This window comes from Pseudochaenichthys georgianus, chromosome 15, assembly GCF_902827115.2.
Source record: "Pseudochaenichthys georgianus chromosome 15, fPseGeo1.2, whole genome shotgun sequence".
NCBI lineage: Eukaryota > Metazoa > Chordata > Actinopteri > Perciformes > Channichthyidae > Pseudochaenichthys > Pseudochaenichthys georgianus.
Window position 1 is genome coordinate 33,610,579 of NC_047517.1, and position 71,744 is coordinate 33,682,322.

General features: G+C 41.3%; 2 protein-coding genes across 2 annotated transcripts; both read right to left on the reverse strand.

The window, feature by feature from the left end:
* Window positions 1-7,611: 7,611 nt before the first annotated feature.
* Window positions 7,612-18,570, reverse strand: LOC117459759 (myosin heavy chain, fast skeletal muscle-like). Its single transcript, XM_071205705.1, has 41 exons — window positions 18,532-18,570; window positions 18,356-18,396; window positions 17,649-17,870; window positions 17,431-17,574; window positions 17,192-17,348; window positions 17,073-17,100; window positions 16,880-16,976; window positions 16,677-16,769; window positions 16,525-16,588; window positions 16,347-16,445; window positions 16,147-16,250; window positions 15,889-16,027; window positions 15,658-15,776; window positions 15,249-15,398; window positions 14,978-15,148; window positions 14,579-14,879; window positions 14,398-14,462; window positions 14,211-14,298; window positions 13,984-14,101; window positions 13,778-13,901; window positions 13,256-13,392; window positions 12,922-13,177; window positions 12,600-12,842; window positions 12,341-12,517; window positions 12,117-12,262; window positions 11,934-12,024; window positions 11,446-11,835; window positions 11,196-11,322; window positions 10,988-11,106; window positions 10,704-10,900; window positions 10,278-10,461; window positions 10,002-10,167; window positions 9,771-9,895; window positions 9,363-9,671; window positions 9,068-9,271; window positions 8,834-8,959; window positions 8,577-8,747; window positions 8,384-8,488; window positions 8,192-8,287; window positions 7,908-8,039; window positions 7,612-7,710 (listed from the first exon to the last, which is right to left on the reverse strand). Exons 3-41 carry the CDS (start codon window positions 17,853-17,855, stop codon window positions 7,690-7,692), a joined length of 5,790 nt encoding a protein of 1,929 aa, XP_071061806.1. The 5' UTR covers window positions 17,856-17,870; window positions 18,356-18,396; window positions 18,532-18,570; the 3' UTR covers window positions 7,612-7,689.
* Window positions 18,571-26,270: 7,700 nt separating this feature from the next.
* LOC117459430 (myosin heavy chain, fast skeletal muscle-like) lies at window positions 26,271-37,254 on the reverse strand. The gene is made up of 41 exons (XM_071205704.1): window positions 37,201-37,254; window positions 37,025-37,065; window positions 36,312-36,533; window positions 36,094-36,237; window positions 35,855-36,011; window positions 35,735-35,762; window positions 35,539-35,635; window positions 35,342-35,434; window positions 35,190-35,253; window positions 35,012-35,110; window positions 34,812-34,915; window positions 34,554-34,692; window positions 34,323-34,441; window positions 33,914-34,063; window positions 33,643-33,813; window positions 33,244-33,544; window positions 33,063-33,127; window positions 32,876-32,963; window positions 32,648-32,765; window positions 32,442-32,565; window positions 31,915-32,051; window positions 31,581-31,836; window positions 31,259-31,501; window positions 31,000-31,176; window positions 30,776-30,921; window positions 30,593-30,683; window positions 30,105-30,494; window positions 29,856-29,982; window positions 29,648-29,766; window positions 29,364-29,560; window positions 28,937-29,120; window positions 28,661-28,826; window positions 28,426-28,550; window positions 28,018-28,326; window positions 27,723-27,926; window positions 27,490-27,615; window positions 27,240-27,410; window positions 27,048-27,152; window positions 26,857-26,952; window positions 26,573-26,704; window positions 26,271-26,369 (listed from the first exon to the last, which is right to left on the reverse strand). Exons 3-41 carry the CDS (start codon window positions 36,516-36,518, stop codon window positions 26,349-26,351), a joined length of 5,790 nt encoding a protein of 1,929 aa, XP_071061805.1. The 5' UTR covers window positions 36,519-36,533; window positions 37,025-37,065; window positions 37,201-37,254; the 3' UTR covers window positions 26,271-26,348.
* Between the last annotated feature and the right edge of the window lie 34,490 nt (window positions 37,255-71,744).

The following is a 71,744-nucleotide window of genomic DNA, read 5'->3' on the forward strand; positions in this document are numbered from 1 at the left end:
TCACCCATTTATTAATTATATGTTTTACATTTGATAACACCAATGTGTTTAATACTGGCAACTTCTAATTGTGGGAAAAACGAAAAAGTTCAGTAGAGACGTCCCATAGAACATTTTGCGAAACACAATAGCCAGCATGTGTAGTTCTGGGGGGGTGTTCGATTCCAGTTTTGGATAGTCTGGCGTGGTTTCGTTCCATTTCAAACAGCTGTTTGACACTCTGCGTAACCTTACGGGGACTGTAGTCCTAAACGATAGCTGGGGATTATGGGTAGTGTAGTGTCTTCGGCCATCCTAAACTCAGAAATGTTGACAATCGCAATGATGCTCGAAATGTCCCTTATAGGCCTACGTCTGTTTCCGGTTATTTTTATTTTGAAATTCAGTTCCTGACGGACACCAAAAAAGCCCGAGATTATGGAATTAAACCAATAAATAAAAGCAAGGATAATTGTGTGTTATTGGTGAGTAAATAACAGTGTGTTATTTTGAAAAGAATAACAAATTAGAAGGAACAAATATTTTAAAATACAGATTTCAGTATCCTGAGGCTCTGAGCCCCATTTATTTTCTTCACAGACGGCAACAAAAGTCCGAAATTATACAATTTCAAATAAAAGCAATAATTGTGGCTTGATATTGAGTAAGAACATGTTTTTATGAACCACACAGCTTCCGGTCTCCCACGACCCGACCGGAGAAAAAGACGGGCTGCAGGCAGTAGAAATACATTGCTTTTAAAATCGTGCTGTGCAACACGAAAAAAAAGGGGCAAATCGTGTTGGTGAACACAAATCAATAGATTAAAAATCGTGTTGGTGAACACGAAATGCCGTGAGACTGGGTTGAAAGTTTCCAATGTTCTCTTTAGTTCAGTTTCCATTGTCGCATAAGACTGATCCAGATCCTGAATGTTTTCCTATCTGACCATGGCTGTCCTCTGTCTCCTGCTATCTGTATATTTTGTGCAGTCTATCTCTGCACACACTGTTGCGTCGGTGTGTTCTCCTGCGTGTTGGCCATGTGTTGCACTGGAACCAGACACCGCAAAGACTTCAGCCGAGCACGTACGAACTGCGCATGCGTGAGTGGCAATAACTCTCCTTACCAGCAGGCGGCAGTAGTGTGTATTCGTCATTCAAAAGAGGCAACAACCGGAAAACAGAGAAGAAGAATAGACTACGTGATATAAACAAACAACAAATAGCTGTGCGTTAGCTTCACATTAGCATGTGTTAGTTGCAGGTGTTTGTTGAGGTTTGATTATGACTGATTTTAGTAAGTAACAAAGTAACGCGTGTCGGGGCAATGTTAGTAACTGTAGTATGATTACTGAATTATAAAAGTAGCGCGTTACACTACTCCGTTACCGACAAAAGTAATATTATTACCCAACTCTGGTTGTAGCTCCCTTGCCAGCGATTCTCTCTCTAGTTTAGCATACTCAGCCCAACTCAGCCTGGTTGTTCCTGGCCCTAGAACCACGATTTTATGGGGCCAGAAAAACTGTGAATTAGGACCCGCTAGCCGGTACTAGGTCAAGTGGAAACGCAACCAAAAACGGGCCCCGCACGGCTCTGCACGCTTAAAGCGAGCTACCCGCTGCAGTGGAAACGCGCCATAAGAGACTTCTTGAATGTATTTGTGTATGTATATCTGGATGACATATTAATCTTTTCCCCAGACATGTTCCACAGGTTCGTCAAGTCCTCCAGAAGCTACTGGAAAACCACCTGTACGTCAAAGCCGAGAAGTGTAAGTTTCACGCAGCCACCGTTTCTTTTCTGGGTTCCATTGTAACCGCCAACCAGGTACAGATGGACCCTTCCAAGCTTAGTGTTGTGGCTAATTGGCCCACATTAACCAACAAGAAAAAGGTGCAACAGTTCATAGGGTTTGCAAACTTTTATCGAAAGTTTATACGGAGCTTTACAGTAGCTCTGTTGCTAAACGTGAATGGCACCGCCTCGGCCACATCCTGGTCCCCCAAACACTCGAAGCAGAGGTGGTGGGGAGCGGCCCACTATTAAGCCAGAGCACGAAGGACAGGCCCGGGTCTCTAGAAGTGATGACTCCATGAAGGTATGATAACTCCATCTTTCAAACGTTTTACTTTCTCTGCTTCAGTTGTTGCTCGCTCACTGAAGAGAAAAGGATGACTGTCAGGAGGCGTGGCCGACTTATATACGGTGGGCTTGCGCGCGCATTCAGGTAGGCCCGACCCGAGGGGCCGGCTACGTTTATAGATATCTCAGTAGGTGAATGCTTGCATAGTATGATTGAGGGTAGTACCCATAGAGCCCAGTAGAGGGCGGAGCCTGTGTAAGATATAAATGAGTCCCATTAAGAATGCACTGAGGATTATATCTGACAATTTTGCCACCTATTCAAAATTACCAGACTGTGAGCATCAGGGAACCCCAATGAACTGACCAATATGTTGTTTTTTTGGGTTTTGTGTGTAAAATATGGAGATGGGAGCAATTTGTTTTTAAAGTGTACATATTTCTGGACTGCAGAAAGATCCAGACAACATTTAACATGGGAGTCTATTGGGAGCTAGGTGGACTTTTTGACAAGTGTTTGTCTCTTCATGCCGTCTTCAAGAGGCATTTTGTTAAATATTTTTTCTTAATTATCTTTTTTTTCAACGTAGGAGAGGTTTTCCTAAGTTTTTCATGAAAAATTATGTCCAAGGAGTGTTGGGTTTGGGAATTATGGCAGGTTTAAAACATTTTTTTGGGCAAATTTCAAGCTCTCCTCCACTCTGTTTTGACATCAAAGCACTCTAGCCTTAACGATCTGCGCAATACACATTCATGTTAAAATCTGAAAAAGGCCTCTCTACCTAGCTGTAAACAGCATTCGCACTTATAAGAATAAGTAGAATCAATCAATCAATCAATCAATGTTTATTTATATAGCCCAATATCACAAATGATACATTTGTCTCAGTGGTCTTCACAGTGTGTACAGAATATCAGTATGACAATACGACACCCTCTGTCCTTAGACCCTCACATCGTACAAGGAAAAACTTCCAAAGAAAACCCAGTTTAAAGGGAAAAATGGGAGAAACCTCAGGGAGAGCAACAGAGGAGGGATCCCTCTCCCAGGACGGACAGACGTGCAATAGATGCCGTGTGTAAATTGAAAAGATAATACATTTGCAACATAGGTAGTCCAAATGTTTGGAAATGCATGTGTGTATAATAGGAAGATGAATCCACGAGGATATCCATCCAGGACCTATGATCCAGGACCACAGCCACGACTCAAGATCCAGCGCTCGCGATCCAGGACACAGGACCGCAGGATCATCCATGACTCCGGATCCCAGCGTATATAGACACCAAAAAGAAAGACATTTGGGGAGGCTGGGTTAATCGGAACATGAGTGTACACGGGTATAGACAGAGAGAAGGAAGAAGTAAGATGTCCCCCGACAAACTAAGCCTATATCAGCAAAACTAGGGGCTGAATCTAATCAGCCCTAACTATAAGCTTTATCAAAAAGGAAGGTCTTAAGCGTACTCTTAAAAACGGATAGGGTGTCTGCCGCCCGAACACAAACTGGAAGCTGATTCCACAAATGTGGAGCTTGATAAGAAAAGGCTCTGGCTCCCATTGTACTTTTAAAGATTCTAGGAACAACCAACAACCCTGCATTCTTGGAACGCAATGCCCTAGTAGGACAGTAGGGTATAATGAGTTCTTTAAGGTAAGATGGCGCCTGCCCATTAAGGGCTTTGTAGGCGAGAAGAAGAATTTTAAATTCTATCCTGTGTTCTATAGGGAGCCAGTGTAAGGCAGCCAGAACAGGAGTAATGTGGTCCCTTTTCCTAACTCTGGTTAGTACACGAGCCGCAGCATTTTGAATCAGCTGAAGCGACTTGATTGACTTCTTGGTACTCCCTGATAATAAAGAGTTACAATAATCCAGCCTAGAAGTAACAAATGCATGGACTAGTTTCTCTGCATCGTTTTGAGGCAAGATATGCCTGATTTTTGCAATGTTACGTAGATGGAAGTAGGCGGTCCTTGAAATTGATTTTATGTGGGCGTTAAAGGATAAATCCTGATCAAATATAACACCAAGATTCCTTACAGTCTCACTGGAGGCCAAATTAATGCCATCCATAGTTAGTATGTCTTTAGATAATTTGTTTCGTAGATTCTTCGGGCCAAGTACAATAACTTCAGTTTTGGTCGTGTTTAACATCAAAAAGTTTAAGGTCATCCACGTTTTTAAGTCCTTAAGGCAGTCTTGAATTTTATTTAGATGATTAATTTCATCAGGCTTGATTGATAAATATAGTTGAGTATCATCCGCATAACAATGAAAGTTTACAGAATGATTCCTTATAATATTGCCTAACGGAAGCATATATAATGTGAACAAAATAGGTCCGAGCACTGAGCCCTGTGGCACTCCATGGCTAACTTTGGTTTGCGTGGAAGATTCATCGTTAACACGTACAAACTGAGAGCGTTCAGATAGATAGGACCTAAACCAGCCTAAAGCAGTTCCCTGTATGCCAACTAAGTGCTCTAGTCTTTGCAATAGGATATCATGGTCGATAGTATCAAATGCAGCACTAAGATCGAGCAAAACAAGAATAGAGACAAGTCCCTTGTCTGAGGCTATTAGAATATCATTTGTGACTTTAACCAGAGCTGTCTCTGTGCTATGATGTGTTCTAAAGCCAGACTGAAAATCTTCAAATAAATCATTGTTTTTTAAGTAATCACACAACTGTTTTGCGACCGCTTTCTCAAGAATTTTTGAGAGGAACGGAAGATTAGAAATAGGTCTATAGTTGGCTAAAACCTCTGGATCGAGGTTGTGCTTTTTAAGAAGCGGTTTTATCACTGCTACTTTGAATGATTGTGGAACATAGCCTGATAATAAAGACATATTCATAATATTTAATAAAGAAGTGCTAATTAATGGAAAAACTTCCTTCAACAGCTTAGTTGGAATTGGGTCTAACATGCACGTTGATGGTTTAGAAGAGAGAATCATTGAATGTAATTGTTCAAGGTTAATGGCTGAAAAGCATTCTAGTTTACTATCTAGTGTAATATTAGAACTTACGATTCCGGGAGCTGTTGATAACACTATACTGGTCGAAGGCAAGAGGTCATTAATTTTGTTTCTAAGAGTAACAATTGTATCGTTAAAAAAGCACATAAAATCATTACTACTGAGTGCTAAGGGAATAGAAGGCTCAATCGAGCTGTGGCTCTCTGTCAGCCTGGCTACAGTGCTGAAAAGAAATCTTGCATTATTCTTATTCTCATCTATTAATGAAGAGTAGTAGGCTGCTCTCGCTTTACGCAGTGCTTTCTTATATTCATTGAGAGTAATATGCCAAATTAAACGAGATTCTTCAAGTTTAGTGGAACGCCATATCCTTTCAAGTTGTCTCGACTATTGCTTTATTTTGCGGGTTTCGGCTTTATGTCATGGAGCTAATCTATGTTGTTTTATTTTCTTCTTTGTCAAAGGAGCAACAGAGTCTAATTGTATTCGCAGCGCATCTGTAGCACTATCAACAACATGATCAATTTGGGGTGGTGTACATTTTGTATAAGTTTCCTCCCTTACGCTATCGAGTTAAGTATTGGTGGAATCTCTTCCTTAAATTTGGCTATAGCACTAACAGATAGGTTTCTGCTGCAAGAGCTTTTGACTAATGCTAGGTAGTCTCGTAATACTACTTCAAAAGTTACTAAGAAATGGTCGGATAAAGCAGGATTATGCGGTTCGACTAATAGTTGCTCAATTTCAATACCATAAGTCAGAACAAGGTCGAGAGTGTGATTATAGCAGTGGGTTGGTTTATTTACACTCTGACAGAAACCAACAGAATCTAATATAGAGTTAAATGCAACAGTAAGGCTATTTTTATCGTCGTCAACATGCATATTAAAGTCACCTACGATAATTACTTTATCTGTTTTAAGTACCAAAGTTGATAAAAACTCAGAGAATTCTGATAAGAATTCTGAATAAGGACCTGGTGCACGGTATACTGTAACAAATAAGATTGGCTGCAAAGTGTTCCAGGTCGGATGCGTAAGACTAAAAACGAGGCTTTCAAAGGAGGTATAATTTAATTTTGGTTTAGTATTGATAAGTAAACTTGAGTCAAAGATTGCTGCAACTCCACCTCCTTGGCCCGTGCCTCGGGCAATATGAGTGTTGATATGGCTGGGTGGAGTGGCCTCATTTATGCTGACATATTCTTCATGTCTCAACCAAGTTTCAGTGAGACAGCATATATCAATATTATAATCTGATATTAAATCATTTACCAATATTGCTTTATATGCTAGAGATCTTATGTTTAAGAGACCACATGTAATATTCCTGTTTTGTTGCACTGTAGTAGTTGTTACATTTACTTTTATTAGGTTATTATGTATGACACCTCTATTAGGTTTTACCTTAAATTGTCCTTGGGCAGACACACACACCGTTAATATTGGGTATTTTATTGGGTTCGGGATTCCTATGGATGACTGCCTAGGAGAGAGCGCAGAGAAGTGTGTAAGACTGCGACTCCGCCTCCTGGTCTCAACTCCAGTTTGTCATGGATTAAGTCCACAAAGCCCTGAAATGTTTGCCGAAATGAGATCTGCACCATCCAAAGTAGGATGAATGCCGTCTCTCTTAATCAGACCAGGTTTTCCCCAGAAGGCTGTCCAATTATTTACGAAGCCCACATTATTTGCTGGGCACCACCAAGACAACCAGCGCTGAAATGATGACATGCGGCTATACATGTCATCATTGATCAGATTGGGGAGGGGACCAGAGAAGATTCCGGTGTCCGACATTGTTTTAGCATAACTACACACCGACTCCACATTAAGTTTTGTGCATTCTGATTGGTGTAAACGAACATCATTACCACCGACGTGAATAACAATCCTACTGTATTTACGTTTATTTTTAGCCAGCAGTTTAAGATGCGCCTCAACGTCGCCCGCTCTGGCCCCCGGAATGCATGTGACTGGAGGCTTCGGTCTCTATATTCACGTGTCTCATAATAGAGCTACCAATAACCAGAGTTGGCTTCTCAGCGGGTGTCTCGTTGAGTGGGGAATATCTGTTAGATACGTGAACGGGTTAGTGGGGACCTGCGGGTTTCGCGTTATGCCCCTTCTGAACAGTCACCCAGTCTCCCTGCTGCTCGGGAGTTGCCGGGGGACGGCTAATAGGAGCTACCTTTAGCTGATCCGCACCGGCTAGCATGGGCTTTACTGTAGCTGAGTTACTTTCTAAGATGCGGAGCCGGGCTTCTATGGCTATGATTCCCGCCTCCAACCTAACAATTATACTACATTTAATACATGTATCGGTACCATTAAAGGAGGTAGGGACTGCTGATGAGACTCCTGAAGGTTTGGGAATTATGGCAGGTTTAAAAAAAAAAAAATGTGGGAAAATTTCAAGCTCTCCTCCACTCTGTTTTGACATCAAAGCACTCTAGCCTTAACGATCTGCGAATAAGAAGAAGTAGAAGAAGATGATTAAAGAAAAGATGAACAATAGTGGAATGCTGTTGCACAGCATTCGCACAAATAAGAAAGACAATTCCATTGAAGATCAAAACCGTTTATTGTGGTATATTTCACATCATATTATATGATTAGAAACAGCCAATCAACTCAAGTGCTTTATTCAGCTGCTTCTTTTCCCTGTAAAAAAACAACAACATATAAATACATACAGTATACAAGCATTGACATCATACTCTGCATACATCTGAATGTTTTCTCTGTCGTTCATTTCATAAATATTTGGGCTATATTTGTTCTGTCAAGACTTAAGTATTGCATTAAGAGATATTTAATTTAATTTTCATTCATAAAAGCTGAAATATCTTTATAGTTACCTTGCCAGAGTCACGGCCCTTTGCTCTCAGTTTGTTGACCTGGGACTCTGCAATGTCAGCACGCTCCTCAGCCTCCTCCAGCTCATTTTGAACCTTCCTGCACTTGGACAGATGAGTATTGGCTTGTTCCTCCTGGAATGAGAGATACATAGTTTAAGATACAGAAACCTTCAAACACTTTAAAATATAATATTAGAATGTGATGGTAATCTTAACAATCAGCAAGATTTGCTGGTATAAATAAATCTGACATATCTACAAAACAATGTATATATTGTCCTTACCGCCTCCTCAGCCTGCCTCTTGTAGGCCTTCACCTTCAGCTGCAATTTGTCAACCAGATCCTGCAGCCTGGCAACATTTTTCTTGTCCTCCTCAGTCTGTGCCAATTTAGATTTGCATGTTTAAATATTTTAAAAGGTTTAGTATATTAGATGAATTGATACTGTACATTTTAACTATGAAAGTAACCATACCTGATAGGTGAGCTCCTTAACTCTCCTCTCATATTTGCGGACACCTTTAACAGCATCTACTCCACGTCTCTGTTCAGCCTCAACCTCTGCTTCCAGCTCACGCACCTTTTGAATAACATTAAAACATTAAGTATCCAGCTTGTTTTCAAAAGGTTTCTTTCAGCTATATAAATCTTAGTATGAGTTTTTTTACCCTAGACTCCAGTTTCTGGAGCTGCTTCTTGCCACCCTTCATGGCCAGGTTCTCAGCCTCATCCAGACGGTGCTGCAGGTCCTTAACAGCAACCTCCAGGTTCTTCTTCATCCTCTCCAGATGAGCACTAGTATCTTGCTCCTTCTTCAGCTCCTCAGCCATCATAGCAGCCTACAGGAGATATCAAAACATGTTAATTAGAAATATCAACAAAAAAATGGCCGTTAAAAGTAAGAACACATGACATTGAAACCTACATCAGTGATGGCCTTCTTGGCCTTCTCCTCTGCATTCCTTGCTTCCTGCACAGTGTCATCCACTTCACCCTGGACCTGGACCAGGTCGGTCTCAAGCTTCTTCTTGGTGTTCACAAGGCTTGTGTTCTAAAAGGTGAAAATATTTAGCCTCTTAAGTCATCACATGCCTAATATTCATGTTAGTTGAAAGTTGTATTTGATTCTTGAATTATTGAAAAGATTAGGTTTGTTCACCTGAGAGTGCAGAAGTCCAACACGCTCACTGGCATCAACCAGCTCTTGCTCAGCAATTTTGCGACTTCTCTCTGTCTGTTCCAGAGCAGCTCTAAGTTCCTCAATTTCAGCCACCATAAGACCGTTTCTACGATCCACCATAGCAGCCTGCTCCTTGAAGTCCTCCTGGGCTCTGACAGCATCATCAAGGTGCAGTTGTGCATCCTAGTGAGAAAAAGATCAGACATTTATACATGAATGCCAAATTGTGGGCCGATCTACCATAGTTGGAACATAAACTGTTCCTTTTCTATACCTTCAGCTGTGCCTGCACATTCCTGAGCTGCTTCGTGGACTCAGCAGCCTGGCGGTTGGCATGGCTGAGCTGAATCTCCATCTCATTCAGATCTCCCTCCATCTTCTTCTTGATTCTCAGTGCATCGTTCCTGCTCCTGACCTCAGAATCCAGAGTGCTCTGCATGGAGTCAGTCACTCTCTGGCTGTTCCTCTTGATCTGTTCCATCTCTTCATCTTTCTCTGCCAGCTTCCTGTCCACCTCACCCTTAATCTGGTTGAGCTCCAGCTGGACACGCAGGATCTTAGACTCTTCATGTTCCAGAGTTCCCTAATGAAATCAAACAATTAAACACTCATCTTTGCCTTCAAACACTGATATATATTTGTCAATGATTTTTAATGTTATGAACTCCCAGGAAAGAAATACCTCAGCCTCTTCAAGAGCTGTCTGGATCTCAGTCTTCTCTGTCTCCACCTGCTTCTTGGTCTTCTCCAGCTCATGGATACTCTTGCCAGTCTCACCAATCTGTTCCGTCAGATCTGAGATCTCCTCTGCAGAAAGATACATGGGGTTTATCATATTGTTGAGCCTTAAATGGTAAAATATCAACAAAATGTCCAACTCATGTTGAACTCTGTGACATTATGTAGAACTCACGTTGCAGATTCTTGTTTTCACGCTTCATGGTCTCCAGATGATCAAGAGCCTCCTCATAAGAGTTCTTCATCTTGAACAGTTCAGTGCTGAGAGAACGAGCCTCCTTCTGTGCTCCCTCAAGCTCTGCCTGACCCTCCTCGTACTTCTGCTTCCACTCTGCCAACACCTGAATAATACAATGCATACAGTTTATTTGGTTATGTTAAAGTCTCAGGGCAACATAAATATTCATGTCATTGTTTGTGTGTTTTGACCAAACACAGTAAATTGTGTTACCTTGTCAAAGTTCCTCTGCTTTTTGTCCAGGTTGGCAGCAAGGCCATTGGCCCTCTCCACATCAATCATGAGGTCCTCCACCTCACTCTGGAGCCTCTGTTTGGTTTTCTCAAGAGAAGCACACTTGGAATTCACTGCCTCAATCTGTTCCTCAGCCTCCTGAAGGCGCTGGGCAAGCTTTTTCCTGTTTGAAAATTGAGGTATTTGTGGCTCAGTTAAACTCATAAGGTTACAAGTTATTTTCTAGTTATATTTGCATATATGAAACAACTAATTACCATATTAATGAATCTAAATGATTGGCCTCAAAGTAAGAAGCTATACACATTTTAAAATACTAATGTTATTACCAGCAATTCAGGAATCAGTAGAGTTTTTGCTAAAATGCTACACTTCTGGCCATTCAACAGTTTGAATGTCACTCACTTGGATTCCTCAAGCTCCTCAGTGCGCTGGATAGCATCAGTTTCATACTTCGATCTCCACTGAGCCACCTCACTGTTGGCCTTGGACATTCCACGCTGCAGCTCAGCCTTGGCCTCCTGCTCCTCTTCAAACTGCTCCCTCAGCAGATCACAGTCATGGCGGGCTGATTGCAGGCCATGGGCAAGAGCATTCTTGGCCTGTTGTAAGAAATATTATTAACCTTTACACAATTTCTAAATCACAAACAAATCATACAAATATATACTATCCTGATGGTTTCTTACCTTAACCTCCTCCTCAATCTGTCTCTTCAATTCATCAATCTGCTGTGTGGAGGCCTGCTTGCCTCTGGTCAACTGAGAGACAAGAGCTTCCTTCTCTTCGACTTGACGGATGAACTCACCTTGTGTGAAAAATATTATAATACGTTAGTTTGTGTTACGTTTCTCAATCATATACTCCACAGATGGTTCACCAAAAACATGTAGATACCATTTTCTGTCAGGAGACGTGCTTTCTGTGAACTTGTGTCATTGATTTGGCGGACGTTTTCATCATTCTTGGTCTTCAGTTCGCTAAGTTGGTCCTCAAGAGTACGGCACATCTTTTCAAGATTTCCCTAATGAGGAAGAAATCAACAAGATTAGTGATCAGATTTTATTCACAAAATAATTTACATGATGTACTATATTCATATTGGTAACATATAATATAATTAAAAAAGCATGTAATGCTAGTGTACCTTTGCCTTAGCAACATTCTCCATGTTGCTAGAGAGGTCATCAATCTCCATCTTGTATTCACTCTTTTCCTTCTCAAGCTTCTGCTTGACACGCTGGAGGTTGTCAATCTGCTCTCCCAGCTCAGCAACACTGTCAGCCTGCTTCTTGCGAAGGGCAGAAGCAGTTGCTTCATGCTGCAGAGTGGACTCCTCAAGGTCACGACGGAGCTTCTGGAACTCAGCCTCACGCTTCTTGTTCATCTCAATCTGAGAAGCGGTGGCACCTCCAGCCTCCTCCAGCCTCTCACTGATCTCCTCAAGTTCCCTGGAGAGGTCAGCTCTCTGCTTCTCAACCTTGGCACGAGCTGCACGCTCAGCCTCAATCTCCTCTTCCAGTTCCTCAATACGAGCCTGTTGAATGTAGATGTTTTCTCTTTTAGCAATCATTCACTTTATTACACATAATAGTAAATGTATGCAGTATTGTTAAGTGTAACACAATATCTCACCTGGAGCTCCTTGATCTTCTTCTGGAGCTGAGCACCCAGAGACTGCTCATCTTCAATCTTGCTAAGGAGCTGACTGCATTCAAAGTCCTTCCTGTGAACACAATTGATAAAGTGCATTTAGTTCATGACATTGAACACTTCTTTAAAGAAATGTATGTTGTTTAAACAGAAAAACTAAGCTACTTTTTGATTTTCTCATCAGACTGCTGCTTGTCATTCTCAAGATCCATGACGGATTCCTGGGCCAGTTTGAGATCACCCTCAAGCTTTCTCTTGGTTCTCTCCAGGTCCATACGCAGCTTCTTCTCTTGCTCCAGAGAACCCTCAAGCTAAACAAAGGTATAAGTTTTGACTTATCATGTTCAAGAATAATCTTGCTTTGCCAAATCAAGTGACTGTAAACTTACATCATCCACTTGCTGCTCAAGCTTGGTCTTGGCCTTGGTCAGAGTGTTGACTTTGTCTTCCTCTGCCTGCAGGTCATCAAGAGTCTGCTGATGAGACTCCTGAAGGGCTTTCTTTTCCTTGGTCAGCTTAGCAACGCTCTCATCCTGAGAGGCCATCTCCTCGGTCAGGTTCTTCACCTAAGTGTGCAAGAAAGATTTTGTTAATACCAATACATAATTATAATCTCACTACCTGATGGACAGATCATTGATTACAAACCTTGTTCTCAGTGGCATGTTTCTCCTTTTCCACTTTGGCCAAGGTAAGCTCCAGGTCATCAATATCCTTCTTGAGCTCAGAGCATTCATCCTCCAGCTTTCTCTTCTTGGCAGTGAGCTCAGCATTAATTTCCTCTTCATCCTCCAGTCTCTCAGTTGTCTCTTTGAGTTTGGCCTCCATCTGAATCTTACTCTTGATGAGTCCCTCACATCTCTCCTCAGCATCAGTGAGATTGTCTCCTTCCTAGACCATTTTCATACATGTTAGCTCTTATATATTCACAAACATGAAAAAGCGTATTTGTCTGTAGACGTGTACTTACAGATGCTACTTGCAGAGCCAGATCAGTCTTCTCCCGCACAATGGAAACCATCTTCTCCTCCAGTTCCTTCTTCTTGGCCAGGGCAGCAGCCAGGTCAGTTTTCATTTTTTCATAGTTCTCCTTCATATTTGCCAGCTCCTTCTCAGTTTCAGCACTCTGCAGCAGAGGCTTAATCTTGTAGTAGACCTTCATCCATGGCCAGTGTTTGACATTCATGAAGGAGCGCACATTGTACTGGATGGTGTATATGGCTTCCCTGCACAGATAAATTGGTTTTAGACAATATCTATTTTTTCTTTACACCATTGATCAGAATTAGCCATTTTCAACGTGCCTCCTTTCTGTCATCTTCACAAACTCCTTTCTCATGACGTAACCACGGGCCAAAGCCTGAGTCATGGTGACCAAAGATGCCAGTTTTTCGTCTCTCATCTCCTCAAGGGTACCCAGCAGGCCAGCCTTGAAGAACACCTGAGCAAACAGAAACAACAAATGTCTTTCAGCAAATAAATGATGAATTCAAGTAATGAACACTTCAAACACTGTATAACAAGCAAGCAAACAAACAAAATGAAATATGTGACTCCTATTTACATGATGGTTTTTGGTCGGATGGAATGGTTTTAAGGCCAAGTCTTAATCACTTGTTTCATCATAATCAAGGAAGTATTGTTTTGTTTTTTTATTATTTGCCGGGATGGAAAAAGAAAGGCTACGTTGACCTCCTGAGGTAGATTCATTAATTACATGTATAATACATACTACCGTAGTCACAGTAACATCCAAAAAATACACTGTACAGCGTATTTGGTAAATATTCATTAGCTCAGTTATGAAGTAAATGTAAAGTACTTACCTTGGTGTGTCCAAATTTATATTCATCATGAGGAACATCAATTGACCCAAGCAGCTTCTCTGAAGCCTTCTTGTTGTCCATGAACTGACCGTCAGGGATGACACCGGCATTCAGCACCTTGTATCTATATGAAATAGTTTATTGTCAGGAGGAGCATTACATTGTAATAATGAGAGGTTAAAATTCTATGTATAAAAACATTATACCTCTGCTTGAAGTCAGCATAGAGGATCCTGCTGGGGAAACCTTTTCTGCAGATTCTAATACCCTCCAGGACACCATTACACCTGAGCTGGTGGATAACCAGGAAGTTCTCCATAAGACCTGTACAACATTTTTTTATATTTAATTATTTGAATAAATAGTAGGTATTTTAGTTGATGCAGCACAGAATTAAAAACCAAACCAGTCATCAATACTGTTGTATATGTACCTGGAGTCTTTGACTCATTGGGAATCAGACAGCGCACAAAGTGAGGATGGGTGGCCCTCAAGTTAGTCATCAGCTTGCCCAAGTTCTCCTGTAATCCATAATGGTGTCTCATGTCATGAAATGCCACAATTGGGAGTTTTGGTTTAAACAGAGATCTATTAGTTATGTTTTCTTTGAGAAAGCTTACCCTGAACTGTGAGGACACAGTCTGCATAGAACCACCCTTCTTCTTGCCTCCCTTCTTAGTAGCATCTGTTGATGTTTTGTTAGAATGTCATTAAATTAGCATAAACAAGTAATAGTTGATGAGTTAAAATAAAATAATATTACAAATGTACATTTGATCTTTACTGTAGTTACTATCTTACCCTCAACTATTGGAGGATACAGCGAAACCAGCAGTTTCACTGAGGATTTCATGTACAGCTGAATGACAGAGTCATTCAGGGGATCCTTGTTCTTGTCCAGCCAGCCAGTGATGTTGTAGTCCACGGTACCAGCATAGTGCACCAGGGAGAAGTGCGCCTCAGCCTTGCCCTTTGCGGGTTTTGGCTTCTCAAATGCTTTGTTTTTGCCAAGATGCTGGTCATACAGCTTGTTCTTGAAGGATGTGTCTGAGGCCTTGGGGAACATGCACTCCTCTTCAAGGATGGAGAAGATGCCCATGGGCTTGAAAAGGTTGAAAGAGGTATATCATTTAGTGATACATTATAACAAATAAAAAAACAGTTACATATGATGTATGATATAATAGATGAAGTGGTTACCCTTTCAATCAGCTCAATGCAGGCAGCCAAGTCCATACCAAAGTCAATGAACTCCCAGATAATACCCTCCTTCTTGTACTCCTCTTGCTCCAGGACGAACATGGTGTGGTTGAAGAACTGTTGCAGTTTCTCATTTGTGAAGTTGATGCACAGCTGCTCCAATGTATTGAACTGCAAAAGGACATATCATCTTCATAATCTCTTACAAGGCAATAAGAACTATTATTTATTGAAAAGTATCAACTGCTAAATTGTTCAAACTCTGGCTTACATCAAAGATTTCAAAGCCAGCAATATCCAGCACACCAATGTAGAACTGTCTAGCTTGTTTGGTGTCCAACATATTGTTGATACGGATGACCATCCACAAGAACATCCTCTCATAGATAGACTTGGCCAGGGCAGGCACTGAGTTCATGACCTTAAAGAAAAAAAGTGATGTGATTTAATTTTTGACATATACAACTGGTATATTATATTATTTTCAAGATACATGCCACTAACATTCCAAAACAAAAATTGAATCAAAGATCGCCCTTGAATTTAGAATTCAATTAGAACTCATTGACAGAAGTTCAAAAAATGCCAACTGACATTGCATATCTTTTTCCTAATGAAAGCTGTACTACATTTTGTGTTTATAAACAGTAGAAGGTTCGATATTGACCATCAGTGTTTACCTGAGGTACAGTCTGTCCCTTGGTGACATACTCATTTCCGACCTTCACTCTAGGATAGCACAGACCCTTCAGCATGTCAGCGGAGTTCAGACCCAGCAAATAAGCAACCTTGTCAGCATCTGAAAATAATTCAGAAATGTCCATCATAATTTGTGAAGAACACAATGTTATCAAGAAATGTATCAATGTTGTTGCCAAGCTCTAAGCTTTGAGCTAAGATTAAATACTCACCCTCTGTGCCATCATTCTCAGCCTGCTCCTCACGCTGCTTTTGCTTGAACTTCATGTTACCATGGTGAAGCACAGCACCGGTCATCTTGTAAATGCTCATCTTCTCTTCATTAGTGAAGCCCAGGATATCAATAGCATTCTGATGTCAAAAGACACAAAAAACACAATTGTTCAAGCAAAAGTTCTTAAAAGAGCTGTAATGATGTTGCATTTATTTCACAAAGTCTATTTAAATATGTTGAATTCAAAATTACTCACATCCGTGGCTTCCAGCTCCACTTTGTCATCAATGCTGGCCACAACGATCTTACCCATGCTACACATGGGGAAGTCGTAGGGGTTGGTTGTGAGGAGTGCCAGTTCTAGAATCCAAAAAAAATAAACATGTCAGTAGATATATTTTATAAATGTAAAACTCTAATAAGGTTGAAACAATTGTTATATCTAATTCTCCTTACCAAGGAGCTCTGGCTTGTGGCCGGTCATCATCTGGTAGAAGATATGGTAGCCTCTCTCTTCCTCGAGCTGGAATGTCACTCGAGACTTCTCCAGCAGATCTACACGTTTTGAACATGTCAATGCCAGGCTAAATCTTACTTACAGTAGTTTGTATACACTATAAGGATTGTTACTTACAAGTCTCAATATCAGCACTAGCCAGTTTGCCAGCTGTGTTGAAATGGATTCTGATGAATTTACCCTGTTTGAAATAACATAATCATTAATGTCCCTCCACATGTGCAATGTAACAATGCTTCTCTCGTTTGTAGAAACTGTTCCATACTTACAAAACGAGAAGAGTTGTCATTCCTCACAGTTTTGGCGTTACCATAAGACTCAAGCAATGGATTGGCTGCAATAATCTGATCCTCAAGTGACCCCTAAAATCCAGTTTAAGAATAGCTGTCAGGAAACGACTTCATTTGTTCATCCCTGAAAAAACATCTAAAGATAAAGAATCCTGAATCGTCATCATCATAGAGTAACATACCTTTGATTCGTCTCTCTTGGGTCCAGAAACTGAGATTGTTGCAAAGTACTGGATGACACGCTTGGTGTTCACAGTCTTTCCAGCACCAGATTCTCCACTAGGTAGAGACAGAGATTATTAAGAACTTGACCAATATCTTTGATTAATCTTAATTAAAACTAAATGGGCACACTTGTAAATGTTACAAACATACGTGATCAAGACAGACTGGTTTTCCCTATCTGAAAAAGTAAAAAAAAAAAAAACAATCAAGTACATGTTTAAAACTGAAACCCTATACTGATGCGTTTTAAATGAGTGGTAATGACTTACCAGTAGCCATGAACTGATAAGCGTTGTCAGAGACAGAGAAGATGTGGGGTGGAGCCTCCATACGCTTCTTGCCTCTGTAGGCACTTACACATTCAGCATCGTATACTGGGAGCCACTTGTAGGGGTTCACAGTGGCACAGAACAACCCAGAGTAGGTCTAAAATATATCACAGAGAATTTAAATGTAACTTCATGTTTCCAGCAAACATTTTTCAGTTTCATTAGGCAATTAGTCTTACGTAGATCATCCATGCTGCATAACGCTCTTTGAGGTTATACAGCACAGAGGCTTCATTGAGATGGGTCATCATGGCCATGTCCTCAATCTTGTCATACTTGGGAGGGTTCAATGGGAAGACCTCCTCTTCTTTCACTACCCTCTCCTAGAACAGGAAATGTGTTACATGAGAAATTATCAAATTGAATTCCTTGTACACACGGATTTAATGATACGAACCTCCTCAGTTCCCAGTATTTTGACAGTGGCTTTGCCACCATCTTTCTTGATGAGTGTTGCCTTCAAGTACAGCTCCTTGACATCAGACACAAAGCAAGCACTCTTGGCATCAAATGGTGCGCTTTGAGCCTCAAGTCTTTCCTTCTCTGGCTTACGAAGGTAAATGGCAGCCTTGCCATACAAGGACATCTCCGCGTCGGTACTCATGGTGGCAGTTTATTTCTGTGAAGTACACACAAGTAAGATACATCTTATTAATCTTACTTATTTCAATGTTTTCAATCAATTTGATTCAACAGCCCAGATTGTCTGTCATCAAAGAAAAATAAACATATCCCCATTAAATAGAATTCTCCTTGAAATTGAAACGGAAGGATTCAAATCAAATTCTCGTTAAATCGTCACACAAATGTGCACAGCACCACACTCAGTGAAATGTAGTCTTTGAATTTAACCCATCCTAGTATTAGAAGCAGTGGGCAGATACTATACAGGGCCCAGGAAGCAGTGTGGGGGGCAGCTGCTTTGCTTTCAGAGGTAGGAAGTAAACTGAAATGTGGATTGGTAACAGTCCACACTTCAATTATTTTCCTGTGCACCAGAACACATTCCAGTATGGAGTTAAAAGTAATTAGCTCATTACAACGTTTTTCTAACTTAGGTTGACGGAATAAAATATATTTGCAAATGTAATGTAGTATGTATACCTGTTCCACTCTTATTGAAAAGTGAGAAATATTCCACAATCCTGTTGAGAAGATATCATATTGGTTTTAAATCAACAAAATTGTTCATGATAATTGTTTACAATGAATTTATATTTCAAACAAATTGAGCAAATACAGAATAAATTGAAATGCTATACAGCAGAAGATAAGCCTACCACAAGCTGAAGTCTCCAAAGGTCTTCCACCACACCGTCCTCTGTCCTGTTGGGGCCCCCTTATATACGATCTGGCTTGCTTACACAGCGAGGTTAAATGAGGGTCCTTGCCAAATATGGTGTTAACAGGCATTTTTTGGATTTAATCCAAGTAGAGCTAGTAACTCAGTCTCTTAGGCGTGGTTCCAGAAAAAAATGATGACTTGGGGTGCATCTGAGATTACAGGGGGGTGTTCAAATATTATATGAACCAGCTCACGGTTTGAAATGACAAACATTGAAAAGAAAAAGTATTATTAAAACCATGTACTACATCATCACTTTGGTCCCATCATATACTCTGGGAAGAGAATATTTAGTGTGCTTGGAAACTGGAATCACATCATCATGTGAGGTTGACTTTGTGACCTGGACAACATTCAATCTGCAACCTTAACTTGTTGATAAGCTTGGGATTTGAGATATTTTTGTAGCTATTCATGGGGAAGGCATCTGTGCTGTTTGATGCATTATTTTTGACCCAACATTTCTACAGGCATGGCAGAATATCCCAGGATGTCTTTGTATTATATGTGCCAAGTGCTAGGACTGTTTTAGGTACAACAGCATTTATGTGCGCTGCTCCTCTAGCTTTGAACACTATGATTTTTTTTTAAACTGAGCATTTTGGTTCCCCTGAATCATTTTAAAGCCAGAATAGATTAAATGTTATTTGATACCTGTCATTGTGAATAGGTGTGTAATTTTTACCCCAGTAATTATGTTGTATGATGTCCTTTTTGTTTTCTGTTGTTTTTATGTGTAACCAATGTGCTGCAGGTCTCCCTTGAAAAAGAGATCTTTAATCTCAATGGGATTTTACCTGGTTAAATAAAGGCTACAAACAAAGAAACAAATAATGTGGCACCATTTTTACATGAATATTCTAGCCATTGTCTATTTGTATACCACAAGCTGCAAAATGACCGTCTTACCCCACTGTACAGGTGGGTTCTTGTTTAGATATACCTGGGCAGGCTCTGTTTTTCCGAGGTCTCCTGGCACCTGTGGGCCGCATAGGGGCGGCGGTGTTTCAGGCGACGAAGACTGCTGCTCCGGGGGCGAGGGCGGCGAGTCAGGCGGGAGTAAGTAAGTGTCCACGTCGGAGGGTAATGTGATGTCCCCATCTGACCTGTTGCTATTGTCTGCAGTAGATGCAGTGTTGCTGGCGTTTAGTGATGGTTGCTTTAACCATTTTCGTATACATGATTATCCACAGATATTTGTCACTGCTGTGGAAGCACTTTCATAAAGTCAAACATTTTCAGAATTAAAATTAAAATAATGTGAGGTTCAATGTCCACTTTGTTTTTCTTCTTCTTTCAGTTATGGTAATATAACAAAATATTCAAAATATGACCAGACGAACCAAAATCAGGTAAAAATAAATAGAAAAATGTAATATAATGGCTTAGGTTTAAGACAAACAACAGATAATCAAACTTTTAATATAAAGAAAATGTTTGATCGTCCTCAATCTATCCCTTAAAATGTACCCGTTGGCGGTTCTAGTGTTAAACATGTCAAGCTGCACCTTCAATGACCTTTGGTTTAATTCAGGATACTGGTCCACCACTGTGGTGTCCAACTCCCAAGTAAGGAGGACTTCCTCCAGCTTTGCCAATACTGTCACACCACACTGATGAAACCTCTCCTTCAGCTGCATGTCCACAGTATCCAGCACCTTGAACAAGTCAGCTCTGTAGTGTTCTTCTGGGGTTGTGGGTGTGTGTGCAGTAGTGTCGTTGCCAATAAAGCGTTGTATCACCCCCCTGTTGTGCAATATCCTTATCAGGGGCTATAAACAAACAAGTCATACTATCATACTGTAACGTTCACAAGGTGAGTCGGAAACAGGCTTCTCGTTATTAGGCTTTAATAACTCTTGTTCTTTACAGATGATCACAGGTACATGTACACTTTGTGGGTTCTACCTCACACTAACTTAACTCCTACCCCTACACATATATATAGCAGTGTCTACGTCACAACTCCCCGCCCTCCCCCGTCCGCTCCCCCAACCACAGGCCCGCACCCCAACCAGCATCACTGTGCAGCTCCATGATTGGCAGAGAGACGGGGGATGCCTGAGTGACACCCTGGACATCCTATGCAGGGTCGCTACAATACTATCTGGTTTTATCATTGACAAATAATGACCTACTAAGATACTAACAGGTTTCACATCAAAGGGGTGATAAAGTCTTATCACCCCCCTATTGTGCAATATCCTTATCAGGGCTATAAACAAACAAGTCGTAAAAGATAAGAGGGTCAAAGGTCAGATGTCAAAGGTCAGATGTCAGAGTGACAGGTGCCACTTCAACTGAATTTGGAGGCGGGACTAAGGTTTATGAGGGTCATAAATCACTCTCTTATCAGGTACTTAATCTCATTCTGACACATACTGGGGTCTTAATACTACTAACGTGCCTAAACTCAGTAATTGACTAAAAATAGGTTTATTTTTAATGGAGCCTCATCATCTCACCATGGGCAAACAAGAATATTTACTATAATATTATACTATTGTTAATAGTTTACTTTAATAGTTTAATAGTTTATTATTACTGCCATAACAATCACACATTGAGTTCATTGTTGTGCAATGATAAAATTAGACCGTTGTGTTTTTAAATAGTCTGAATGAAACTCCGCAGCTCTCAGGTGATCAGCTGATCAGTGTGTTACTCTCTTTGTTTACACACCTAATGGCCAATCAGCCACAGCTCTCCCACCCCTCCTGTGATCTCCCAAACCCCCTGTGATCTCTCTTCTCCAGCAGTAACGTTTAACTGTAGGTTTGTGATTGCATATTTATGCTGTCGCAGTTCCTGTTGTTTCTATCGCGCATTGCCGGTATGAAACCGTCTGTGCCGGAAATATCAAACATTTAATAAGTGAAAAACAATGAACAAGACTTAACGTATTAATAATAATTAATTATTGTGTATTATCTCTTCGATTTACACACGGCATATATTGCACGTCTGTCCGTCCTGGGAGAGAGGTTTCTCCCATTTCCCCCTTTAAACCGTTTTTTGTTTTTGTTTTCCCCCTTGTACCATGTGAGGGTCTAAGGACAGAGGGTCGTATTGTCATACTGATATTCTGTACAAACTGTGAAGTCCACTATTGGGCTATATAAATAAACATTGATTGATTGATTCCGTTTGGATGTACGATTTTTGACTTTGTTTAGAGCAGTGATCTTCTCTTCCTCTCTGCAGCAGAGAGCTAAGTGCTGTCAGACCGGACCATGGCTGTAAAGGCAGAGGGGTGTCTCTAGTTCCCCCTCGACACATAGACTGATCCTTTTTTTTTGTCCATGTCCAATTGGCTTAGAGCTTTCGCGATTGCAAACATTTTTAAACAAACATTGACCATGTACCGTTCACCACCCCCCACAGCTCCCTTAAATCAACTCAGGGCTGTGACTCTCTTTGTTTTAAAAGTAATGGCCCATTGGAATGTGACTCCCATCGCCCCTCTGTTCTCCAGTGTATATTGTGATCGTTGTTCTCGAGTCCAGGAGGAAGTTAATAAGAGACAATGTAGTCTCGGAAAGGTTCAAATGGTGTACTTTAATGAAGTAACGTGGTTTTGTTCGGAGAAGGGTGAAGAAGGAAGGGACGAGCAAGCCTCGTGCTCCATGTGTAAATCTGATTCCTGGCTCCTCCTCTCATTGGCTGCTTCAACGTCTCATTCATGACTTTTTATTTAATCAATTTTAACGGCTGTAATCATTGTTAACGTGAAGCCGGAAGTGCCTTCATGTTGTCATGGGGTTGTCCTTAAATAGAGCTTTTCAAAATAAAACTGTACATTCATTTACCATTCAGCAATAACGTTAGCCACAAGCCAATGCTAACCGGAAATTAAGTATTTTCAGAATAAAACCGTTTAAAGTTTACAGTATGTTTAATCTAAATTACGCCATTTAAACATTGATTTTAATTTCTTACAATCCCTTACATACCTTTTAAGGTATGTAAATAATACTGAAATCAATGATTTCTTCATCTGAACATTGCATAGTACATAACTCATATCAAAAACATACAATCAAAATTGTAAAAATTCATAACCTTTGTCAAAAATACAACAATACAAAAAATACTTTGGTTCATCATCAAACATAAACGTTTTTCATTGTGCATAACTTCTAGTTTTAACCTTCAATGTCACTCTTAAAAATAGCTGCAATTAGCTTGATAGAACATTTCTTACTCCCTCTTTTCACAGAAATCGTTCTGATACTACATTCAGTGTTAAGGCACTTGTTTTCACAAAGTATAAAAAGAAACAAACTATTTGGGAATTGTAAAAAGTAATAAAAGAATACACTATCTTGGAATAGTGTATGATAAAATGAAATGGATGTACTCTATATTAGAATTGAGTAACATAAAGTTCTTCATTCTAATCATTTGAAGAATATCATCATGTGGACATTTTTTGAACAATATCATCATTGAACATCCTTATCATTTAATATCCTCATCATTTAAACCATCTCATCATTTAATTCAAGATCTGCATATCAAATCAAATCAAGTTTTATTTATATAGCACATTTATAAACGATTTTTGGTCGAGCCAAAGTGCTGTACATATAATAAAAATAGCCTACAGTAGAGACACTTTTCAGCAAATACAACAGTACAGATTGTTCAGAATATCAGTATGAGAAAAACGACACCCTCCATCCTTAGACCCTCACATCGGACAAGGAAAAACTTCCAGAGAAAACCCACAGTTTAAAGGGAACATGGGAGAAACCTCAGGGAGAGCAACAGAGGAGGGATCCCTCTCCCAGGACGGACAGACGTGCAATAGATGCTGTGTGTAAATCGAAGAGATAATAAATTGTACAGCATATAGACCGAATGTTAAGAAATGCATGTGTCTGTAATAAGAAGATGAATCCACGAGGATGTCAGCTACAATCCTGTGGAAGCCATCAGGGAAGCAGCATGACGAGACCCAAGGCAGGACCGGAGAGACAGGTTCAGCCACGACCCGAAGTCCACGACTTAATACAGAACTCAGGATAGAGGATCCAAGACACAGGACTACAGCAAGGGGATCAGCCTCGACTCCGGATCCCAGCGTAGATATAGATACAAAACAAGAAAAAAGATTTGGCTGGGTTAATCGGAACAAGAGAATACACAGACACAGACAGAGAGGGAAAAGGTCATTGGATAAAAGTTATTCTTGATAACACTCTAGAAAGATCTCATGAACTTCCCCACTCAATCTATCAAGACCCGAGCAGTTCTATTAGATATAGGATAAGAAACAGAGATAGGGAGCACAACAACCTATCTCTTCGTCAGATGCACTCCCCCGCTTATCTAAGCGACTCTGTACCCCGTTACCCTCTACAAGGCCATAGACCAGCAGAGGGAAAATGGGGGGTGGGTAAGGGTAAGGATTTTTAAGAATAAACTGCAAGGGTCTAAAGGGAAAAAAGATTAAATATAAGGTACTATATTTTAAGTAATCCTATCTACTATTCCTATATTCGAATAAAGTATAAACTATTTTAAAAATACTTTATGAAATCCTATGTTATGTTATAAATATTAAAATAAAGAACTAAATGAATAAATAAATAAATGAATAAATAGATAATTAAACAAAAGCCAAAGAGAAAAAGTGAGTTTTAAGTGTTGATTTAAAAACCCCCAGGGTCTGGGCCGACCTCACATGGAGGGGCAAAGTATTCCAGAGCCTAGGGCCAGCCGCTGGAAAAGCTTGATGCCCTCGGGTTTTAAGCCTGGTCTTAGGCACTATCAACAACAGCTGATCAGCCGACCTTAAAGCTCTGCCTGGGGTGTAGTGATGGAGGAGTTCGGCTATATAGGCAGGAGCCAGCCCATTTAGTGCTTTAAAAACAAATAAAAGGAGTTTAAAATCTATTCTGAACCCGAACTGGAAGCCATGGTGCAATGAAGCCAGAATTGGGGTGATATGGTTGCGCTTTTTATGGCCAGTGAGAAGATGTGCAGCTGCATTCTGAACTAGCTGGAGGCGTCTAATTGAGGCCTGGTCCATACCCACATACAGAGCATTGCAGTAATCGAGTCTCGAGATAACAAAGGCGTTAATAACCCTTTCTAGGTCTTTAAAAGATAAAAACGACTTGGTCTTAGCCAATAGTCGTATTTTGAAAAAGCAGGTCTTGACTACAGTGCTAACCTGCTTATCAAATTTAAAGACGCTGTTGAAGGTCACTCCAAGGTTCATAACAGAGGGGAGGATATTTTTATTGAGGGAGCCCAGAATATCAACCGGGGAGACTGTTGGTTGGGGTCCAAAAAAGATGACCTCGGTCTTGCTCTCATTGAGGGTGAGGAAGTTTTGGCTCAGCCAGGATTTCATCTCTGTTAAGCAGTCCTTCAACTGCTGTAGTAAGTTGGCATTTTGATTGAGAGGCAGATAAATCTGTACATCATCAGCGTAACAAAGGAAGGGGATATTATGTTTTGTGAGAATTGAACCTAGGGGCAGTATGTACAATATAAAAAGGATGGGGCCCAGAATCGAGCCTTGGGGAACCCCACAGGTAAGAGGGGCTTTGGCAGAGGAGAAAGCACTGAGAAGCTACGGTCCGTCAAATAAGACCTGAACCATGCAAGGGCAGAGCCTGTAATGCCTGCGGACTGTTCAAGCCGTGACAACAGGATACTATGATCCACAGTGTTAAAGGCAGCTAACAGCACCAAGACAGCTGGGCTGCCTGAGTCAGTGGCTAAGAGCAGATCATTAAAAACTCTTAAAAGGGCTGTTTCAGTACTATGCATAGGTTTAAAGCCAGACTGACATTTTTCATGGATACCATCCCTTATAAAAGCAGTATTCTGCAGCACTCATCCAGATAAGATGTGACTGTTAACTCGTTTTGCAAAGATAGCAGCTGAAATGTCATTGCTGCATGTAGCCTACTTAGACTTTTAAATGCTGATGGGTCATTAATGTTGGTCTCGGCAAACAATATTAGGAATCCTCTATTCAAACATAATATTCAGTGTGCATCGACATGAAAATAACAAAAAAGTTCATGCTGGACTCAAACCCGAGTCCCAACAGCAAAAATCACTCAGACCATGCGCGTTACTGGTGCGCCACGGATCTACACAAAGTATTACACCACCACACTTTAATGTCTTGGATGAACCTTGTTAAAAAGTTCCAGAAAGATGCAACCCGACCATCATTTATAATGTGAGGGAATGTATCTACACTTATAATATACATATTATAGTAGGCATTTGGATAAAAGCGTCAGGTAAATGGAATGTCATGTAATGTAATTGACGTGAGTGTTTTGAACACACTTATTTAATTTATGATTCTCCATAAGCTGCCATGTTGAGTTGTGGCTCACTCATAACGCGCAGGACTTGTGTGATTTTTGCTGTTGGGACTCGGGTTTGATCGGGAAACCAGTTAACGAGGGAACCAGTTAATCCGGAACACCGGCGAGACACCGGCAGGAGAAGCCCACAAAACACCCCACGTAACACCCCACAAACACCACCAAAAAGCACGAAAAGTAAAGCAAATCAAACCACCACCGATAAACTATATTAAATTAACACCCATTACACAAAAGTAAATGGAAAATATAACGCAAAAGATTCACTCTTCTCTTTCAATCACACTCCAAAATAATAAGAAAGACAATTCCATTGAAGATCAAAAACGTTTATTGTGGTATATTTCACATCATATTATATGATTAGAAACAGCCAATCAACTCAAGTGCTTTATTCAGCTGCTTCTTTTCCCTGTAAAAAAACAACAAAATATAAATACATACAGTGTATATGCAAAAGCATAAACATCATACTCTGCATACATCTGAATGTTTTCTCTATCGTTCATTTCATAAAGAGTTGGGCCATATTTGTTCTGTCAAGACTTAAGTATTGCATTAAGAGATATTTAATTTAATTTTCATTCATAAAAGCTGAAATGTCTTTATAGTTACCTTGCCAGAGTCACGGCCCTTTGCTCTCAGTTTGTTGACCTGGGACTCTGCAATGTCAGCACGCTCCTCAGCCTCCTCCAGCTCATTTTGAACCTTCCTGGACTTGGACAGATGAGTATTGACTTGTTCCTCCTGGAATAAGAGATACATAGTTTAAGGTACAGAAACCTTCAAACACTTTAAAATATAATATAAGAATGTGATGGTAATCTTAACAATCGGCAAGATTTTCTGGTATAAATAAATCTGACATATCTACAAAACAATGTATATATTGTCCTTACCGCCTCCTCAGCCTGCCTCTTGTAGGCCTTCACCTTCAGCTGCAATTTGTCAACCAGATCCTGCAGCCTGGCAACATTTTTCTTGTCCTCCTCAGTCTGTGCCAATTTAGATTTGCATGTTTAACATTTTTAAAAGGTTAGTATATTAGATTAATTGGTACTGTACATTTTAACTATGAAAGTAACCATACCTGATAGGTGAGCTCCTTAACTCTCCTCTCATATTTGCGGACACCTTTAACAGCATCTACTCCACGTCTCTGTTCAGCCTCAACCTCTGCTTCCAGCTCACGCACCTTTTGAATAACATTAAAACATTAAGTATCCAGCTTGTTTTCAAAGGTTTCTTTCAGCTATATAAATCTTAGTATGACTTTTTTTACCCTAGACTCCAGTTTCTGGAGCTGCTTCTTGCCACCCTTCATGGCCAGGTTCTCAGCCTCATCCAGACGGTGCTGCAGGTCCTTAACAGCAACCTCCAGGTTCTTCTTCATCCTCTCCAGATGAGCACTAGTATCTTGCTCCTTCTTCAGCTCCTCAGCCATCATAGCAGCCTACAGGAGACATAAAACATGTTAATTAGAAATATCAACCAAAAAAAATGGCCGTTAAAAGTAAAACATTGAAACCTACATCAGTGATGGCCTTCTTGGCCTTCTCCTCTGCATTCCTTGCTTCCTGCACAGTGTCATCCACTTCACCCTGGACCTGGACCAGGTCGGTCTCAAGCTTCTTCTTGGTGTTCACAAGGCTTGTGTTCTAAAAGGTAAACATATTTAGCCATTTAAGTCATCACATGCCTAATATTCATGTTAGTTGAAATTGTATTTGATTCTTGAATTATTTAAAAGATTAGGTTTGTTCACCTGAGAGTGCAGAAGTCCAACACGCTCACTGGCATCAACCAGCTCTTGCTCAGCAATTTTGCGACTTCTCTCTGTCTGTTCCAGAGCAGCTCTAAGTTCCTCAATTTCAGCCACCATAAGACCGTTTCTACGATCCACCATAGCAGCCTGCTCCTTGAAGTCCTCCTGTGCTCTGACAGCATCATCAAGGTGCAGTTGTGCATCCTAGTGAGAAAAAGATCAGACATTTATACATGAATGCCAAAATGTAGCCCAATCTACCATAGTTGGAAAATAAACTGTTCCTTTTCTATACCTTCAGCTGTGCCTGCACATTCCTGAGCTGCTTCGTGGACTCAGCAGCCTGGCGGTTGGCATGGCTGAGCTGAATCTCCATCTCATTCAGATCTCCCTCCATCTTCTTCTTGATTCTCAGGGCATCGTTCCTGCTCCTGACCTCAGAATCCAGAGTGCTCTGCATGGAGTCAGTCACTCTCTGGCTGTTCCTCTTGATCTGTTCCATCTCTTCATCTTTCTCTGCCAGCTTCCTGTCCACCTCACCCTTAATCTGGTTGAGCTCCAGCTGGACACGCAGGATCTTAGACTCTTCATGTTCCAGAGTTCCCTAATGAAATCAAACAATTAAACACTCATCTTTGCCTTCAAACACTGATATATATTTGTCAATGATTTTTAATGTTATGAACTCCCAGGAAAGAAATACCTCAGCCTCTTCAAGAGCTGTCTGGATCTCAGTCTTCTCTGTCTCCACCTGCTTCTTGGTCTTCTCCAGCTCATGGATGCTCTTGCCAGTCTCACCAATCTGTTCAGTCAGATCTGAGATCTCCTCTGCAGAAAGATACATGGGGTTTATCATATTGTTGAGCCTTAAATGGTAAAATATCAACAAACAAAATGTCCAACTCATGTTGAACTCTGTGACATTATGTAGAACTCACGTTGCAGATTCTTGTTTTCACGCTTCATGGTCTCCAGATGATCAAGAGCCTCCTCATAAGAGTTCTTCATCTTGAACAGTTCAGTGCTGAGAGAACGAGCCTCCTTCTGTGCTCCCTCAAGCTCTGCCTGACCCTCCTCATACTTCTGCTTCCACTCTGCCAACACCTGAATAATACAATGCATACAGTTTATTTGGTTATGTTAAAGTCTCATGGCAACATAAATATTCATGTCATTGTTTGTGTGTTTTGACCAAACACAGTAAATTGTGTTACCTTGTCAAAGTTCCTCTGCTTTTTGTCCAGGTTGGCAGCAAGGCCATTGGCCCTCTCCACATCAATCATGAGGTCCTCCACCTCACTCTGGAGCCTCTGTTTGGTTTTCTCAAGAGAAGCACACTTGGAATTCACTGCCTCAATCTGTTCCTCAGCCTCCTGAAGGCGCTGGGCAAGCTTTTTCCTGTTTGAAAATTGAGGTATTTGTGGCTCAGTTAAACTCATAAAGTTACAAATTATTTTCTAGTTATATTTGCATATATGAAACAACTAATTACCGTATTAATTAATCTAAATGATTGGCCTCAAAGTAAGAAGCTATACACATTTTAAAATACTAATGTTATTACCAGAAATTCAGGAATCAGTAGAGTTTTTTGCTAAAATGCTACACTTCTGGCCATTTAACAGTTTGAATGTCACTCACTTGGATTCCTCAAGCTCCTCAGTGCGCTGGATTGCATCAGTTTCATACTTCGATCTCCACTGAGCCACCTCACTGTTGGCCTTGGACATTCCACGCTGCAGCTCAGCCTTGGCCTCCTGCTCCTCTTCAAACTGCTCCCTCAGCAGATCACAGTCATGGCGGGCTGATTGCAGGCCATGGGCAAGAGCATTCTTGGCCTGTTGTAAGAAATATTATTAACCTTTACACAATTTCTAAATCACAAACAAATCATACAAATATATACTATCCTGATGGTTTCTTACCTTAACCTCCTCCTCAATCTGTCGCTTCAATTCATCAAGCTGCTGTGTGGAGGCCTGCTTGCCTCTGGTCAACTGAGAGACAAGAGCTTCCTTCTCTTCAACTTGACGGCTGAACTCACCTTGTGTGAATAATATTATAATACGTTAGTTTGTGTTACGTTTCTCAATCATATACTCCACAGATGGTTCACCAAAAACATGTAGATACCATTTTCTGTCAGGAGACGTGCTTTCTGTGAACTAGTGTCATTGATTTGGCGGACGTTTTCATCATTCTTGGTCTTCAGTTCGCTAAGTTGGTCCTCAAGAGTACGGCACATCTTTTCAAGATTTCCCTAATGAGGAAAAATAAACAAGATTAGTGATCAGATTTTATTCACAAAATAATTTACATGATGTACTATATTCATATTGGTAACATATAATATAATAAAAAAAGCATGTAATGCTAGTGTACCTTTGCCTTAGCAACATTCTCCATGTTGCTAGAGAGGTCATCAATCTCCATCTTGTATTCACTCTTTTCCTTCTCAAGCTTCTGCTTGACACGCTGGAGGTTGTCAATCTGCTCTCCCAGCTCAGCAACACTGTCAGCCTGCTTCTTGCGAAGGGCAGAAGCAGTTGCTTCATGCTGCAGAGTGGACTCCTCAAGGTCACGACGGAGCTTCTGGAACTCAGCCTCACGCTTCTTGTTCATCTCAATCTGAGAAGCGGTGGCACCTCCAGCCTCCTCCAGCCTCTCACTGATCTCCTCAAGTTCCCTGGAGAGGTCAGCTCTCTGCTTCTCAACCTTGGCACGAGCTGCACGCTCAGCCTCAATCTCTTCTTCCAGTTCCTCAATACGAGCCTGTTGAATGTACATGTTTTCTCTTTTAGCAATCATTCACTTTATTACACATAATAGCAAATGTATGCAGTATTGTTAAGTGTAACACAATATCTCACCTGGAGCTCCTTGATCTTCTTCTGGAGCTGAGCACCCAGAGACTGCTCATCTTCAATCTTGCTAAGGAGCTGACTGCATTCAAATTCCTTCCTGTGAACAACATTAATAAAGTGCATTGAGTTCATGCCATTGAACACTTCTTTAAAAAAATGTATGTTGTTTAAACAGAAAAACTAAGCTACTTTTTGATTTTCTCATCAGACTGCTGCTTGTCATTCTCAAGATCCATGACGGATTCCTGGGCCAGTTTGAGATCACCCTCAAGCTTTCTCTTGGCTCTCTCCAGGTCCATACGCAGCTTCTTCTCTTGCTCCAGAGAACCCTCAAGCTAAACAAAGGTATATATTTTTAATTATCATGTTCAAGAATAATCTTGCTTTGCCAAATCAAGTGACTGTACACTTACATCATCCACTTGCTGCTCAAGCTTGGTCTTGGCCTTGGTCAGAGTGTTGACTTTGTCTTCCTCTGCCTGCAGGTCATCAAGAGTCTGCTGATGAGACTCCTGAAGGGCTTTCTTTTCCTTGGTTAGCTTGGCAACGCTCTCATCCTGAGAGGCCATCTCCTCGGTCAGGTTCTTCACCTAAGTGTGCAAGAAAGATTTTGTTAATACCAATAAATAATTATAATCTCACTACCTGATGGACAGATCATTGATTACAAACCTTGTTCTCAGTGGCATGTTTCTCCTTTTCCACTTTGGCCAAGGTAAGCTCCAGGTCATCAATATCCTTCTTGAGCTCAGAGCATTCATCCTCCAGCTTTCTCTTCTTGGCAGTGAGCTCAGCATTAATTTCCTCTTCATCCTCCAGTCTCTCAGTTGTCTCTTTGAGTTTGGCCTCCATCTGAATCTTACTCTTGATGAGTCCCTCACATCTCTCCTCAGCATCAGTGAGATTGTCTCCTTCCTAGACCATTTTCATACATGTTAGCTCTTATATATTCACAAACTTGAAAAAGCGTATTTGTCTGTAGACGTGTACTTACAGATGCTACTTGCAGAGCCAGATCATTCTTCTCCCGCACAATGGAAACCATCTTCTCCTCCAGTTCCTTCTTCTTGGCCAGGGCAGTAGCCAGGTCAGTTTTCATTTTTTCATAGTTCTCCTTCATATTTGCCAGCTCCTTCTCAGTTTCAGCACTCTGCAGCAGAGGCTTAATCTTGTAGTAGACCTTCATCCATGGCCAGTGTTTGACATTCATGAAGGAGCGCATGTTGTACTGGATGGTGTATATGGCTTCCCTGCACAGAGAAATTGGTTTTAGACAATATCTATTTTTTCTTTACACCATTGATCAGAATTAGCAATTTTCAACGTGCCTCCTTTCTGTCATCTTCACAAACTCCTTTCTCATGACGTAACCACGGGCCAAAGCCTGAGTCATGGTGACCAGAGAGGCCAGTTTTTCGTCTCTCATCTCCTCAAGGGTACCCAGCAGGCCAGCCTTGAAGAACACCTGAGCAAACAGAAACAACAAATGTCTTTCAGCAAATGAATGATGAATTCAAGTAATGAACACATGAAACACTTTATAACAAGCAAGCAAACAAACAAAATGAAATATGTGACTCCTATTTACATGATGGTTTTTGGTCGGATGGAATGGTTTTAAGGCCAAGTCTTAATTACTTGTTTCATCATAATCAAGGAAGTATTGTTTTTTTTTGTTTTTTATTTGCCGGGATGGAAAAACAGAGGCTACCAGAGTTGACCTCCTGAGGTAGTTTCATTAATTACATGTATAATATATACTACCGTAATCACAGTAACATCCAACAAATACACTGTACAGCGTCTTTGGTAAATATGCATTAGCTCAGTTATGAAGTAAATGTAAAGTACTTACCTTGGTGTGTCCAAATTTATATTCATCATGAGGAACATCAATTGACCCAAGCAGCTTCTCTGAAGCCTTCTTGTTGTCCATGAACTGACCGTCAGGGATGACACCGGCATTCAGCACCTTGTATCTATATGAAAGAGTTTATTGTCAGGAGGAGCATTACATTGTAATAATGAGAGGTTAAAATTCTATGTATAAAAACATTATACCTCTGCTTGAAGTCAGCATAGAGGATCCTGCTGGGGAAACCTTTTCTGCAGATTCTAATACCCTCCAGGACACCATTACACCTGAGCTGGTGGATAACCAGGAAGTTCTCCATAAGACCTGTACAACATTTTTTTTATATTTAATTATTTGAATAAATAGTAGGTATTCTTGTTGATGCGGCACAGAATAAAAAACCAAACCAGTCATCAATACAGTTGTATATGTACCTGGAGTCTTTGACTCATTGGGAATCAGGCAGCGCACAAAGTGAGGATGGGTGGCCCTCAAGTTAGTCATCAGCTTGCCCAAGTTCTCCTGTAATCCATAATGGTGTCTCGTGTCATGAAATGCCACAATTGGGAGTTTTGGTTTAAACAGAGATCTATTAGTTATGTTTTCTTTGAGAAAGCTTACCCTGAACTGTGAGGACACAGTCTGCATAGAACCACCCTTCTTCTTGCCTCCCTTCTTATTAGCATCTGTTGATGTTTTGTTAGAATGTCATGAAATTAGCATAAACAAGTAATAGTTGATGAGTTAAAATAAAATAATATTACAAATATACATTTGATCTTAACTGTAGTTACTATCTTACCCTCAACTATTGGAGGATACAGCGAAACCAGCAGTTTCACTGAGGATTTCATGTACAGCTGAATGACAGAGTCATTCAGGGGATCCTTGTTCTTGTCCAGCCAGCCAGTGATGTTGTAGTCCACGGTACCAGCATAGTGCACCAGGGAGAAGTGGGCCTCAGCCTTGCCCTTTGCGGGCTTTGGCTTCTCAAATGCTTTGTTTTTGCCAAGATGCTGGTCATACAGCTTGTTCTTGAAGGATGTGTCTGAGGCCTTGGGGAACATGCACTCCTCTTCAAGGATGGAGAAGATGCCCATGGGCTTGAAAAGGTTGAAAGAGGTATATAATTTAGTGATACATTATAACAAATAAAAAAACAGTTACATATGATGTATGATATAATAAATGAAGTGGTTACCCTTTCAATCAGCTCAATGCAGGCAGCCAAGTCCATACCAAAGTCAATGAACTCCCAGATAATACCCTCCTTCTTGTACTCCTCTTGCTCCAGGACGAACATGGTGTGGTTGAAGAACTGTTGCAGTTTCTCATTTGTGAAGTTGATGCACAGCTGCTCCAATGTATTGAACTGCAAAAGGACATATCATCTTCATAATCTCTTACAAGGCAATAAGAACTATTATTTATTGAAAAGTATCAACTGCTAAATTGTTCAAACTCTGGCTTACATCAAAGATTTCAAAGCCAGCAATATCCAGCACACCAATGTAGAACTGTCTAGCTTGTTTGGTGTCCAACATATTGTTGATACGGATGACCATCCACAAGAACATCCTCTCATAGATAGACTTGGCCAGGGCAGGCACTGAGTTCATGACCTTAAAGAAAAAAAGTGATGTGATTTCATTTTTGACATATACGACTGGTATATTATATTATTTTCAAGATACATACCACTAAAATTCCAAAACAAAAATTGAATCAAAGATCGCCCTTGAATTTAGAATTCAATTAGAACTCATTGACAGAAGTTCAAAAAATGCCAACTGACATTGCATATCTTTTTCCTAATGAAAGCTGTACTACATTTTGTGTTTATAAACAGTAGAAGGTTCGATATTGATCATCATTGTTTACCTGAGGTACAGTCTGTCCCTTGGTGACATACTCATTTCCGACCTTCACTCTAGGATAGCACAGACCCTTCAGCATGTCAGCGGAGTTCAGACCCAGCAAATAAGCAACCTTGTCAGCATCTGAAAATAATTCAGAAATGTCCATCATAATTTGTGAAGAACACAATGTTATCAAGAAATGTATCAATGTTGTTGCCAAGCTCTAAGCTTTGAGCTAAGATTAAATACTCACCCTCTGTGCCATCATTCTCAGCCTGCTCCTCACGCTGCTTTTGCTTGAACTTCATGTTACCATGGTGAAGCACAGCACCAGTCATCTTGTAAATGCTCATCTTCTCTTCATGAGTGAAGCCCAGGATATCAATAGCATTCTGATGTCAAAAGACACAGAAAACACAATTGTTCAAGCAAAAGTTCTTAAAAGAGCTGTAATGATGTTGCATTTGTTTCACAAAGTCTATTTAAATATGTTAAATTGAAAATTACTCACATCCGTGGCTTCCAGCTCCACTTTGTCATCAATGCTGGCCACAGTGATCTTACCCATGCTACACATGGGGAAGTCGTAGGGGTTGGTTGTGAGGAGTGCCAGTTCTAGAATCCAAAAAAAATAAACATGTCAGTAGATATATTTTATAAATGTAAAACTCTAATAAGGTTGAAACAATTGTTATATCTAATTCTCCTTACCAAGGAGCTCTGGCTTGTGGCCGGTCATCATCTGGTAGAAGATATGGTAGCCTCTCTCTTGCTCGAGCTGGAATGTCACTCTAGACTTCTCCAGCAGATCTACAAGTTTTGATCATGTCAGTGCCAGGCTAAATCTTACTTACAGTAGTTTATATACACTATAAGGATTGTTACTTACAAGTCTCAATATCAGCACTAGCCAGTTTGCCAGCTGTGTTGAAATGGATTCTGATGAATTTACCCTGTTTGAAATAACATAATCATTAATGTCCCTCCACATGTGCAATGTAACAATGCTTCTCTCGTTTGTAGAAACTGTTCCATACTTACAAAACGAGAAGAGTTGTCATTCCTCACAGTTTTGGCGTTACCATAAGACTCAAGCAATGGATTGGCTGCAATAATCTGATCCTCAAGTGACCCCTAAAATCCAGGTTAAGAATAGCTGTCAGGAAACGACTTCATTTGTTCATCCCTGAAAAAACATCTCAAGAATCCTGAATCGTCATCATCATAGAGTAACATACCTTTGATTCGTCTCTCTTGGGTCCAGAAACTGAGATTGTTGCAAAGTACTGGATGACACGCTTGGTGTTCACAGTCTTTCCAGCACCAGATTCTCCACTAGGTAGAGACAGAGATTATTAAGAACTTGACCAATATCTTTGATTAATCTTAATTAAAACAGAATTGGTACAATCTTTTTAAATGTTACAAACTTACGTGATCAAGACAGACTGGTTTTCCCTATCTGTAAAAGTAAAAAAAACATAAACCAATCAAGTACATGTTAAAAACTGAAACCCTATACTGATGCATTTTAAATGAGTGGTAATGACTTACCAGTAGCCATGAACTGATAAGCGTTGTCAGAGACAGAGAAGATGTGGGGTGGAGCCTCCATACGCTTCTTGCCTCTGTAGGCACTTACACATTCAGAATCGTATACTGGGAGCCACTTGTAGGGGTTCACAGTGGCACAGAACAACCCAGAGTAGGTCTAAAATATATCACAGAGAATTTAAATGTAACTTCATGTTTCCAGCAAACATTTTTCAGTCTCATTAGGCAATTAGTCTTACGTAGATCATCCATGCTGCATAACGCTCTTTGAGGTTATACAGCACAGAGGCTTCATTGAGATGGGTCATCATGGCCATGTCCTCAATCTTGTCATACTTGGGAGGGTTCAATGGGAAGACCTCCTCTTCTTTCACTACCCTCTCCTAGAACAGGAAATGTGTTACATGAGAAATTATCAAATTGAATTCCTTGTACACACTGATTTACTTATACGAACCTCCTCCGTTCCCAGTATTTTGACAGTGGCTTTGCCACCATCTTTCTTGATGAGTGTTGCCTTCAAGTACAGCTCCTTGACATCAGACACATAGCAAGCACTCTTGGCATCAAATGGTGCGCTTTGAGCCTCAATTCTTTCCCTTTCTGGCTTACGAAGGTAAATGGCAGCCTTGCCATACAAGGACATCTCCGCGTCGGTACTCATGGTGGCAGTTTATTTCTGTGAAGTTCACGCAAGTAAGATACATCTTATTAATCTTACTTATTTCAATGTTTTCAATCAATTTGATTCAACAGCCCAGAATGTCTGTCATCAAATAAAAATAAACATATCCCCATTACATTGAATTCTCCTTGAAATTGAAACGGAAGGATTCAAATCAAATTCTCGTTAAATCGTCACACAAATGTGCACAGCACCACTCAGTGAAATGTAGTCTTTGAATTTAACCCATCCTAGTATTAGAAGCAGTGGGCAGATACTATAAAGGGCCCAGGAAGCAGTGTGGGGGTCAGCTGCTTTGCTCTCAGAGGTAGGAAGTAAACTGAAATGTGGATTGGTAACAGTCCACACTTTAATTATTTCCCTGTGTACCAGAACACATTCCAGTATGGAGTTAAAAGTAATTAGCTCATTAAAACGTTTTTCTAACTTAGATTGACGGAATAAAATATATTTACAAATGTAATGTAGTTGAAATATGTTCATACCTGTTCCACTCTTATTGAAAAGTCAGAAATATTCCACAATCCTGTTGAGAAGATATCATATTGGTTTTAAATCAACAAAATTGTTCATGATATATCTTTTACAATGAATTTATATTTTGGAAAATTGAGCAAATACAGAATGCATTGAAATGCTATACAGCAGAAGATAAGCCTACCACAAGCTGAAGTCTCCAAAGGTCTTCCACCACACCGTCCTCTGTCCTGTTGGGGCCCCCTTATATACGATCTGGCTTGCTTACGCAGCGAGGTTAAATGAAGGCCCTTGCCAAATATGGTGTGGACAACAGGCATCAATTGGAACATGTGTTGCCAGTACTTCTTGTATTTTGGATTTCATCCAGTAGAGCTAGTAACTCAGTCTCTTAGGCCCGGTTCCAGAATAAAATGATTACTTGGAGTGCATCTGAGATTACAGGGCTTACGTGAGCAATAGTGGCCGGCAACAGCAATGAAAAATAGCATTGATGTTATGGTCCCCAATGAACAGATTATGGCATTTGTTATGTTTTGAAACCTAGCAAGTGAGAACATTTCAAGTGAGTTAAAGTGCAATCCTGAAATATTTCATCCAGTCCAAAGTGGACTATGGAAAGAAAAGCACAAAAGCTTCAAAACTGTACTAAATGAGAGCACATTGTAAATCAAGGCACATATTATTTGAAATGGAAAACGTATTATTAAAACCATGTACTAAATCATCACTTTGGTCCCATCATATACTCTGGGAAGAGAATATTTACTGTGCTTGAAAACTGGAATCACATCATCATGTGAGGTTGACTTTGTGACCTGGAGAATATTTCAGCTGCAACATTAGCTTGTTGATAAGCTTGGGATATGAGATTTTTTTGTAGCCATTCGTGGTGAAGGCATCTTTGCTATTGTATGCATTATTTTTGACCCAACATTTCTACAGGCATGGCAGAATATGGCACTATTTTCACATGAATATTCTAGCCATTGTCTATTTGTATACCACGAGCTGCAAAATGACCGCCTTACCCCACTGTACAGGCGGGTACTTGTTTAGATATACCTGGGCAGGCTCTGTTTTGCCGAGGTCTCCTGGCACCTGCGGGTCGCGGCGGTGTTTCAGGCGACGAAGACTGCTGCTCCGGGGGCGAGTCAGGCGGGAGTAAGTAAGTGTCCACGACGGAGGGTAACGTGATGTTCCCAGCTGACCTGTTGCTATTGTCTGTGTTGCTGGCGTTTAGTGATGGTTGCTTTAACCATTTTCGTATACATGATTATCCACAGATAATGGCAGTGTGTCACTGCCATGGAAGCACTTTGGAAATGATGCACGCGCAGCGGAGCAGGTCATGCGCACCTTACACAATTTGTTGTTTGTATTTTTCGCTCTGTTCTCTTTTTTTAATAGAGGGTGCATAACATTCAACTGGGGGTGCAATGCATGCCTATGTTGTGACATTGGTTTGAGAAGTGGGGGACACACAAAACAGGGGGTCTGGGGGCTCTCCGCAATAAAACATTTCTCGATATGAATCCCATTTCCTGCATTTCTACAAACATTTAGGGACTATGGTGATAACAAATACAGGCAAAAATGTAGTTGGCCATAAAAATACTAAAATATGTATAAGGAAAAGCTGTCTTACTTTCTTAATGCATTGGACAAGGTTCAACACTGGCTGAACAACATTTGCTTACAGTTAAATGCAAAATATGCATGATGTTCAGTAAACGACCAGTGAAAATCGAAGGATCCAATGTGTTTTTAAACGGAGCATAATTATTACTAGTCCCCCATTTCAAGTATCTTGGAGTCATAATGGACTCAAACTTGACTTTTAAGAAACATATCAAGAAAGTATCCAATACCGTTAAATTCAACTTGCAACATTTTAAACAAATTAGACCCTTCTTAACTGTCAATGCTGCAAAGTCATACCTCCACTGTATGATTCTATCCCACATTGAATACTGTTTTACAAACTGGTCGTTTGCTTGTGCCACAAACCTTAAACCGATAGAACAGCTGTACAAGAGAACTATCAAGGTGTTGAGAGAAAGCCAAATTCATACCACAACTTTTGAGTTTTGACAACTTTTTTTTTCTCAGCTAAAAGAACCAAACACATGCTTCCTGTACTCATTCGCAAGGATAAACTCCTGGCAAATATTGTCCCTACTGACTTTATCCAGCAACTCCTTGTGAATGTGACTGCTACATTGTTAATGCAAATTTGCAACATTGTACTTCTCAGCCAGGTCTTCAACCTCCTCTGAGCACTGAAGCTCCTCTGCTTCAGCAGAGGCTGCAGGAACAACCATAAGAAGCCGTATAAGGGCTTCTACTTGGTCGAAAAAGCCACAGACTTCAGGCAACTGACTCCTCAAAATAGCTGCGTCCTCTGAAGTGGATTTGAAAGGGTACTGGAGCTTAAACATGTCAAGCTGCACCTTCAGTGACCTTTGGTTTGATTCAGGATACTGGTCCACCACTGCGGTGTCCAGCTCCCCAGTTAGGAGGACTTCCTCCAGCTTTGCCAATATTGTCAGACCACTCTGATGAAACCTCTCCTTCAGCTGCATGTCCACAGTATCCAGCACCTTGAAGAAGTCAGCTCTGTAGTGTTTTTCTGGGGTTGTGGGTGTGTGTGCAGTAGTGTCGTTGCCAATAAAGCGTTTTGGTGCACGGCGGATGTGTGGCATGCTTATTGGCTCAATATTTAGCATGCAGATCTTCTCTGTCGCTTGGCTGTAAATCTCCTGGAACTTCTCCTCCATTCTCTTTGCCCTCAGGGTGGTCCTAACACAATTTGCTGCAGATAGCATACCAGACACGGTTTCTGTCTGCTTCTGCAGTGTGCAATTAAGGCACTCCAACTCCTGAATTACTTCAGTGGCTAGAATGAGTCCTAACACTGTCGTACCTTTTCCGAATCTCTCCAGCAACCCACTTGCGGTCACACCAGTGTTTGGGGCATCTGTTTGGGCCATGTCCTCTAAGCTCAGTAGCACTGACTCGTACTGACGTAGCACAGACCAGATTGCTGGAGTCCTGGTGGTCCATCTTGTTTGACACAAGGGCCCCAGATTGCTAACTGTCCCTGATGCTGCTGTTGCAATGTTCACACATTTAGTTTTGTATTTGCCTGACAATTTGTACAGACATCCAAGCTTGTGGAGCCAATCCAGAGCATCAGATGTTAGGGAAGAAGCCTTACAAGCAGCCTGGGTGACAAGATTTACACAGTGGGTAACACAGTGTACATACAAAGCCAGTGGCTGCATCTCCCTTATCCTGGCCTGTGCTCCCTTTCTGTCACCTGACATGTTTGCTCATATGTTTGTCCACGCAGACCAGACAGCGGAAGATTCAAGCGCAGCAACACATCTATGGCAACTTTTGCTAAGTTTTCCCCAGTTGTGCTTGAGACCTCGTAAAAACCCACTAAGGCCTCCTGGGGGACCAAATCATGGTCTACATACCTCACACAAATGGCTTCCTGTTCAGTCCCTTCTATGTCCTGTGTTCCATCAATAAGAATAGAATACTGGAGGAGAGGCAACTTGTAAATTGAGCTAATGATTTCCCTAATTATGGTGTTTGCAAATATATTTAACATTTCATTCTGGATTTGGGGGGGGATGTGAAATCATGTGTTCTTGTTGACAGCCATCTCTCTACGCCAGGGTCATCTTCAGATCTTACTTTGAGCAACTGGCTCAAGTTTCCCTCTTCAGCTGCATGGCCCCTAAGAGCAGCTCCCTGCCAAGAGCTGTATGGAGCTCACAATTTTTAATAGACACCGTCTTGATTCCTGCTGCTGTGCATAACTGGACATTGACTGGTTTAGTTTGTTGGCAGTGGGTAGTGACAGCAACTTTGTGTGCATTGCTTTGGCCATGTTCTGCACATTTTTTAGTTGACTTTTTCCAGTTTCGGAAACCAGTTTTGCAAAAGGTTGGTTCTGCATTCTTGGCCAATTTGATCTTCCGTGCCCAAAAACTTGAGCACAGAAAAAACACAACATTCAATTGACTCCTGGACTGTAGTGGAGTCAAGGAAATTCATGGTACCACTTTTCTTGGAATCGTAATGTTTTGTTGATAAGCTGCTGCACTACAATGAGCATGGTCAGCATGGTTTGGTTCAGCTTTCTGCCTGCACTTCTCTCCTCATGTCTGTCTCCTCAGGTCTCTCCTATAAAATACAACAATATGCTAGCCTGTTGCTGACATGAGACATCATTGAAAATACCAAATTACCTGGCCCTTTATACAGCACTTACCTGCAACTCTAAACTGCTTCTTGCTGTCTCACCATCCCTGTCTTGAAGCACCTCCAGCTCATCTGATCTCTGATATGAAAGCATGACACAAACAGATATAGAACACTGCTGGGAAATCATGTTGGTTGTATTATTACTAGTAGTGCACTCAGTCTTGTGAGCAACTAAGTATTTGTTCTGCTTTACATTACAACACTTTAAATCAGTGGAAAAAAGTCAAACTTTTATTTTGAAGGCCCGACTTTTTAACGCTGTGCATGCAGTCGGCATGCATTGGACTGGAAGTACCGGAGACCATAAACGGTTTTGAAAACTTCTGTCACGTAGTGATCATCTTCTCAATAAAACATCTTTGCTGATGTTTTTTCGATTCTTCTGGCCAATCAGAATCAAGATTGTTGTCGGAAGTCCCCACGGAGAATAACTTTGCAGTATAACTATTCTTTATACATCCATGGGTACAACTTCAGATACAAATTAACACATAATGAAATATGACCCCCGGTTTGATGATTGACAGGTCACAGAAAAATGGGGACTATCTACCCTTACTCACAATTTAAAGTAATTCACACAGACTCTCTCCTCTTTGCTCTTCTCTCTGTGAGGAGCAGCAAGCTGTCAGAACAAAGTGAAAAACAAACAATGGCATAAAATATTATTAATATGTCGGGTAGTAATACATCTATATATTTTCTTCTCAGAGTGTACCAGAATGGGTAGTTTATATGTTAGTATTTCTAAAATTCTCCTGGGGGATAATCTCCCCAGACCCCCTTCTGGGGTTGGGTTTTCAGCATGTGCCTTTTTATGTTATACAGTTCAGCTTTGATTATATCATCTCATTAAACCTTATTTAAAAGCATTATTTTGTTCTGTGAAGGGATATAAGGGATATATGCACTGTACTTCACTTTAATTAATAATGTATGCTGAAAAGCGTATATATATATTACAGCACGATTTTTTGTTGAATAGATTTAAGTGGTTAAAAATGTCGGGTCGCGATCTATTGACAAAGGAAAACCTGGGTCCCGAGGCCTGACCAGTTGAGAACCACTGCTATCAGAAGTGAATACAGTATGAATAACATTTAAAGTTTAAATGTTATTCATACTGTATTCACTTCTGATACACTTCTTCCTCTCATCTCAATTTTAAATTACCTGACTACAGCACTTAACATACCTGCTGCAACTCTGTGCTGCTGCTGCTTCTATCTGCCTCATCCTCTGTGTCTTGAGGCAGCTCCACCTCATCTGATCCCTGATATGAAAGCAATGGTGTTATAATCATATTGAGCCATTGGTATTGTTGTAATCAAGACGACCTTAACTTACCCCCTAAACACACCAGGAGCGTCTGCGCCGCGCTGCGCTGCGGCTGCGCCACGCTGCGACCTCCTCCTGCGACCTAACACACCAGGCGCGTTTCAAAACGTTGCGGAAGCGGAGCGTCGTGTGTGCAGCCTCGCAGATGTTGTTGATTTTGGAATATTTCCTGGACATTTGTACTTCTACAAGTAAGTAGGCTATACGTAGTTAAATGGTTTATGTTTGTGTCTGTTTAAATCATGTTTATCGTTGTTATTTCCTATGTTGTTGTGTTGTAGACTCCAGACACAGTTAATAATAATTGTAATATTCCAGTTATAAACGACATGAATCAAAGATGTGTTGCTGTATTTTAGTGGTATAAAAATATGCATTCATCATCATAATTATTGTGTATATATATATAATTGACAGTGCCTGTAAACCGGAGGAGAACGCTGGCATGTATTCTCCTACTTGAAAGACGGTGGTGGGGGGGAGGAGAAGGAGCCGGTCTTGGGTGAACCCCCTCAACCAGCAAAGCAGACAACAAGGTGATTTTCATCACTTCCTGCACCGCGTCAAAAATAGGATTCATCCTATATTTTAGAAATTCCTTGCGGCGAGGAGCTTCTGGGACGCTTCGAGCCGTGTCTGGTGGAATAGCACCCATTAGCCGCATTCACACTGCGGTACTTTTCCCACAAAGGTTCATGCAAACTTAGTTCATGATCGCGTTCACACCAAAAAGAGCCGGTACTAAAAGTAGTTCATGCGAACCTTTTTACCCCCTCGAAAGTCCCTGCTAGAGAGCAGGGACTTTCGAGCGGCTCTTTTGTGAGAAAAGAGCTATATTCCTGATTGGCTGGGCGAATTGCAAACCACGCCCCGTAAAACTCCCAACAAGTTTTGTGAAGCCGCCATTTTATTATCCTCGCATTAGCATTATTAGCATTAGCATTAGCCCAGCGCAGAAACGCAGAGAGACTAACTTATGGCAACACAAAATAAAACATGGGAGCGGTGGAGGTGTTGGCGTTCTGGCGATTTACTCGGAAGGCTTCAGAAGCTGCTGGGACTCCCAGCAGCTTCTACTGAAGCCAGTCCCCAACTCCGGGGACTTCCGGCCGGGGACTTTGGGCGGCAGTATACGCCGTGAAGTGGTTTGCGGCCTGCCAGTAAACCCAAAGCAGAAGAAGAAGAAGTGACGTCAGCGGCTTCATTTGCCTAATCCACCCCCAGGGACTTTTTCTGGTGTGAACGCGATCTGTACTTAGTTCATGCGAACTAAAGAGTTCGCATGAACTAAGTTCGCATGAACCTTTGTGGGAAAAGTACCGCAGTGTGAACGCGGCTATTGACTAGAGTGGCCGCGATCTTTGCGAACGCCGCGGCCGTAACGCAGCGCAGACGCTCCTGGTGCGTTTAGGGGGTAAGACCAAGACCGGACAATCAGAATCAGACAGTGATGTACCTGAACGCGTTCAATGAACGATCGTTCATGAACGCGCTCATATTTTGGGCGAACGTGAACTGAACGTACTGTATTTCCGCTAGATGAACGTAATTGAGAACGCGTTCATTATCAGCGCTGTATAACGGCGTTCAAAAGTGCGTTCATTCTCAGCACTGTATTATAACGGCGTTCAAAAGTGTGCCAGATTTCATATGCCTTTCAGCCGAAAACCCAGTTAAAACACACCGTAAACAGGCTTCAAAATAATGCGGAAAACCACCCAATCTGGCAACAGCAGGCTGCCTGTGACGCGTACGCGCCTGTCACCCCTGGCTGTCGCACTAAAATATAAATATACTAAATATATCAGACTCCTCAGAAGAAACAATGTGGAACCGCGGAACCGGCGAGCATTGAATGAAGTATGGACGAAGCCGAGAGCAGCTGCAGCAGCACTCGCTCAGAGTGAGACTCTACGGCAGTGGTGGGGAACCTCCGGCCTCCGGGCCGTATACGGCCCGCGAGACAATTTGGTACGGCTCTCGAGGTAATTTATAAACACACGCAAAAAATAAAAAATGAAAGAAATCTAGACCGCAAAAAAATTAAACAAGCGAGTGCCTGTTTTTCCTGGCCACGGTTAGGGTCCTTGAACACAACACGAGCCTAACGTGTCATCACGTGGTATTAGTCTCGACTGACAGGGGTGCAGTTCTGACGGAGAGCACCAGAACGCCACTCCAGCACTTCAGAAATTGCAGTACCGATAAGTCCATACACATGCCGCAGTTTCTGCGTGTCTGTGTCTTTAGTTGAAAGCCCAGTGGCGATCTGCTCATCTGTCATACTGATCAGACAGTCACTAACTGTGTTGTTATCATTAGCATCTGGTTAGCTAGCTATGCTAACGAATATAAGAAGCTTTGTCTACAACCAGTGAGGTAAAGGTACATCTTTATATGATCATTATAGTTATCAAAAAAATAAGAGAATAAAGTAAACAGGTATAAAATACTATATGACAGTTATTAATAAAGAAGAATACAGTTTGAAAGGGGAGTGATTTGTAAAATGTCCATACATTAAAAGAAAATCTGTTTACAGTTGTGTTTGGGTGTTGAGAGATGTGTCCATAGATCTCCTCATGTTGCTCTCAAAGTGCACCAGATTGATGCTTTTGACTTCAACATTTAAAAAAAAATCTTCCCAGGGGAGCATGCCCTCCGGACCCCCCTAGAGGAGGTTAGGTCCCCCCCCCACTTAAACCATGTTCACATGGATAGGAAACTAAATACATTTGCACACATCTTGTGTCCATATCTTTCTGTTTTGGTGGTCATGCCACACCCTGCACGTGCATGCATACGCGAGTCATGGTGAGATATCTGGATTAAGAGGTTGCTTTTTCTTTGCACAGAATGAAATGAATGGGCTGTGATTTTAGTTTTTTTAAGCAGAGGTCAATAACTTGTACGGCCCTCTGAGGATATTGTAAACATTTAAATGGCCCATTAACATCGTACAGGAGACAAATAATAGCTCGCAGCAACTTATTGAAAAAATAACTATGAACTATAAATTAGTTCATTTTTGAAACCATGAACTTTAGTTCAACATTTTGAATTATGAACTATGAACTGAACTAGTTCATTTTAAAATGTGTGAACTGTGAACTGAACTAGTTCATGTAGAAAGTGAACTTTCCCAACACTGGAATCAGAATACCTTTGTTAGCCCCACAGAGGGGAAATGTGCATCGTTACAGCAGGAAAGAGCCACAGACAGCTTAATGTTACATATGTTAAAAAAAGTTATGATATAATAAAAAATATAATAACAAAAATAAAAGTAAAATAAATACTTTTCAAAATACAAATCCTGTAACAGTTCTTAGGATTTAGCAGCCAGGTATATATTACACAGTTATTAATGGCATATGTATATAATCAGGGCTCGACATTAAGGACTGCCCGATGGCCCGGGGCCATCTAGTATTTAGCTCGGGCAATGAAGCCTCACCTGCTGGTTGCCTGATCGGGCAATCTATTATGCCAGTATCATGCAGCTCGCGGATCCAGTAATGAGTGACCCGACAGTAAAACTAAACATATCTATAACTAGTTTAGGTAGTTTGAGAGGTAATTAAAATAGCTACGTGTGATATTCTAACCTGAAGTGTGTGTTTTGTCCGCTCACCGCTGCATGTGATTATGCAGAGCTGCATGTCGACTCGTCAGCAGCAGCTGATCTCTCTCTCCCGTCAGATTAGACTTCACTCGCGTTTATGTCCATATCGATCAGATCCAGCTAGTTCTAGCTAATGATATGACTACCTGCTTATTAAAAGACACCTAAACAATAAGTGTCGCTATGCAACTGGGTGAGGCCACAAAGTATAGTGCAGCATTATGCATTTGTTTACATGCCCACCGGAACCCCGAGGCATTACCAACAGATCAACGCACAATCAACCCATACAGGACATCTCTTTCTCCACATTAAGTGTTAGACATTAGAATTGACTATTCATGTCTGTCACATACTCTTCTTGTCTGTCACATAAGTGGCGCAACTGAAGCGGTATTGAGCTAAAGGGAAATTATTTTGACCAAAGAGATTTAGATTTGCCGGCTAACGGGAACTCTAGGTCTCTCAGTCACTCACTCCTGATCGTTCACTGCACAGTGACAGCTGCTACGGGCCTGATGTGTGAAATTGAAACTGATAGATAGAACAAAGGTAGCCTATCAAAATGGCCCAGCCCAGCCCAATGGGCCACACCCCACTGGGCTGGGCTGGACCGGAACACTTACAAATATGGGCCGGTAGGATATTGCTCCCTGGATGTTCACTGGTGTCGGGGGGGAGTGTTGGCGCCATCTGAAATTGAAGTTCCTTGGTCTTCGCTGCGTTGAGCTGGAGGTGGTTCCTCTGGCACCAGAGGGTGAAGTCCTTCGTCAGCTCCCTGTACTCCCTGTCGTCCTCGTTGGAGATGAGGCCAACGATGGTGGAGTCGTCAGAGAACTTCTGCAGGTGACAGGTTGCAGTGTTATGGGTGAAGTCTGCAGTGTAGAAGGTGAAGAGAAACGGTGCCAGCACCGTCCCCTGGGGGGCCCCCGTACTGCTGATGATGGTGTCTGATTGACACTCCCTGGTCCTCACGTACTGTGGGCGGTTGGTGATGTAGTCCAAGATCCAGGAGGTGAGGTGGTGATCCACCCCCGAGAGCTGCAGCTTGTCCCACAGGAGCGGGGGCTGGATGGTGTTGAAGAAATCAAAGAACATGATCCTCACAGTGCCCCCAGGCTTCTCCAGGTGGGAGAGGGACCTTTGCAGCAGGTAGATGACGGCGTTATCCACCCCGATGGCAGGCTGGTAGGAGAACTGCAGCGGGTCCATTGATGGTCCCACAAGGGGCCGGAGGTGTCCAAGGACCAGCCTTTCCAGGGTCTTCATCAGCTGTGATATCAGCGCCACCGGCCGGTAGCAGTTGAATTCCTTGGGGTGAGGGGTCTTTGGCACAGGTACTACACAGGACGTCTTCCACAGTTGTGGTACCCTCCCTTGCTTCAGGCTAAGGTTGAATAGAAGCTCCACAATCCCATACAGCTGATCCGCACAGGATTTGAGGAGCCTCGAGCTGATGCCATCTGGACCCGCCGCTTTCCTCGCCTTACACTTCTGCAGCTCCCTCCTCACCTGGTTGGTTGTGAAGGACAAGGTTTCGTCAGCGGGTGGAGAAGAACCAGGGGCTGATGTGAGAAGTGTCTGTGAGCTGATGGCCGGGGGCTGAGTAGAGGTGGGAGAGGTGACAGGCCCATTTTCAGGCAGTGGAGACAATGGGGGGTGCAGCAGGGGGGAATGGGTCGGGGGGAGGGAGTCGCATGACTGATCATATCTGTTGAAGAAGTTATTGAAGTCGTTTGCCCACTGGCAGTCCCCCCGGACCTGGGAGTCTGGCTCTTTGTAGCCACAGATGGTTTTCAGGCCTCTCCAGACTCCGCTGACATTCCTCTGCAGCAGCTGTTCCTCCATCCTCTTCCTGTAGCTGTTTTTCCCCTCTCTGATTTTACCAACACACTCTCACTCCATAATCGTCCAGGAGCGACGTTTGGTCAGTGTCCGTGGCGTCCAGTTGTGACGCTCCTAGGCTCCTTCAGCTTCATAAAGGGACGTAAATAGCTTTCAACTGATTGCAATGTATTCTCATCTGCGGCGGGATTTGACGCTCATGGAAGCACGGCATTCGTTTGTGTCGGCTGCCCTTAAAGGCAATGTGAGCATCCATTACCATTGGATAACGGAGAATTGTACACCCGGAAGTAAGTATTCCCCTCACTGTCGATTGATTTTACAGTGATATCTGCACTACTCATCGACTATAAAACACCAGATTATCCTTGTTAATTACACAACATTGATTGGTTTAAATTGGGTGCAATGCTTTTGTATTTTTCCCCTTCGATTCGGAGAAACAAATATCTTTTCGGAGTAAAGGATGGCAGAAGACACTACCCAGAATCCCCAGCTATCGTTTAGGACTACACCATGTGCTCTCTCTCTCTCAGAGGCATGATTGAAGTCTCCACAGATCAGGAGAAGAGCATTTGGGTGCTGTGTTTTAAAGGTGTTCACAGTTTCCAGCTATAGTGTTATATTAAAAAGTTTAATTCAGCGTATTTCTATATTCATTTAGAGATCACATGAGATTCCATAAATGATGTGTGCTCATTGCAGTGGTTATATGCTGTATGATTGTTGCTACTGTTTGGCTGCTGGGGTAGTGGGTGATGTAACTTCCCATTATTGTTTGATTGTTGTACAACGAAATAATAATTGATCAACTATACCTGTTATGTGCAACATATAGTGAAACATCTGTTATGGAAATTGTGAGATCAAATGTATAAACATTGCTGACTGTACGCTGTATTCATGTCATGTCATGTGGTTTGACTGATTAGGTCAAATACCTGGAGTGACCTTTGAATGTGCGTGAGTGATCAACAGATGTTTTTGCAAGGGGGTTTGAGGACACAACAGGAAGTTAGGATAAGGTGTTATCTGTTTCCCTGCTGCTCTGTGTAGGGTGTGAGTTTTGCATATGGTGCAAGGGGGTCTCAGCTGACCTAATCAAATGTTGTAATGTAACTAAGCTTTGATAAGAGAGACTGTTTCACTCAGAACAGGATGTGCTCTTTGGAAGAGACGTCATTGCACATACACACTGTAAAGAGAGGGGACGGACCAGACGAAATCAACACCAGCTGACTCACTGCTTCGGGGTCGCCCAGGAGTGAACAACGAATTAGAAGATATGAAGGGAGGAGCAACCCACACAACTCCTCCCCGCTTGTGTGTATAAATACTGTAACATTTCAATACTGGACACTCTTGTTCTGACTGGCTGTAGTGATACGTATATCGCACGGTGGTAGAACTTGAGTCCGGGGTACTCTGTATTTTGTACGGGGTACTCTGTATTTTGTACGTATTTCTGTACTGTTTCTGTAACTCAGCTTATTGCTTATCTCATATCTCGGTGTCTGAGTCCTTCTTCTTATAGCAGACCACTCATCAAGGGACGGCGCGGAGCAGAGATGAACCTTCCACCACCGCCATTGGGTGGTGCTCCAACAGTTTGCAGTCTGCTTACAGTAGAGCTGATGACGTCACATGCCTCTTCAGCGTTTGCAGAGGGGGGAATATATGCAGCTATCACGATAACGTGCGTGAATTCCCGAGGTAAATAGTGGGGCCTCATGCTAACGGCTAACAGCTCTATGTCCGTGTTGCAGATTTGTTCTTTAATAGTGGTGTGCCCTGGATTACACCAAATATCGTTCACAAACACAGCCAGCCCTCCTCCTTTCCTCTTACCGCTCTCTCTAGTCCTGTCTGCCCTCAGCAGATGAAAACCATCCAGTGTAGCATTAGTGTCCGGGATTAGCTCCGTTAGCCACGTCTCAGTAAATACAAGGATACTGCTCTCCAACAATCCAGTCTCACGGCATTTCGTGTTATAGTCACAACATTTAATCTATTGATTCGTGTTCACCAACACGATTTCCCCCTTTTTTTCGTGTCACACAGAACGATTTTAAAAGCAATATATTTCTATTGGTAATATGTTTTGTGCCTGCAACACGTATTTTTGTCCGGTCAGGTCTTGGGAGACCGGAAGCTGTGGGGTTGATCAAAACATCTCCGTACTCAATAGCAAGCCAGGATTATTGTTTTTATTTTAAATCGTTTAATGTTGGACTTTTTTTGTCGTCTGTGAGGAAAATAAATGGGGCTCAGAGCCTCAGAATACTGAAATCTGTATTTTTTCAGATATTTTTTTCCTTCTAATTTGTTATTCTTTTCTAAATAACACACTGTTATTTACTCAACAATAACACACAATTATCCTTGTTTTTATTTATTTGTTTAATTCCATAATCTCGGCCTATAAAGGGACATTTCGAGCATCATTGCGATACACAGCCACTGAACTGATTACCCAAGATCCTCAGCTATGGTTTAAGCTCGCTGATTGTATTGTTTAGCCGCAATGCACGTTGGGATAAGGTGTTTATGCGATATAAAATCCGAATAAAAAAAATTAAAAAATACTTTATTCCGAGTGTTCTTGCTTTTCTCTTTGAAAGTCATCACATAACGGCATTGTAATACACGGTTCGGCTGCATTACATATTACAGATCTGCCGTAGTTCTTTATTTATAGAGCGATGATGAGAAGACCTTTGGACAAACTCAAAGAAATGCCGCCGAAACTGAATACTGTAAACCGTGATCGTTTTCTCGCGTCCAGGAGAGAAGCTAAATGGAGTCTCTGAGAAGGTTCAAAATTGGTAATTTAATTAATAAAAAGCGTGGTAATGTTACAAACAGGATATTGTCCGACAGAAATACAGCTGTGTATCTGGCTCTCGCTAGCGGAGAAAGAGGCCGAACCCCTCAGGTCGCGCTGTTTATATATCCTCTGCTGGCTCCTCCCTGCGGGCCGGCTCTCCACGTTTCAATGTCCGTTGTTCATATATATATATCAGAGGATACAGACATTGTACATTCAATATATATCTAAACACGCCTTTTCTCCTCCTTAACTCTTTCATGACTTTTCATTTAACACATTCTAAACGCTGTAATCAATACTCCAAAAAATACAGGAAATACTTCACAGCAGTTTGGTTTCCGGTCGTTCTGAATGTTGTCACATGCTACCCACATCTGTAAACAATAACGTACTCAAATAAACTGTACCTTATCCAACAATAATAATATCTTGACGTCTATAGTTGTAGTGTTGAAATCAGTAGGTTTCGGTGTGCAACATCATATCGCTGCTAAATTCACCTCTATAGTAAATGGTATATTAGCCTCATGCTAACCGGAGATGAAGGATTTTCAGAATAAAAGCTTAACAACTGGTTGTGCACTTCTGGTTTTTCAGTATAAAACAGCATTTAAACTGACGGTATGTTTAAGGTGCATTATGCTATCAAAACATTGATTTTAATGTCTAACAGTCCCTCCTTACACACCTAAAAGGTGTGTATAATACTGAAATCAATTAATTCTTCATCTGAACTCTGCATAGTACATAACTCATATCAAAAACATACAATCAAAATGGAGTGGTTCGAATATCCTCAACTTTACAAAAATACTTTGACTGTGTTCAAACATAAAAGTTTTCCCTTGTGCATAACTTCTAGTGTTAACATTCAATATGGTTCTTCAAAATAGCAGCAATGGCTTGGTATCAGAACATTTCTTCTTCCCTCCTTTCACAGAAACCGTTCTCATACCACGCTCAGTGTTAAGGCACTTGTTTTTACAAAGTGAAAAGAAACGACCCATTTTAGAATAGTAATGATTCTAAAATACATGAAATCTACCATATAGAACAGTGAAAAATAATAAAAATGAAATAAACTATCTTGGACCAGTGTAATGTAATAATAAAAAAAATAAAAATACACTATCTTGGAATAGTATAGAGTAAATTGAAATAAAATACACTATCTTGTAATAGTATAAGTACATTGAAATGGATTCACTCCATTTTAGCATTTTATTTTGCTCACTTCTGCACATGATTTCATCATTTAAAGAATCACATCGGCTGGACATTCATTGTACAACCTCATCTCTGAACATCCATATCATTTAACATCATTCAAACTAAACCATCATTTTCATCAGCATCTGTGGATCGTCCTGTTCTACTAACTGTTCTACTAACATTTGTAACTGTCTCCTCATGAGAAATGTACCCTCCCTCCTTTCATACCATTTAAGGTATGAAAGTAATATGTTCTCCAGAAGAGGCCGTCGTGATCAATCGATATTTTAGGACATGGAATGAATGCAACATCTAGGCCTCCCCTGGGCGCCCCTATGCTATCCTTGTACCCTGGAGCCTAAACTCCCCCTGGGACTGGTAGCCCTACTGACTTTGGGGTGTTTCGCCATGTTGATTAAAAACATCACTGGCTGTGCTCGTGCACAGGTCCCAGCCCAATCCTGTGGCAAGACTGAGTACAAGGTTTTAGTTCCACAGTACCACCAAACATCTACTCTGGGATACGGCATTTTAGACAGTCATTTCTGGGAGAAGATTTTGGTCAGTTACAACAGTTGTAGAATTTCATCACTTAAAAGTTCCTACTTGGTGGCTTTGGGTGGTCTGTTTTAATGCAGTGATAAAGTCCCTGAAATGGTGTGAAAACCAGTGGAATATCAATAACTCATACTAATTTATCTTCAATTCTGGTCTCCTTGAAGAACCATGCTAACTCCTTTTACAGTGTGTGGAAACTTGGGTGCCCGAGCATGTGATAATTAGTTCAATTCAGGAATGTTCACTCATGGCAGATATGTTTCTCCTTTAAATAACATCTCTAAATGTCAGGTCATCACTGATTAAATGGATGAGCAGTAGGAGGTGGTGGCACTTGTCTTTTAAAACTCATACTCTGGTGCTGTGCGCTCCCCCTGAAGCGGCAAGTAAGATTTAAAACATCTGCAGGGTGGGTTGAGCGACCCCTTCTCCCTGAACGATATTTGTTGTCAAAAATATGCACCATTAAAATGAGTGATCTAAGGCCCCGCATGTATTACTCCCAATTATACTAGTTTTTCAAAATTAAAATTTGCAATCGCTCTTTGCCTAGTGTCTTTTTTTAAAACTCTACATCTTGAACGACAAACAAATGTTGTTTCAACCTTAACAGTTCTCCTATGGTAATATCCATGCTACAATGGTGAAATCAATACTTCAGATTGGAATACTTTCTTTGGCTTGGTTCTAGCTCCACCTTTAACATTTTCCATACAAATAAAGATTTGTCTGCCTTTATAGAGTGGTTATTAAACTATCCCTTTAAACTGTAGATCTATATTGTAAAAAATTAAATCTTCCCCAAATTCACACATGAATAAGAATCTCTTAAAGAATAATTTGTTTATATGATGAAAAGATTGAATAATATGTTCTACCCTCAGTGTGTTTTTAGGATTATTTTCTAATAAGTGTGTTTATGTGTAAACTCACTCACTCCCTTGTTCCTTCTCTCCCCCTCTGGTTGTCAAGCCACGACCCCCTCACGTTCTGCTGGCCCATGCCAACTCCTCTGGTTCTGTCCTCTCCTCTGCCTTCTCAGTCCATCCGTTCTTGAATCCTTCCGCTGTCACGCTTTTCAGTGGCCCAACTGCTTTGCATTTCATCTCCTCCTTTACAGTCTCTTCGCTGTTTCATGGAGGGCGTATTCCGCTCTCATGTCCCACACTCTGCTCTTATGCCAAATCTCGTGGCTCAGTTTGGAACTTTGTGTCCTGTCTGAGGGACCGATGATAGTTTGCCTCTTTGTCAGCATACTGGTTTGGTTCTGGATGCCTCGGGTGGAGATGGTTCTGGATGCCTCAGGGCGTTGTTGGTTCAGCTCGGGTTCTCTGTATGTTCGATGGAGGAGGAGTCTCCTGTGGTGAGGTCATTTGTCTGAAGATGGAATGTAGCGTTTTATGACAGGCAGAGAGAGAGAGAGAGAGAGAGAGAGAGATCTCGTGCCGCATTACCTATAGTTAATTCTAACACACTGAGGTAAAATAAATCCAATCCTTTTCACTCCATTTTCCTAATCTTACTATCTGTCTTAGATGTTAAATGCCATCTAAACCCAATTAATGTCTACTAATGGTTGTGCCATATCCCTAAACATTGTTTTCACCCACTGTAACATGTTTACTCCAAATAACTCTTATTCCATAAACTGAAATACCTAGATGTTTCAAGCACCCCATATTTCACACACTATAAAAGAACGTCCCCATATTTTCTCCATCATTTTAAATCTCACTGTTATTTAGAACATAAGTACTTTTTGTGACTGGACATATTATATCTGCAATGTCGCCACAATCTGCTGGGGAATTGTGTTCATAGAGTTTGTACGTACAAAGCTGTACTTGTGGGTTAGTAGCCTGTTTCTACTGTAATCATTTTCAATAATTGTCCTCAGGTCACCGGTCGGTTGTCCATACACTTAACAGGGGGTGTTTCTGGTACAGACTAAAACATGGATCCAGTGTATTTGGAGATTCCCCTAATCTGTAAATCCCCATCACTTACATATCCCAATCACTTAAACCCATCTCATCATTTGATACAAGAACTGCATATATGGGGGGTGAATCATCTTGATTGTAACCGCCTCACCTTTGGGACCGAGTATTTCTAACTCCTCCTCTTGTTGCTCAAGAGGAGGCTCAGCTGATCTTTTGGCTCTGGGGATAAGTGAAACTCTCTGAAACACAGCTGGAGTTTTGTTAGTGATGTGAGCATTATCTATGAGAGAACTAATGGATCCATGTCTTACTTGATATTGTACTCCCCATCCAACCAGAAAGGTTCCACGTGTAATGAGCACAATCAACAATGCTATTCTGACTCTTATCCCTAGGGGACCCCACAATTGCTTTGGCTTTGTTCTTGACATCATCTCTATTTTCTCCCTGGTTGTGTCAGTTACAGAATTTAAATAATGAGTACTATAATAACGTATAAAAAAAAATTGGACTCTTTTTCAGATGTAAAACAACAAATAGGTTTTCACTTTAGTGTGCAATCTATAAAAATCTATAGACAATGTGTCTTTTGAGCTGTTTCTATCTTTATCTTATTTCTATTTATTGTTTTGTTCCAGCTCTGCCAAATCAGTCCTAAATCCCAATAATGTTCTGGAAGTTGCCAGTGAAGGGTGACAATGTGTGAGGTGGTGTCAATTTGCTCCTTTTTCTTTACCTTTAAACCGGAGCGCGTGTGAAGTTCATTACAACTTCTCACTGTTCCGTCCACCGGGATCAGCTCACTGTCTTTTGTGAACTTTCACCCTCACCCAATCACCTGGACGAACAGGAGTCTCTTCTGGTGTCTCGTCTGGTATCTCTGTAGCTTTCCTAGCCTGTGTAGACAAAACTTGGATAATATTACTCAGAGTTCTGACATATTCATCACTTCTATTCGTCTAATATCCAAAACTGGACCACTCCCTCCTTGGAGAAGGCCCAAGCTTTGGCATACCTTTTGTCGTTATGAGACCTATTATTAACTACATGTAATTATTTATTAACTACAACGTCACTGAAATCAACATATCTGTATAATCATGACACTCCCTCCTTTGAGCATAACATGCTCAATTATTATTGCAATGATTACCCTATTCTGAACAGGACATGTAAAACCCATAACATTGCACAAAATAAATATAACTTCTCCGTGTACCCATAAGGTGTACAAAAAATATCGTATGATGTATGGCTTTCTGATGGTATAAATGCATCTTTACTAAAAATCTGCCATTAGCACACCAAAAAAATGGTTTACTTGTTGCAACAATGGCTTTTGTCATGGTATTATGCATCATTGTTGCTGCGAATAAACAATACCCCTTGTGTCGCTAATGCGTCTCAATAATTCTAGGATTAGAGGATTGTTTGATACTGCTGAACAAAGATATGATAAAAATAATATTTCTCTAAACTAGAGGGAAAATACGAACTATTCTCACAGAGGGTGACATGCATGAAGGGCTGGTGCCCCTCACTCAAAATGAGATATTGCCTTACGCACTACATTATAAATCAGTAAAGTCACCCAAGAATAAATAAATAAAAACTGATTCTTGAAACTGTTGTAAAAACCCTACAACTTCTTCATCCAATCTCTCAATCAGTGTTATGTTATTTAATCTGCAGCTCATTGCCTTAAAACAGATACTTCAGACCGATTATAAAATGTTGTTTATGAGAAAAATGTAATCTGACCCCATAAATCACATAATTGTTTGACTAAAAAACTACACTTCCACTAACAATAAATGAAGTTCCCCTTTAAACACAGCCCCGGTCTTCTGACTGGGTCTATCTATGTACAGGCTGGAAAATGTTGGGCCAGTCTCTGTTGCTCCGTCACTGTTCTCCCGCTAACAGTCACTCTCTAGTTCTGCTGGGTTTGTTAGGAGATTTGGTAGACAACTTGTCCACTTTCTTAAATCTCCTCGCGTTCCTACACGAGCCATTATCTTACAGGAAGGAAACCCAGAACCTACAAGTAACCGTTTAACAATAATCCACTTTAATGGTAATATACAATGCAATACAATCAAGTACAATCAATACAGTACAAATTACATACAGTTCTGTGGGATCCCACATTTACCTGATACTCACGTGAGCCAGCCAGCCAGCCAGCCAGCCAGAGGAGAAAGAGACCGAACACAGCGGGGTTTCTGTCTATATCCCTCGCTGACCCAAGGAGGAGTTATCTGCGCCTCCCTTCCAGACCAGTGATTGGCTGCCCAAATTATCATCAACACCCCACATCTTAAGTCCCCAATCCCAGTGGCTCAGCTTCCTTATCACAGGGATATGAGATGACTATGTCAACTCCACACCTTCCCCCTCTTCCTTTGTCCTCACAAAACCACATGTTAGCAGGCCCAAAACCAGCCCAGTTTTCTACACCAATCATTTTCCCTTTTTAAGCATCTTGATAGTTTACTAACCTGAATACATACAAATATTTCTTTACAATTCCCTCTTTTGCACTCTTAAAAAAGAGAGTGCAATTTACACAAGGCACTTGCAAAAAACTGCATCCTTGTCTGCTGAGTCTCCATACTTTTTATTCTCAGTGTCCACAGTGAAGGGCACTCCGTCCAGGCTCTCGTTGCAGATGACGCAGCGGAAGCAACCGGGGCGGTAAGACTTCCCCAGGGCCTGCCGGCCTGCATGTCCATGATTAGATGTCCACCTGCGTTGCACTTGTCTGCAGACTGCTGGAACCCAGAGTACAGAAAGTCCTCTTCACAGAAAACCCTTCCTGCGTCATAGTAGAACGCCTTCCCTCTCAGCCTTCGACTACAGGCGCTGCAGGTGAAGCAGCTGTCATGGTAGAGGCTGCCCATAGCTTGGCAGGCCTGGCTGGCTCCATACACCGTCTTGTTGCACTTAACCCACACTCCTGTTTCAGCGGAGAGTGGAGTCCCCTGTGCCGTCCTGGCTTGCCGTGTCTTTGTCCCCTCTGATCCGCTGATGGCGGCTTCCGAGTCGATGCTGAATAGATGTCCTCCCGATCTTCCTTCTCCGGTCCGATGATGATGCCTCCCGGGACGACTGCTGGATGGATGATGGATGTCCTTCTCCTCCAATCCGCTGATGACAGCCTCCGAGTCGACCTCCCTGATGAGAGCCCGATCCGTCCTGATGTCGTCTAGGGTCCTCGCAGGTGTTTTCCCCCGCCGCACACTGGCTCCGCACAGTGGTACCAGTTGTCCCCCTTTTGGCATCAACAACCTGTGTGGAGAAATCTGATACAAATCCCTCAAGCCTACGCTCCGGGCTCTGGGGCCCTCGGCTGTTTAACCCACCAGTGCGTGGCAACTTGGAGCCTGTTGGTGGGGTATCTTAAAACAACAGACGTGTGTGCACAGGTTTTCTAAATTAATTGTGCTGCTTCAGAATCTTGGACTGTGCCCACTAAATAAGAACCCCAACATCTTTAGGTAAATTAAAATAACATATTTCAATAGCTCTGAATTTCTGACAAGCATCTGTATTTATTTTTAAATGAAATCCCTGAGATCCCATTAAAAATCTAAAAATATGATTTGAACTGCTAATGTTTCTGGTAAAGAAACACACTAATCTTATGGATTCAAAAACAACCAAAATCACAATACTAACAAAGTGAATGGCTTCCTGGTGATACTGCTTCTACCCGTCAGTGCTTAGATATTATCCCACTGAAAAAATGAATACAGAATTCCCACCAACTGTCATCAAATGTCTTTCTAAATGTAGATGAAATGTATATCCCCATAATGACCTAAACAATAAAGTCTATGGCTTTTACTTCTTTACCAGACTAGTTACATGATGTTGTCCAAATTACATTGTGTCTCATTACATTACTATGTTTTAGCTTAACTGTAAATATGTTCTTTCTACATTTCAAACCTCAGTTACTTTAATACCTGTTGAAACATTAGTTGACACATTACTCACCGGTCAGCCTCTCCAGTATTTCATTCTGGACTTACATCTCTCTGGTAGCCCCTTGGCCACGGATTCTCTATCTGTGTTACCTGCTATAACTCAATCAATACTAGAGACATGTCAACATTCACCAAACAGCCTCTTATCCCCAAATATGGAGCAGGTCAATTCTAAAACTGTCAATCAATGGTCAGATTGAACAATGGAGTTGGGCAGCAGGTTCCTTTCAGTCCCTAAATGAAAAATGTACATTGTAAAGTTTACACTCCCCCTTTTTTACACATTCTCTCATGTGTAAACAAAAACCTGTATGGGAAGAAAACCTTCAGGTCATAATGGATTATAAGACAATACCAAACATTTTTCCCAGTAAACACTTGAGTGTTTCTCTCCATCATTCAGTCCTAAAAGAAACAGAATTCCAAATTTCCTAGTTTGAGTTTCACATTCTGCAAACAGCCACCTCCTGTGGGAGTGAAACATCATCAACCAGATTAGATACGGTTTCCCCTTTTGTGCAATGTTAGGAAAGCTCTCATTTCACACATTATTATCACCCAAAAATAATGTGTTAGTCCAAAACATGCTTGATTAGTCATCGTTTCAAATCACGCAGTTGCACTGATCAGGTGCAGACATACACACACTCACACTGTCAGGTTGTAAAGTCAGGTTTGGTCAGGTTCACCGCAGAGTCAGTCATTGACAGTGCCTTCCCAAGTTACCCTGTCTGTCAGGGTCAAAGGTCAGTTGGTCTCCGTCTTTTTGGCCATGTGTTGTGCTCTGCAGAGACTTTGATGTTCCAGCACAGGCCAGCATCCTCCGTCTATACAAATCTGTATATATGGAGCGCCATCATTTATTAATTCACAATTACAACTATAATGTTCAAGATATCTCCAACCCCTCCTTGCTGTTTCCCAAATTCCCTGAAAAGTGTCTAGCCAAAAAAAAAAATGTCACTTCCTTATTGTACTATTACTATTACTGCAATTCATTTACACCTAATTAGTATTAAAATGACTAATAGATCTATTTCAGAAACATGTGTACCTCACTATCTTGTGTCAAAACATTACTAGGATCTGTAAAGCTCTGCTATTTATTCCATAACTCATTCTATCAATTTATCTTCAATTCTGGTGCACTTAAAGAACAATGTTACCCTCTTTCACAGTGCGTGGAACTCTGGGTGTCTGAACATGAAACCAGTACCTCAAATTGAAATACTATATTTTGTTTAGAACCAGCTTTCCCTTCAACATGACCTATATAAATAAATATTTATCTGATCTTATAGAGCTGTTACTAAAACTCTCCCTTTGAACTGATCAATACTGTAACAAATTAAAACACTACCAAATTCACACACGAATAAAAAATCCAGTGCATACTTCCTTCATGCCCCCCCCCCTTTTTTTTTATCAGTGTGTATTAGACTGATTTTCCACTTCCCTTTAATAGTTCCCCTCTTTTCCGCTATTTTTATTTACCACTTGACTAATTTATGGGCCATACATCTTCTTATCTTTACTTATTTATCAAGTCAATTCAAGTTCTTTACAATACATTAGTAGATACCTTGTGGAGTCTTCACAATAACTAAATCCCCTCTAGGATATGAAATCCATTCATCTTCAAGCAGATACTATTTCCTTATTTATGTTTTGTTCACGATAACAATGGTATAACAACCACATGTCATCCATTCTGGTCCACCTAAAAACCAATGTTAAACTCTTTAGCAGTGTGTGGAACCCTGGATGTCCGAACATGCAACCATTCCTCCCTCCTTTATCAAGGATTTAAAAACAGAAGTCATTTCATATTTCCCATGGTAATAACTATGCTACAATGGTGAAATCAATTATTTAGATTGGAATACTATATCTGGCTTGGCACCAGCTCTCCCTTTAACATTATCCATACAGATAAAGATTTGTCTTATAGAGTGGTTCCCAAAACTATCCCACTACTTTAGTCACACGTGAATAAAAATGTCAAAGAATATTCTGTTAACCTGATGAAAAGATTGAAGAATATGGTTGTACTTTGTCATGTGGCCCCCTTTAACCCTCAGTGTGTTCTCATTTTACTCTAATAGTTTACTGCTATTTTTAATTTAATAAATCTTTCTGTCTTTACGTATTTATGCTTTAAATGTGCGTTTTGTGAATAAGTGTGTTTATGTGTAAACTCACTCATTCCCGTTTTCCTTTTCTCCTCCTCTGGTTTTCTCAAGCCGTGACCCCGGCCTCCTCACTTCAAATCGACCATGCCAACTCCTCTGATTCTGTGTTCTCTTCAGTCCCTCAGCTGTAACTTCATCCGCTGTCAGCCATTGGCCCAGTTACCTCTGCATGCCCCATCTTGCCCTGCTTTGCATTTTATCCCCTCCTTTACAGTCTCTCTGCTGTTTTTATGGGGGGCAGATTCTGCTCTCATGTCCCACACTTTGCTCTTGTGCTCAGCTTGGAACTTCATGGTCCTGTCTGAGGGACTGATGAGCGTAGATTTCTGCCCGTCAGCATGCTGTCTGGTTCTGGATGTCACAGGCGGAGATAGTTCTGGCTGCAGTCTTGTTGTTGTCGTTTCAGCTCTGGTTCTCTGTCTGTTCGATGGAGAAGGAGGAGTTTCCTGTTGGGTTAGGTCTTTTGTCTGCTTGGAGGGTCGGGACCGTAGCCTTTTCTAACTCAGAGGGGGAGTCCAGGTCTCGGGACGCATTACCTATAAAAAAATCTAGCACACTGAGGTTAAATAAATCCAACCCTTTCCACTCTGACTCTTTGTAATCATACTATCTGTCTTAATTGTTAAATGCCATCTAAACAACCTAATTGATGTCTACAAATGATATTACAAAAACCCACTCTAAAAATTGTTTCATCCATTGCTACATATGTACCCAACATAACTCTTTCAGGAAACCATTTTCTCCTATACATTGAAAAACGTACATGTTTCCAGCATCACATATTCCACACACCACGAAAGAACATCTACATATTTTCTCCAATATTTTAAGCTAGTTTCTATAACAAGATTATCACGTGTGACATAATAATCAGATGTCTTGTTTGCTAACCAAGAATATTAAACTTTAAAATGTCTTTTGGCCTGTTGAAGTCCTGCTTACTTCATCCTTAAACTCTACTTTAATTTGAAACCAAAAAAGGTCTTCCTCCCTCAGTAGGCAACGGCATTTTATCGATCAGCGCATGTATGTCCCCTAGTGTGAAAGGATGATAAGCCGTTTTCCCGCTTTGCACGGCCACTAAAGGCGCTTGTAATACTGGAGCAATAAAAGCATGTTCGGTGGGGTCTTCTGGGGTGTGTTGAGACCTCAATCTGTTACGGGGCATTGAAAGGACCTGACCTACTCCCAGTCGTTCACTGATTGTTCCTGTCAGAGATATCAGCTTAACTTTGCATCTCGCCCCCCTGCTGTCTTCCTCACTTTCATGTCCTGTTTGTTCCTGCTGAAAGGTGTCCTGACAGCTGTCTTTATGACCCTGGCCTCCTGCTCCATTGTAAAACCCCTCAGTTGTATGACCTGCTGTTTCCCTATCTCTTTTATGGCCAGCTGACCTTCCCCCACTTCTGTGGTCTGCTGTCTCTTCCTCACTTTCATGTCCCGACGCCCCCCCCCCAGCGCCTGGGTAATAAGACGTCGATGTTTGGCGTGATCTGTTCTGAAAAGGATCACCTTTCTCCCCCTCCTCAACGCGCCTGAGTACTCCTGTGTGCTGGTCTCTCCTTTCCCTAATTTCCTCTCTATCTTCTCCCGAACCCTCATACGCTTCGTTCCTGTCCCCTGACTTCCTCCTTACGTCTATCTTGAATCTGTTGTTCATAGCACCGTTTTTCTCGTATTTCCCTCTCATCTAGGAGGTCAGTTACGTATTTTATTTCTCCCTGTGTAGCGCCTGAGTGGCTCTTTGTAAGATCTGTTAGAAGGGAAGTCAATTGTTCTGAGGTGAGCTCCCTATCAGGTTGACTGTCCCCTCTCGGGGGAACCACCCCCTGTCCTGTGTTAAAACTAGGCCTCCGCGTGGTGTGTGCGCTGTGTAGTCCGTCTAACGGGGAGGAAACTTGTGTTTCTGTAACATGTACTCTTTTCTTTGGAGTAGGGACGCTCCTTAACGGACTCAACGCTACCGTGCCCACCATCCTATAATTCCCCCCGCTTATGGCAGTCTCCTCTCCTTCCGTGTCCGATACATCTGTTACTGTCATTTGCAATTTATTTGCGCTTTCGTCGGGTAGAGAATAAGGGGGAGGGGGCTGTGTAATCAGAGTACCTAAATTCGGGTAAAGGAGAGAGGAGCGGGTGGGAATTGCTGGGTTTTGTATGGGCCCCGTTTGAGATTTGTGTTCTGAGTTAGAGACACCCTTATTTTGCATTGTTGTATAATATTCGACCCGTTCCGCTATATAGGCAAAAATGTCACCATCTGTAGGCACCTTCGTGTCTTTATCTTCATGTGTTTCTATGGGGCTTTGGATTGCCATTGCACCCGGGAGATTTTCGTCTGTGACGGGAGGAACATAAATCCCAATCATTGCCAGGGCAGCATTGTGACAAATCCTCCTCAATCCATCTAGTTCTTGTATTTGTTTGTTCCATTTGCTACGGGCAAACCATCTGGGCTTCTGTTCGTTTAGGTGTGCAAGTTGCTTTACAATCTGTCTTTCATATAGATTCAATGCTGTGCCCAAATTACCGACGGTGTCATCTTCCTCCACTCTATTCTCTGTTATCATCTTATCGTGTAGGAAACGGAGATCATTACAAGCCTTTTCCTTAGCTCCCTGTTTGACTCCACTCAAAATCAATCTCTTAATCTGTTCCCATTGCTCCCTGTAACTCCCTGGAATTTCAGAATTGTACTTTTCTGATGTTCCATTTTGACTTCGTTTTTTTATCTGACTTAATTAAATATGTGTTCACTTGTATTAATATACTAGGCTATTGTCGTCGCTACTATTAACGTGGTTCCCTTCTTCAATACCGAGCAGCAATGTACTTTGGTGAACTTGTAAGGGTGTTACCCCCTTTCAGCCACTAGATGGCAGCAGCCGACCACAAATGAGCTTCACGCTTCTGAGTGCTTTGGTCGCAGAAGTATTTCAGGTAAAAATCACACAGATTTATTCCCCGTACATTTTGTCCGGCTTTGTAATGTGGTGTTTATTTCAACAGGCAGACCAAAACCACGGACGGTGCTTCAACACGCATAAGGAATGTGACCGCCCCATGGAGCTTAAACGCCCAGGTTTCAGCGAGCCCTTTACCACACGTTTGCTTTTCAAATCAATGTTTACAGACAAGGGGAAACGAGAGCCGATCTCGTCACAATGTCGGTGACGTTAGCGTTCTCTCCCCAGGATTTAACAGAATAGCAGTCCAACTGACACTTTCGCTTATTTGGTCTCAGACTGCTATTTTACCCCCAGTTATAAACGGCGAATCGATCTTAAATATCGACCATCCAGGTTCCGTCGTCTGGGACTTACACCCAAAACTCACGAACTGCACCGCTCCTACGTCACTTCAGGACTAAAATACCTGAGATCCACGCAAACTGCCTTTATTTATCGTCACGCAGGACTCTATACCTTGCGATCAACGTTCACGTGTTATATATAACTTTCCTAACATGGTACAATATGCATCGTATATTCCATTTAAACCTTTTGTTTTTAAAAAATCAAAAAACACCGTAAAACGCCTACAGACAATCCTAATGTTTTAGATATAGCCAATCACAGACATTTGATTTTCATAACAGGTGTCCGTGGTACCTTTCGTGTTGTCGTTGCAGGGCCCTGCCGATTGTCTGAGGTGTTTGAAAGCGTTTGTTCCCGACCCAGTCTGGCCGTCAGAATCCTTCCACAGCCCTGTCTACTTGGAAACGTCGGAGATCACCATTTGTTAGGAGATTTGGTAGACAACTTGTCCACTTTCTTAAATCTCCTCGCGTTCCTACACGAGCCATTATCTTACAGGAAGGAAACCCAGAACCTACAAGTAACCGTTTAACAATAATCCACTTTAATGGTAATATACAATGCAATACAATCAAGTACAATCAATACAGTACAAATTACATACAGTTCTGTGGGATCCCACATTTACCTGATACTCACGTGAGCCAGCCAGCCAGCCAGCCAGCCAGCCAGCCAGAGGAGAAAGAGACCGAACACAGCGGGGTTTCTGTCTATATCCCTCGCTGACCCAAGGAGGAGTTATCTGCGCCTCCCTTCCAGACCAGTGATTGGCTGCCCAAATTATCATCAACACCCCACATCTTAAGTCCCCAATCCCAGTGGCTCAGCTTCCTTATCACAGGGATCTGAGATGACTATGTCAACTCCACACCTTCCCCCTCTTCCTTTGTCCTCACAAAACCACATGTTAGCAGGCCCAAAACCAGCCCAGTTTTCTACACCAATCATTTTCCCTTTTTAAGCATCTTGATAGTTTACTAACCTGAATACATACAAATATTTCTTTACAGGTTCTTGTTGACTTCTTCACTGGTTTGAGACAAGCGACCCTATCGGACACCTCCCTTTGTAGCCAGACTTCACCACAGCAGAATCGAGTTTCTGTTTTTAGGTCTCAACAGCATCACGTCAGGTGTCTCGCCGCCCCTTGAACTGCAGTCGGTGTAAACAGGAGGACTTGGTAAGGATCCTCCGTCTTGGGCGAGTACTAGGTTTCCGTCTTCATATTTGTTGGTGGAAACCTGTCGTCTTGACCTCACTAGCTGTGTGGACCCAATAGTTTTCTGTGTAGGGGAACAACATCACTCGTAACCTCTTTCCTTCTCATAATTACAAAAATAGTCTGCTAAATGTTCTATTCTGTGGATGCTTTATGTGTAAATGCAAATGCTACTCTCGATTTTGTTTTACATTAAACATTAAACCTCTCCCTCCTGTGGTGACAGATATGGCTCAATGTAGCTGGATTTCAAAATACCCTTGTGCTGAAGATGCATTACCTGGTGGTCTGGCCCTCTGAGCTTCCTCATTGTTGTGGTTGATACCAGGGTGTCTGTGGCATTTGGGTCATGTTTGGCAATGCTGTTCGTCTTTGACATCCCTGAGACCCCCTGCTTCTGTCGTAGTCATGGAAACCTCCCCCGGGGTAAATACATGGAGGGCCGTTGTTTGGTGCATGTGGTGGGTATTTCATTTGTTTGTGGATAATCTCTAGCCCAATGGCCCAGCTGATCGCATATGTAGCATCCCTCAAACCGGAAAACTTTTCCTCTGCTTCCTCGGAAACCTCCTGGTTGTTGGTTCTGGATCTGATTCTGGCACTATCTGAGCTTGAACTGTTAGAGGTGTCTGCCCTGCCTTCACGGTTTCTATGGCCATCTCTGAAAACTTCTCCTTTCCCCTTGTCATGTTCTTACAAGCTTCGGTGTCTTTCTCAGCTACCTGTATCTTCAGAAGTTTTAGTTGTAATGTTTTCATTTCTTCGTCATTTTCCCTATGGGTTGCTTGGTATTTCATATCGTGGTGAATGAGATGTAGTCCCCATTCTTCAATGGGTTTAGTGTCTAATCCCACCACGTTATCCAGGCTTGCCTGCACTGATGGGGGAAGGGTTTTAACGTAAGTTTTGAGCAGTTGAATCTTCCAGCTTCAGTTACTGTTGTTGTGTCTGGAGAACCTTCGCCTTCTCTTCTCTTGAGTTGTGCTTCCATTATTTTGCTGAGTTCTTCCATTTTTCTGTTGAGCTCCTCTTCCATTCTTCTGCCGAGTTCGTTCAATCTTCAGTTGAGCTCACCAGATAGGAGTCTTACCTCATACTCCAAGTCTTTGACACGTGTAGCTGTGGGGAGACCGTTCAACTCCAATACTCCTCCTAAAGCACCAAAAGTTGGTGCTTGTATTGAGGGTTGAAAGAAAAGGTGTTCTTCTGTCATGTAGAGAGGAGGCGCATCAGTCAAGCTTGGATGGAGCTTTGAAGTTTGGATAAGTGGAGCTTCTTCTGTCTTATCTTTCTTATCTTCCTTTGTCGTGAGCTCTGGTTCTTGAACCACATACATGCTGTTCGTTGATCCTTGGCTGACATATTTTAGATGGCGTACCAGACTTGTAACTCTAGATTTTCTTTTTTCAGCTCTCCTCATTGCGCTTTTAGCAGGTCCATACCAAGGGGGTTGTCCGGCTTTGATCCATGCTTGTTGCTGTTGCAGGTATTCTCCATTCTCATTGTCAATTACAGCTGTTCTTTGTGCTTTCGTTGGTGCTGGTTGATCATCAGCTGGATACAGTCCTCTCGTTTGCCATTGTTCCAACAGTTTCTCCATTTGGCTCCATGTCTTTCTTCTAAGATTTGGAGCCGTTATAGCATCTGATCTGATTTTTATCCTTCCCTTGATATCTGCAGTTGAGCCTGGCTCGGCGTCTAGTCCCAGCTTAGTTTGTTTTGGTGACATGTTCTCTAACTATTTATGAAGTTATCAAAGATGAAGCACTATTCCTCTGACTAGTACCTTTGTATTCCTTCAAAAAATATCCTATGTCATCAGAATTGTTAAATCTGGGTTTGTTTGTTTGTTTTTTTAAAGTTTAAAGTTTTTTTATTAATTTTGTTTTTTTTTAAAGTTTAATATTTTTTAATTACGATTATTTTTTTATTTTTGATAAAGTTAAAAGATAAAAATTATGCAACTTTTAAAATCAGAAATGTTAAAAAATAAAAATTGTACAGTGTATAGTTTTGACTTTGAAATATGAAAATTAGAAATCTGGTGAAAATCTACTGTGTTCCACTTTCCGAAGTGTTTGGAATTATGTAAATGTCATAACTTGTGTTAGCTTCAATACATTGGTGTTTGAATATTCTACAGTGTAGTTTGAAAGTCTATTATGCAAAGTTTCTCATCTTTTAATAAGAAACCACTTTGCAATTCTATCCCGGCGATTGGCGCATGTGTTCATTCATAACACTTAAAATCAAGCTTCAACATGTTATAGTATCTTTGTAATAATTATGTATTACCAGCAGAGTGCGCTGTTGTAATTTCCAGCTCAATCCACTAGGGATAGCTGTTGCAAAACTGACCTCTTTTTAACAAGAAGAAGCTTATTTCCTTAAAAATGGGAAGAAAATTAGAATATGGTTAAACAACACAGCCCATAACTGCCAAAACGCATTTGCAAACAAGAATATTCAAAAAACCGCCAATACACACTTGCAAACAAGAATATCTCAAAAGAAACTCAACACACACTTGCAAGCAGAAATACTTCCAAAACCAGACTCCTACAAATACCAAACTTCCCACGGTAAGATAACCTGTCTATTTTATAGTTCCAACTCTGCCAAGAGATATGATTTGTCCTTCTCAATATGGAGTGCCTAGCCTCATGTGAGTGCGACTAAGTGTGTAAAAACAAACAGAGTACTTTCAATTAGCATTTCACGAAATGGCGACTGCCGTGTGGCTTATTTTCAGCATGAGGGCAAGACAAGATGGCAACTGATTTTCCAACCTTTAACCTGAAGAACAAAGGGATTTGAAAACACACCTCGTGTCTCTCACAGGGGAGTTTAAATAATGGCGGGGTGCAATCTTGTCAAGAAAAGTCAACACAAAACAACACTGCAGTTTAAAATAACATTTCTATCTAGTTTACTATGAAAAAATGGGCTTCATCTTATTGATATCACTTAAAGTTAGGAACCCTTACGCATAAGCTATAAACCTATCTGTGTAATATTTGACTTTATAGTCCACTATTGGTCAACTGCTGCCATTTAGACACGTTAGGTGGGAGTAATATGGAAACCTATCAGCGACTATTAAATGACCGTCGTCAATTTAACGTAATGCTGCTGAAACCCCAAATTCCGTATTCCACCCGCAATATCTTGGTTGGAAATAGAACAGTTATGACCACTGATAAAGGCTTACACCTTAATCAAGCCTTTCCTCAAAAAGGACTTTTTTTAAAACAGTTCTCAACTGTTTTCGACTAGCACTGTCTTCAGTTACTCAACCCTAAGTTGATTTGCTATGCCTTGTTGGTTTTCAATTACTTGGTCCTTAACCAATTCGCTATGTCCCATAGATCTTAACAATAATCGTTAAATGGACTTATATATCCTTAGGTCATAGGCTAACTAACTACTAACGTAACAAGAGACACCTACATGAAAAAACAACAAGACACCTACCCGAAGTACAATGGCCACACACATTTATATTTTAAAATACAACACACACACAAATTAATAGCATGCAGGGTTAAATGTAAGAAAAAGACGACATTTGAACTCACCCTGCTTGTGACAAATCAATGCCCCAAGGTATATAATTCTTATTGTTATAAATGTGTTTTTTTTTAACATTAAATGCACAGATATTTTCAGGATCCGCTGGCCTCCGTCAGACACACACATTTAACATTGTCCTGCATAAACTATGAGGAATTCAACATAACAGGTTTCCTCTTACCAAGTTTTTCGAGCTCGTTGTGTGTCGAACGGACGGCACATCCCCGTCAAACAGCTGGTTCTTAGTCTCTCCCGGTCCAACGAAGATCACGTCAGCGGTTCACCAGATTGTAAACCGTGATCGTTTTTCTCGCGTCCAGGAGAGAAGCTTAAAAAGGAGACTAAATGGAGTCTCTGAGAAGGTTCAAAATTGGTACTTTAATTAAAAAAGCGTGGTAATGTTACAAACAGGATATTGTCCGACAGAAATACAGCTGTGTATATGGCTCTCGCTAGCGGAGAAAGAGGCCGAACCCCTCAGGTCGCGCTGTTTATATATCCTCTGGTGGCTCCTCCCTGCGGGCCGGCTCTCCACGTTTCAATGTCCGTTGTTACGCATATCAGAGGATACAGACATTGTACATTCAATATATATCTAAACACGCCTTTTCTCCTCCTTAACTCTTTCATGACTTTTCATTTAACACATTCTAAACGCTGTAATCAATACTCCAAAAAATACAGGAAATACTTCACAGTAGTTTGGTTTCCGGTCGTTCCGAATGTTGTCACATGCTACCCACATCTGTAAACAATAACGTACTCAAATAAACTGTACCTTATCCAACAATAATAATATCTCGACGTCTATAGTTGTAGTCTTGAAATCAGTAGGTTTCGGTGTGCAACATCATATCGCTGCTAAATTCACCTCTATAGTAAATGGTATATTAGCCTCATGCTAACCGGAGATGAAGGATTTTCAGAATAAAAGCTTAACAACTGGTTGTGCACACGAACTTCTGGTTTTTCAGTATAAAACAGCATTTAAACTGACGGTATGTTTAAGGTGCATTATGCTATCAAAACATTAATTTCTAACAATACTTGACGTGGATCATAAATATATCAACAATTAAACAACATCTTCAATTTCTCTTCACACAATACGTCTCCTTGCAGTATCAACACTAATTCGGCTGACTTTTACATTTGATCTAATTCGTAGATAGGTTATATTTACACCCTATTACATGGCTTAGTTGAATACTCGATTCTGATTGGTCAATTCAGAACACGTGACACGTTGTTAATACTGAACAGACAGACCGCTGTCAAGGACTTATTGACCGTTGTTAAGGAGGCTCACATCTTCAGAAAGAAGTCCGGTCGATTTAACTGTATACAGTTGGGCTGAAAAGCAAACCGCATGCAGTTTGCTTTTCGAACTGGGACAAGAAAAACAGCGCAGAAGTAACGGGGCAGAAACCCTCCTTTTTACGCAGCAGTCCAGACATAGACATCAAACAGCAACACATATTCAGTTGCCAGTTACTTTGTCATTAGGGCAGGGATATCTAGATACTTTCCAAGGTTTGACATAATGAATTTCTCTACTTTTAAAGCAAGCAGCGATGTTTTCAAATCTGTAATCAAAAAGCTCCTCAAAAACGCTATCGAAGCAGTTCCTGCCGTTGCTACGTTAGTTCAAATGGTAACAACGGACTATTTTTCTTAGCGGATGCATGTCAATTTAAATCAATACATACAACTATTTTTTAAATCAATAAAATAATTTTCTAAATCCATAAAAGCATTTCAATTAATATTGGGAGTCATATCGTTACTTTGTTGGCTTCGCGTCGGGCTCCTGATCAGCCTGTCGGTGTTCTTTTCCCCATAATGACCGCGTCGCTGCACATTATCCCTTACTTAACGGTGCACAGCTGATATAAAAGGACTTGTAGTTTTTAAAGATATTACTCATTTTCTTTGAATATAAGAATGTAAATACTGAGTCTGAAATAAAATAGCAATATGCTGTAAAATTATGTGAAAACATGAATAAAACTACACATCTTCAGATGTTATACATAAGTGTCCTAAACTAATAATTAGAGCTGGGACTCGATTAAAAAAATTAATCTAATTAATTAGAGGCTTTGTAATTAATTAATCGAAATTAATCGCATTTTTAAAAATCGCATTTTTAAGCACAGGGCCATCTAAGCTAATTTACAGATGGCCCTGAGCCCAATAGAGATTGCCCTGAAAAATGCATGCCGACGAAATGGCACGAAGGGTTTGGGGGGCCTCCGTCCCCCTAGACATTTTTTAATTTTTGCAGGTCTTAGATGCTGTCTGGTGCATTCTCTAGACTGAATTATAAGATGAACCACCACAATATTATATTGTACAATTTCAATTGTATTCTTCATTTCACTTGTTTGTTTGTTCTTGTTTGTGTTTGCTCGCTTGCATGCCCTGCATAGCTTTAAGAAATACTTAAGTTGTTGGTCAAAACACTTTCCATCTGATGAAGGCAAATGTCAAACAACAGTTGACACAGATCCTGGGACAGGGAGATCTGCTTTTTAACATACTCTGCCGCCGTTCTGTGGTCCAGCTCCGCTCTGCACTTAACCACTCTTTTGAAACGGTCTTGTCCTTACGGAGCGTTTAAAAGGGTTTTTATAAGGTTTATGTTTACGGAGGTTTTTAATGTTTTTTAAACACCTATTTACCGAGAGCCTGTGCACTACGCTCCTCCTGAGCCCTGCGCTCTTCCCCAACCTAACCCTACCCCTCAAACCAGATACTGACTGGTTTTCGGACCCCCCCAATAAAGCAAAAATGCATG

What these genes read in the sequence shown, in the direction of transcription:
- LOC117459430 (XM_071205704.1), bottom strand. Translation starts at nt 36,518, where the DNA reads ATGAGTACCGACGCGGAGATGTCCTTGTATGGCAAGGCTGCCATTTAC. An exon ending in AACCAGTCTGTCTTGATCAC is followed by an intron (nt 35,636 to 35,734) that starts GTAAGTTTGTAA and finishes GTCTCTACCTAG; the next exon opens with TGGAGAATCTGGTGCTGGAA. An exon ending in CCAAGAGAGACGAATCAAAG is followed by an intron (nt 35,435 to 35,538) that starts GTATGTTACTCT and finishes CCTGGATTTTAG; the next exon opens with GGGTCACTTGAGGATCAGAT.
- LOC117459759 (XM_071205705.1), bottom strand. Translation starts at nt 17,855, where the DNA reads ATGAGTACCGACGCGGAGATGTCCTTGTATGGCAAGGCTGCCATTTAC. An exon ending in CCAAGAGAGACGAATCAAAG is followed by an intron (nt 16,770 to 16,879) that starts GTATGTTACTCT and finishes ACTGGATTTTAG; the next exon opens with GGGTCACTTGAGGATCAGAT. An exon ending in CAATGAGTCAAAGACTCCAG is followed by an intron (nt 14,102 to 14,210) that starts GTACATATACAA and finishes AATGTTGTACAG; the next exon opens with GTCTTATGGAGAACTTCCTG.